General features: G+C 34.1%; 2 protein-coding genes and 1 pseudogene across 2 annotated transcripts; 1 reads left to right on the top strand and 2 right to left on the bottom strand.

The window, feature by feature from the left end:
- Positions 1–18,555: 18,555 nt before the first annotated feature.
- Positions 18,556–29,416, top strand: LOC143557829 (exocyst complex component SEC3A-like). Its single transcript, XM_077046804.1, has 20 exons — positions 18,556–18,668; positions 20,624–20,735; positions 21,862–21,882; positions 21,966–22,067; positions 23,220–23,357; positions 23,446–23,574; positions 24,191–24,271; positions 25,071–25,145; positions 25,229–25,402; positions 26,065–26,200; positions 26,288–26,346; positions 27,216–27,386; positions 27,455–27,534; positions 28,164–28,245; positions 28,342–28,439; positions 28,512–28,620; positions 28,734–28,802; positions 28,891–28,956; positions 29,028–29,117; positions 29,207–29,416. The coding sequence occupies exons 1-20, from the start codon at positions 18,556–18,558 to the stop codon at positions 29,315–29,317; spliced, it is 2,016 nt and encodes a 671-aa protein (XP_076902919.1). The 3' UTR covers positions 29,318–29,416.
- A 1,726-nt stretch (positions 29,417–31,142) lies between these two features.
- On the bottom strand, positions 31,143–44,910 carry LOC143557830 (wall-associated receptor kinase-like 14). The gene is made up of 3 exons (XM_077046805.1): positions 44,155–44,910; positions 32,298–32,387; positions 31,143–32,207 (listed from the first exon to the last, which is right to left on the bottom strand). Exons 1-3 carry the CDS (start codon positions 44,879–44,881, stop codon positions 31,186–31,188), a joined length of 1,839 nt encoding a protein of 612 aa, XP_076902920.1. The 5' UTR covers positions 44,882–44,910; the 3' UTR covers positions 31,143–31,185.
- A 2,295-nt stretch (positions 44,911–47,205) lies between these two features.
- LOC143557828 (xanthotoxin 5-hydroxylase CYP82C4-like) lies at positions 47,206–57,495 on the bottom strand (annotated as a pseudogene).
- Between the last annotated feature and the right edge of the window lie 14,594 nt (positions 57,496–72,089).

Raw genomic sequence — 72,089 nt, 5'->3', positions numbered from 1 at the left:
CTCTAATGGTTAAGTTGATTTGAATAAATCAAAAGCCATCCAATGGAGGTGCTCTTACACTAACCCAACATTGCAGGGACCACCATAATATGGATTAGATATGGAAGCTAATGTTTAAAATAAAAATATATAATCTATTTAGATTAGGATATATTAAATAAAGAATAACAAACAAAACTAAGTTTGTATTCTTCGAGAGATATATATTGGGGAAGGTTAACATACAATAATCGCTTAACGTGCATTACATACGCAACATACGTTCAAGCCAAAATCTAAATAAAATATATATAAAATTATAAATAGTTAAAAGGTACAATTTCAAGTACTCAGAGCATTCACATCCATAAACCAATTCAAACCTCCACATCATCATCACATTATATTCTAACTTTTCACAAAAAACCCCACTTTTTCTTCACCCATAAACCAATCTAAACCCAACTAAAATATAATAAATATGTATATATATGTGTGTATATATGATTTGCGTGTAGTGGTTGTGGTGGGGCCACTACAAACCCACCTCTCAAAAGTTTGAGAATGTAAACCAAACTTAACACAAACGTTTGTCTCTACCCATAAACCAATTCAAACCACATGCCATGTCACCAAAAACCAATGGGTGGAGATGCTCTTAACCGCGTTAGACCATCTCCAACAATTTCTGGTTCAAACCAGCCACATCACTGCCACGTCAGCTTTTTTAAAAACCACCTTTTTACTCCAACAATACACATTCTCAAACCATCTTTACATTTCCACATTATCACTTACTTTTACAATTATTTTAAATAAGAATTTCACAATACTATAAAAGTATGTGACAAAATACTGGCGAAACATGGGTTGAATGAGTAAGACTTCTTGTAACGTTTTTTTTCTAGGACTTCTTGTAACGTTTTTTTTTTTTTTTTTTTTTTCTAGAAATCTTTGGAACGCCTAGGACTTCTTGTAACCTTTTTCTAGGACTTCTTGTAACGTTTTTTTTTTCTAGGACTTCTTGTAACGTTTTGTTTTTTTAGGAATCTTTGTAATGCCTAAGACTTCTTGTAATATTTTTTTTATTCGAATTAAGCGTTGTAAAATAAAAAAATAATCGTTAAAAAACTAGCCGTTAAAAAATTTAATCATTAAACTTGTCATTACGTTAAAAATAGACAAACAAAAAAAATACATAATTTTTGAAATAAATATAAAAAATATGTATATATGTATAATATTTTAATGTATTTTATAAATGTGTGTGTGTGTGTGTATATATATATATATATATGGGTGAAAGAGATGTTGGAGCCCACAATTGATTGGTTTTTGTTGGTTTGGAAAATCAAACTTGGCTTTTTGATTTTTGGTATAAACCACATCCTCTAATGGTTAAGTTGATTTGAATAAATCAAAAGCCATCCAATGGAGGTGCTCTTACACTAACCCAACATTGCAGGGACCACCATAATATGGATTGGATATGGAAGCTAATGTTTAAAATAAAAATATATAATCTATTTAGATTAGGATATGTTAAATAAAGAATAACAAACAAAACTAAGTTTGTATTCTTCGAGAGATATATATTGGGGAAGGTTAACATACAATAATCGCTTAACGTGCATTACATACGCAACATACGTTCAAGCCAAAATCTAAATAAAATATATATAAAATTATAAATAGTTAAAAGGTACAATTTCAAGTACTCAGAGCATTCACATCCATAAACCAATTCAAACCTCCACATCATCATCACATTATATTCTAACTTTTCACAAAAAACCCCGCTTTTTCTTCACCCATAAACCAATCTAAACCCAACTAAAATATAATAAATATGTATATATATGTGTGTATATATGATTTGCGTGTAGTGGTTGTGGTGGGGCCACTACAAACCCACCTCTCAAAAGTTTGAGAATGTAAACCAAACTTAACACAAACGTTTGTCTCTACCCATAAACCAATTCAAACCACATGCCATGTCACCAAAAACCAATGGGTGGAGATGCTCTTAACCGCGTTAGACCATCTCCAACAATTTCTGGTTCAAACCAGCCACATCACTGCCACGTCAGCTTTTTTAAAAACCACCTTTTTACTCCAACAATACACATTCTCAAACCATCTTTACATTTCCACATTATCACTTACTTTTACAATTATTTTAAATAAGAATTTCACAATACTATAAAAGTATGTGACAAAATACAGGCGAAACATGGGTTGAATGAGTAAGACTTCTTGTAACGTTTTTTTTCTAAGACTTCTTGTAACGTTTTTTTTTTTTTTTTTTTTTTTTTTCTAGAAATCTTTGGAACGCCTAGGACTTCTTGTAACCTTTTTCTAGGACTTCTTGTAACGTTTTTTTTTTCTAGGACTTCTTGTAACGTTTTGTTTTTTTAGGAATCTTTGTAATGCCTAAGACTTCTTGTAATATTTTTTTTATTCGAATTAAGCGTTGTAAAATAAAAAAATAATCGTTAAAAAACTAGCCGTTAAAAAATTTAATCATTAAACTTGTCATTACGTTAAAAATAGACAAACAAAAAAAATACATAATTTTTGAAATAAATATAAAAAATATGTATATATGTATAATATTTTAATGTATTTTATAAATGTGTGTGTGTGTGTGTATATATATATATATATGGGTGAAAGAGATGTTGGAGCCCACAATTGATTGGTTTTTGTTGGTTTGGAAAATCAAACTTGGCTTTTTGATTTTTGGTATAAACCACATCCTCTAATGGTTAAGTTGATTTGAATAAATCAAAAGCCATCCAATGGAGGTGCTCTTACACTAACCCAACATTGCAGGGACCACCATAATATGGATTGGATATGGAAGCTAATGTTTAAAATAAAAATATATAATCTATTTAGATTAGGATATGTTAAATAAAGAATAACAAACAAAACTAAGTTTGTATTCTTCGAGAGATATATATTGGGGAAGGTTAACATACAATAATCGCTTAACGTGCATTACATACGCAACATACGTTCAAGCCAAAATCTAAATAAAATATATATAAAATTATAAATAGTTAAAAGGTACAATTTCAAGTACTCAGAGCATTCACATCCATAAACCAATTCAAACCTCCACATCATCATCACATTATATTCTAACTTTTCACAAAAAACCCCACTTTTTCTTCACCCATAAACCAATCTAAACCCAACTAAAATATAATAAATATGTATATATATGTGTGTATATATGATTTGCGTGTAGTGGTTGTGGTGGGGCCACTACAAACCCACCTCTCAAAAGTTTGAGAATGTAAACCAAACTTAACACAAACGTTTGTCTCTACCCATAAACCAATTCAAACCACGTGCCATGTCACCAAAAACCAATGGGTGGAGATGCTCTTAACCGCGTTAGACCATCTCCAACAATTTCTGGTTCAAACCAGCCACATCACTGCCACGTCAGCTTTTTTAAAAACCACCTTTTTACTCCAACAATACACATTCTCAAACCATCTTTACATTTCCACATTATCACTTACTTTTACAATTATTTTAAATAAGAATTTCACAATACTATAAAAGTATGTGACAAAATACTGGCGAAACATGGGTTGAATGAGTAACACTTCTTGTAACGTTTTTTTTTCTAAGACTTCTTGTAACGTTTTTTTTTTTTTTTTTTTTTTCTAGAAATCTTTGGAACGCCTAGGACTTCTTGTAACCTTTTTCTAGGACTTCTTGTAACGTTTTTTTTTTCTAGGACTTCTTGTAACGTTTTGTTTTTTTAGGAATCTTTGTAATGCCTAAGACTTCTTGTAATATTTTTTTTATTCGAATTAAGCGTTGTAAAATAAAAAAATAATCGTTAAAAAACTAGCCGTTTAAAAATTTAATCATTAAACTTGTCATTACGTTAAAAATAGACAAACAAAAAAAATACATAATTTTTGAAATAAATATAAAAAATATGTATATATGTATAATATTTTAAGGTATTTTATAAATGTGTGTGTGTGTGTATATATATATATATATATATGGGTGAAAGAGATGTTGGAGCCCACAATTGATTGGTTTTTGTTGGTTTGGAAAATCAAACTTGGCTTTTTGATTTTTGGTATAAACCACATCCTCTAATGGTTAAGTTGATTTGAATAAATCAAAAGCCATCCAATGGAGGTGCTCTTACACTAACCCAACATTGCAGGGACCACCATAATATGGATTGGATATGGAAGCTAATGTTTAAAATAAAAATATATAATCTATTTAGATTAGGATATATTAAATAAAGAATAACAAACAAAACTAAGTTTGTATTCTTCGAGAGATATATATTGGGGAAGGTTAACATACAATAATCGCTTAACGTGCATTACATACGCAACATACGTTCAAGCCAAAATCTAAATAAAATATATATAAAATTATAAATAGTTAAAAGGTACAATTTCAAGTACTCAGAGCATTCACATCCATAAACCAATTCAAACCTCCACATCATCATCACATTATATTCTAACTTTTCACAAAAAACCCCGCTTTTTCTTCACCCATAAACCAATCTAAACCCAACTAAAATATAATAAATATGTATATATATGTGTGTATATATGATTTGCGTGTAGTGGTTGTTGTGGGGCCACTACAAACCCACCTCTCAAAAGTTTGAGAATGTAAACCAAACTTAACACAAACGTTTGTCTCTACCCATAAACCAATTCAAACCACATGCCATGTCACCAAAAACCAATGGGTGGAGATGCTCTTAACCGCGTTAGACCATCTCCAACAATTTCTGGTTCAAACCAGCCACATCACTGCCACGTCAGCTTTTTTAAAAACCACCTTTTTACTCCAACAATACACATTCTCAAACCATCTTTACATTTCCACATTATCACTTACTTTTACAATTATTTTAAATAAGAATTTCACAATACTATAAAAGTATGTGACAAAATACTGGCGAAACATGGGTTGAATGAGTAAGACTTCTTGTAACGTTTTTTTTCTAGGACTTCTTGTAACGTTTTTTTTTTTTTTTTTTTTTTTTTTTTTCTAGAAATCTTTGGAACGCCTAGGACTTCTTGTAACCTTTTTCTAGGACTTCTTGTAACGTTTTTTTTTTCTAGGACTTCTTGTAACGTTTTGTTTTTTTAGGAATCTTTGTAATGCCTAAGACTTCTTGTGATATTTTTTTTATTCGAATTAAGCGTTGTAAAATAAAAAAATAATCGTTAAAAAACTAGCCGTTAAAAAATTTAATCATTAAACTTGTCATTACGTTAAAAATAGACAAACAAAAAAAATACATAATTTTTGAAATAAATATAAAAAATATGTATATATGTATAATATTTTAATGTATTTTATAAATGTGTGTGTGTGTGTATATATATATATATATGGGTGAAAGAGATGTTGGAGCCCACAATTGATTGGTTTTTGTTGGTTTGGAAAATCAAACTTGGCTTTTTGATTTTTGGTATAAACCACATCCTCTAATGGTTAAGTTGATTTGAATAAATCAAAAGCCATCCAATGAAGGTGCTCTTACACTAACCCAACATTGCAGGGACCACCATAATATGGATTGGATATGGAAGCTAATGTTTAAAATAAAAATATATAATCTATTTAGATTAGGATATATTAAATAAAGAATAACAAACAAAACTAAGTTTGTATTCTTCGAGAGATATATATTGGGGAAGGTTAACATACAATAATCGCTTAACGTGCATTACATACGCAACATACGTTCAAGCCAAAATCTAAATAAAATATATATAAAATTATAAATAGTTAAAAGGTACAATTTCAAGTACTCAGAGCATTCACATCCATAAACCAATTCAAACCTCCACATCATCATCACATTATATTCTAACTTTTCACAAAAAACCCCGCTTTTTCTTCACCCATAAACCAATCTAAACCCAACTAAAATATAATAAATATGTATATATATGTGTGTATATATGATTTGCGTGTAATTGGTTGTGGTGGGGCCACTACAAACCCACCTCTCAAAAGTTTGAGAATGTAAACCAAACTTAACACAAACGTTTGTCTCTATCCATAAACCAATTCAAACCACATGCCATGTCACCAAAAACCAATGGGTGGAGATGCTCTTAACCGCGTTAGACCATCTCCAACAATTTCTGGTTCAAACCAGCCACATCACTGCCACGTCAGCTTTTTTAAAAACCACCTTTTTACTCCAACAATACACATTCTCAAACCATCTTTACATTTCCACATTATCACTTACTTTTACAATTATTTTAAATAAGAATTTCACAATACTATAAAAGTATGTGACAAAATACTGGCGAAACATGGGTTGAATGAGTAAGACTTCTTGTAACGTTTTTTTTCTAGGACTTCTTGTAACGTTTTTTTTTTTTTTTTTTTTTTCTAGAAATCTTTGGAACGCCTAGGACTTCTTGTAACCTTTTTCTAGGACTTCTTGTAACGTTTTTTTTTTCTAGGACTTCTTGTAACGTTTTGTTTTTTTAGGAATCTTTGTAATGCCTAAGACTTCTTGTAATATTTTTTTTATTCGAATTAAGCGTTGTAAAATAAAAAAATAATCGTTAAAAAACTAGCCGTTAAAAAATTTAATCATTAAACTTGTCATTACGTTAAAAAAGGATTAAAAGCTTGGCTTAGTGGCTTACAAAGGAAGCTAGAAGGGTTACGAAGAAAAAACATAATATTTTAAGCAATTGTTTGAAGTTGAAAATTTGTTCAGATTGATTTGTTCATATTCTTTCAACGGGCTGAAGCTAGGGATTGGACAAACGGGTTTAATTTAGAGTTTGTTTTTATACGAGTTGAACGAGTTATGTTCTGACCAAGGGTTTGATATTTTGGACCGATTTGGGAATTTAAGAAGATCAAGAAGACTAATGTTCGCTCGATTAGGTGACAAGGAGCGCAACCAAAGGAGTGGTTATGCGAGTTCATACGACCGGGTGAATGGTCGGGGACGGGGTCACGGAAGATGTCGAGTTCGGGAAAGCCGAAAGAGCACAGTCATGGATCAAGAGAAGTTCTGGGAGATCAAGACCAAGATGGTTGTAAAAGCTAAGAAGGTCAAGATCATGGTTTGAATCAAACATGTGAAGAAGACAAGTTTGGAGACAAAGATTCACCTATTTCGAGTCGAAAATTAGGGGGGTGATTGTTGGATGTGATTTCCAACTTGATAGGCCCATCACGTGTAGGTGATCAGGTTGAACCTATTGGGCCCATGGAATTAGGGTTTTATTATATTTGGTAATGTCTTAGCTAACAAGTTAGGTTAGTCTATATAAACAAAGATAGGTTAGACATTATAGAATGTGATGTGTGAGATGTAACCGAGTTAGGGTTCATCTAGAGACATACATGAGATGCAACCAAGTTAGGGTTCATCAAGAGTTAAACCGAGTTGGGGTTTGAAGGTTTGTAATCAGTTTTTTAAGTGAGATTTTCTGATTAATATAAACGAGAGTTAGTCGTTTACTTCGTGTTTGATTATCGATCTGGGACTTGAGTTTAGGACTTAAGAATACCATGGGCCTTTATGATTTATTTATAATAATGTAGATTGGGGTGATAAGTAAGCATATATATTTATCTTTAATGATCTTTTATTAAGAGAATTCCGAGAATTTTGTTGCTTGTTGGAAAGAAAATCTTTAGGTAATTTTTCGGATTTGTACGCAGTTAGAAAGTTGAGTTTGAGTTAATTTAATGTTTTTTTTACACAAATAAATGCTTTAAGTGTGTGTACTTTATTTTTAAATGGTTTGATTTATCAATGGTTTAAAATCATTCACTTGGGGACTTTGATTTAGATAATTTTGTTATCTAATTCATTCAAGCAAGAATAAAAAGTTTATTGATGGTATTATTCTCACAGCTTGGTGGGTGATTTGGAAATTTCAAAACGATATTATTTTCACATGTTTAGACAGGAGAAAAGAGTTTACTTTTGATACCATTCCTAACTATTCGTATAGGCGGTTAAGTAATAGAGATCGTAAATTTTCTATTACTTGATATGAGTGAATTTAAAATTCTCTTCTTGTTATGTAATCTACTTTTGTTTTCTCGCTCGCTTTTGGCTAGTTGTTTATTATATTGCATACCGTTGTAAAAGGAAAAACATTTGTGAGTCTTATCAATAAACCCACCAAAGTAACACTATTAAGAGCATTCCCAGCCCATTCCCTACCTATATCCATTTATATAATATAATTACATTGGAAATCACTGTTTTTTCTTTCTCCTGTTTAATTAAGTAATATTTTTTATACATTTATCATTATCATTTCTCTTTCCTTTACTCACAACCACTTTTAGAAAATATTAAAAAAAATTATACGATATGAATAGTGAAACCTCAAATTTAACTTTTTCATATAACATTTTCTCTCTCCTCTACTCACAACCACTCATAACCATATCATATAATTTACAAATTCTCCTTACATATTTTTAAGAAATGGACTGCTTTTAGTGCTACTATCAATAATAGGAAGATGAAGAAGCATTCCAAGTATAAAAGTGAAGTCTTTGGATTTTGTTTTTTCTTATTGTATAAATGTGAACCTAGTTCCCTAGAATCTTGCCTAATATATGGATTTGGCTTTTATCTATGTAGAAATGTTCAAAGCTTCCGAAAACTAAATAATAAAATAACATAATAGTTACTTTAGTAGTTAGTTATGTATTTTATTGATTCAATCGAAAGTTGAATAGGTCAAAATTGTATTATTTTCATTGTACACGTGTAAGATGGCGTGTCATAATTTATTATCTTCACCTTTTATTATATCAATAATATAATAAATTAATAATATAATTATACTGAAATTACATCTCGCGTTATCTGAATTCTGTATATACATAAAACAGGAAATTAATAAAGTTACAGACAAAATTGTAAGTTACAAAATCATGTTGTGACATGGTACCTAGTCACAAATATCATTAAAATTGAAGACGGGAGGAAGCTTACGGTCCATTCTAGATCCCTCTAGAGAATGTGAAAAAATCCCAACAAAAAAAAAAATCCGTTAAAAAAGGCCCTCCTTAAATATTTCTTTTCATGTATTATAAATGCCAATATAGAGTGAAAATTTATACTTGTGAGGTGTAAGATAATTTGTTACACACTCTTAGTAGAATAATCAATTACTCCTTTGTTATCATCTTGTCAAGTTTCACAAACTCTTCATTTGTGCCATTTAAAGTCGAACAAAATCATACCACACTCAGATTTTGTAATGGATGGTAACATAGTACCTTACAAATCTGAGAAGAAAATTAACGAAAATGTTATGAGAGTGATGACTTCCGTACCTCAGTTATAGGCAGTTTCCAATCCAACAGTAACAATAACACTCGTTGACACACCTCTTTGTGGGCAAATAGAATCGGATGCTAAAAAAACGGAAATCTATTGCTTAGAACCTGGCTTGTACCAATAAACCAAGTTGTGTATATGACATAGAACATGATCATTGGTATCCGAAAAATGGTTTTTATTGTGGATAATTTAATACAACCCTATATATGCACTTATTTTAACATTCTTCACAAGTTGATGGGAAATAATACTGAAACTTGCAAATTAGGAAAAAAAGAAAAGAGAACTGAAAGAATCGTGCATGTGTGTGTGTAATAATTGGGTGGATTTGGTAGCAATCGTGATTTAGGTGGCCAGAAACTTAAGCTATCATTATAAAGTCCTCTTAACAAACTCAATATCATAAACCCTCACTATGCTCTCTAACAAGTTAATATTTTGTGTGTCCATATCATTAGCAGTACTTGTAGTCATACTTTTGGCGACCCTCTCACCACTACCCCATAGAAAACCACCATCAAACCCATGGTTGGCCATATCTTTATACATCCAACAACCGCCACAAACCATCGGCGTTCCAAATACACACACAGTGGCCCCTCAGGACGCTGGCGCCCTGATCTTCCACCGTGTGTTAACTGAAGAACCAAAGAATACTTCAAGAGTCATTGGGAAAGCTCAAGGCTTCATCTTACCAATTGAGCAATTTGCACACTCGGGTTTCAATATTATTTATCTTACTTTTGATACGCATGAATATTCGGGTAGTGTTAGTATTCAAGCAAAAAACACGGGCAGTGGTCGGAAAGATGAACTGAGTGTTGTTGGTGGTACCGGTTCTTTCGCTTTTGTATGTGGAATAGCGGTTTTGACACAGAAGGATGACCGTGATCTTGTTGTACCGTATCATATTAAACTGCATCTGAAGTACCCTAATCGTTCTAAAACGATACCGGGATGAATTGAAACCTTGTACGGACCTTTTTTTTTTTAATAATTACTTTTTAGGAAACTTATATGATCATGCATATTTTCGGCTGTTTCATAGACCCAAAATCCCAAATGACTAAAATTAGAAAATTGTTGAAAACAAGAATTAAATTGGGCCCCATTTAACCAAGTCATCTTCTTAACTAGCTTTTGTTTAGACGCTAGCTTATGGTAGACAATCATTAGTTAGTGTTAATATATTAATTAGAGAAATTTGCAATACCCATGACCTAATGGTCTAGTGGTATGGTGTCCAACTTTTAAAGTGGAGGTGGTGGGTTCAAATCCTTGCAAGTGCAAGGTTAGAGGGATTTTAGGTGAAAAAATTTGTTGTTTCAAAAAAAAGAAATTTGCAATTATCTAATGTTACTATCTTTAAAAAGTTGATTCAATAAGTTAATTAATTAAGAGGCTAACTCACTTAGTAGAGATTGTTGTCTACTAGTGACAGGTTATGGGTTCTAACCAAAGTAACACACACGCATATGAGTTCTAAGAGTGTATTACGAGTATTGTAACTTTTCTGTTCATAAAGTAACTTAATTGAATTATAATAAAGATTTTGTAGAAAATTATATACTTTTGGAACAATAATTTACCAATCACAAACCAGAATTAAAAGTTCTCCGAACTAATTAATGTGATAACCCTCACTCCAGATTTTAATTAAAACTATTAACTATGTTGTTGTTGTCTCTTGACGATTTGATATTATGGAATGAAATGTCTTGAAATTAAGAGTTAATTGTGTGTTAATGTGCAGGTGTATTTTGACGATTGATAATAGAATATTGCACATTGGATGAATGATCAAGTTGTTAAAGGATAAACTATGATTTTGAAAGAACAAGCTAATATGCGATTGTGTGCCGAAAAGCACTAGGCTATATAAAGGTTTTAATAAACGCCTTAGAAAGAGTAATGTTGATGTGATGAAATATTAATGATAACGGGAATGATAAAGCGAACTACTAGATAACGTGACCCCGCTACCTTATGATATGAGTATTATTTTATAATTGCGAACAATAAATTAAATCGAACAAGATCGGTTCAGGGACATCTTGTGTTAGCATGTTCTAGTTAACCCAGCGTACGCTAAAAGAAATAGCTAAGGTTTGTGTTGTGATAATCCCTTAGTAAATCATAGCTACAAAGGTTGAATTTGAGAAGTATAACTTAATGTAATTGCTAAGAAGTAAGTTTTATGTCCTTGAATTAACTGATTAAATGTTTAGTATTCATTATTTTCAGTTGTTAGAATGATTAGGGAGAGGAACTTGACACAATAATCCTTCACTAATAAATCATATATGAAACTTACATAGAACTACCATAGAAATCGGTTCCAATAAACCCCAAATCAATTCTTAAAGATTTAATGTAAGAAACCGCATTTTTAGTTAAGTCAAAAGTCTACTTTAAACTTGAGCCTTTCAAGAGAAATCTTTCCCAATGCTAGGCTCGATTATGGGAAAAATAGGACCAAGACTTGACACAAACATGAAAGGGTTATAGTTTCTATATGCTAAAGTAATGCACATCCTTTCCCCACCTGGAACCTCTTACCTCTCACCATTGTGGGTGTAAAAGGGAGCATGAAAAATAGGTTTATGATGTGGAGATATGTATGCATGATAAATGCAAAGGTTATTGCTGAGAATAGGGTTGTCATGCCACCTTAAAACGACATCCAAGGACTATAACAATTCCCCTCTTGGTCAGCCTCTAAACTGTCACCATTATGATAGGAAAAAGAGAGTATAGGTCAACATAGCATCACCAGCTTTGTGTGTAAGAAACTAAGCTTAAATGAGGTCTTTTACAATCCATTAAAACATTCCAAGACCTGAACATTACCCCTTAAGTCCGTGTTAAGTCACATCCATAATCAAGGAGCCAATCAAACACAAATCATACTCACATTCACGTTTTTTTGTGAGCTTGTAAAGCCCCGAGCCCGTATGCCCTACTTTCACGTTGGATTTACTCATAAACACAGTTCTAAATATCGGAGTGATTAAAACTTTTCGCGGAACATGAAACATTCGTTACTTTTCAAACCCGAAAACCCGACCCTTTTTAAATTTTTCGGTTTTACTTATAAATATATACGTATAATATAATGTCATTTATTAATCTCAATTTTCGTGTCATGTATTTTATGTGGCATTCGTCGCTTTATTCGTATTCGTTAAACCACACAGTCTGTCACTTTATTGCATTTGCGTTAAACGTTCATCGTTAATTTAATGTTCCAAAAGGATGTACGTTTATCGGTTATACGGTTTCAATTCATCTTGTTCAAATAACGAATTCCCGAGATTGTAAGCCTTTATTTAAACGTTTATAAATTATTCGGGCCGGGTTTAATTGGAAAATCCAAATATAATAACTTCCACTTCATTCATAACACTTTTTCAAAGTCCAAGGTTTAAATCGTAAATATAATTTAAATTCTGTTTTAATATATTATGTAACTAGAGGGGCTAATGTGTAAAAATTGATTTAAAATAATAATTTTATAATAAAACACCCCCCTCCCAGCCTATTCCCATGTTTTTCCTGCCAATATTTCTGGCCACTAGAAAATCGTCCAGCACCCATTAATCATTCCATGACTCTCGCATTTGAACCGTAAAATTTGTATAACGACTGTAGACTTTAATAATAAACTATAATCAACCTGTTAATTGCCTTATAACATCCCTTAGTCATCGACTAAAATCACGATTTACGGCCGGAAGTTTACAAAAATCGTAATTAAGCTCATTGAATGTAATAGACTCCAATCACTAGTATAAATAGGACGTACACCCTCTGCTAAACTCGTACCAATCTTCAATCCTCTCTAAAAATACTCTCTATAATCTTAAATTGGTTCGTGTTGTCCGATTCCGGCCAACTCTTGTTCTCCATCATCCCGACACTATTTCAAGTATTACATATATGAAATTTATTCGTTTCAAGCCGTTAATCGAAACCCCTAAGTTAATTTCTCCAAACATTGTACCGATTGAATGAATTTAGAAGTTAGGGTTTGATTGATAGAGATGAACTTGGGTTGTACTTTAAATAAAATTTGTTCCTGTACTATAACAAAAGATTCAATCTAGTCTAGTGGATAAGTCATTAGTATACCAAGCAAAAGTCCCGGGTTCCAACCCGGGTTAATACACATTTTTTTGTTAAATTTTTTAAACCTTTTTCCTTATATATTATCAATATCAATTCAATAAATAAATTAAAAATCATAATAAATCAACTAAAATCCTTTTAAACTCAAATAAAATTTTTATAAAATATAAATTATTATTTTCAAATAAAACCCAACTATCAAACTCATTAAACCATTTAAAAATTAATTTACATTTTTCCGTTACTCTATTAACTTCATAATTCGTTACACCGTTAAAATTAGATTAATTCATAAAGTTTTCAATCCGTTAATAATAATTCTTTGTTAAACTTTAAATTTGTTAACCTTACTTCATTTGTTTTAATGGGTTTAACTTAAATTTGATAGCTTTTATTTCGTTGACTTTAAACGCGATAGCTTTATAAATCGTTAAATTTGATTTCGTTAACATAATTACTTTGCAAGATAAAATCCTATGTAAAATCTATAACTTGAAATTATCATAACTTTCATAGTAGCAATATTAAAATAATTAGATTTCCTTTAAGACTTAAAAACAATATAATATTATAGAATGTTATAAAATGCTAATAAAATACATTAAAATAATGCTTAACTCCTAAAACTAAATTATTTCACTTTTACAATCTCGTTAGTCAGATTTTTGTTTTTATTTTATCTATAGCTCGAGAAGTTTGGTTGCTTCGGTTTCATTATTTTGCTTTCGGTTTTTATTTCAAGTTGATCTTCAATTTCAATGTGAGTTTCTCACACCCCCTTTTTAAACGTTTTCATATTTTGGGGGTAGTATATGTATTCTATCAAACCTCAAGAATTACAAATTTCGCTTTCAAACTACAATTCATATCATGGACTTGTTTCCTTGCTTATTTGTTTTATACATGGATTTCAAGCGGTTGTCTCAATAAGTATGATCATACGCTCCCCTTTGCACTCAGGTCCATTTGTATCAAGTGAAAAAGGGACCTCATATCCGAGTACATTGGTAGCCCCAACTGGAAAGAACATTCGTTTATTCTTTACACTCAGGTCCATTGCATCAAGTGTAAAGAACCCTTATGTGATAATTTCACAAGTTTCATAGAATTGTATGATTTTTACGTATTATATCCAGCTGTGGGAATCTCACCAGCTATGTTTATAGCTGACTTTATTTTATACATATGCTACAAGTGTAGAGATACGAGGATGAAGGTTAGAAGACACATAGCATGCTTATAGGATATTCAAAGAACAACTTATCGTTTCGTTTATTTATTTGTTTACAACTTGTATTATTTGATAAACTTGTGTTACATGATGATTTAAATGAAATAATGTTATTATGGTCACCTAATAGTATCACGTGTGTTTGAGCAATCTGTACGATACACTCAGGCGTTTCCGCTTTAGCCGGGGTGTTACAGATTGGTATTAGAGCCGTGGGTATAAGATAGGACATTAGACGTAGTGTTCAAGGTAACTATAGCTTATTTTTTAAATGTCTAAGTTACATGATAGAATTATGTGAGCCTCTACTTGATTGTTTAAATGCACTTACTATTACTGTATTACTGTACTGTTGATTTCATTATCGCCTCATGAACATAAGTATACACACACAAGTCCAAGGCTTAGGTCTAAAACAAGTTTTCTCAAAAGCAATTTCAAGCAATTTTCAAATTCGGTGTTCCGATATTTCATCTTCTTAAAGACGGTTCTATGTGGCAGGTTCGTAGTAACTGTAATGGGGACATGCTTGTTTCCTGAACTCTTGACACCAAGGTTCATGAAACCTAAGAATAAGCAATGCGCACAAATCCAATCAGTTGCGGATCTGGTTGCTTACCTGGAGAGTTTGGGAAAGGCATGAAACTTATTAAGCCAAATCGTTCCACACCAAACGCCATACAAATCGCAACTTTACGCTTTCAAACGTGACCATGTTCTCTTTGTGAAAAGAATATGGTTGCACTCCTAAGGATGTCACACAAGTCATGGTGGTTCATGCGACGTGTGACTCCGACCCTCAATGTTTTACAATGTGTTTTAACTAAAAGTCTGACAAGTCGTGGCGATACACGAATAAACAGCTTTTGGCTCGATTTGATTACGCATTTTGATTTATATGTTTTAACTGAAAGTTTGTCAAGTCGCGGTGATACATGAATACCCAACTTTTGGTTCGATTTGATTACACACTTTTACTTTTATTGGAACATACAAATTATGATGATTCATACAACGTGTGATTCCGACACTCAATCGTTTATATTGTGGGTTTGACAAGTCATTGGGATATGTGAATACTCGAGTTTCAATTCGTTTTCTGTATTTATATTCATTGAAATTTCTAAAAGTCATGCTAGTACATAAATTATTGAATTTTAACCCGTTTTCTTAATTTATAAATTCAATTATTATTATAATTTGAAAATTCGAAAGGTCATGGTGATACATGAATAGCTGAGTTTCAAGTCGTTTTCTTTATTTGTATATATTCATTATTTCTTATACTTTGAATTGAAAATACGAAAATTCATGGTGATACATGAATAGTCGATTTTTCAATACTCATTTTCTCGTGTGTTTTAAATTGAGAATTCGAAAAGTCATGGTGATGCATGAATTGTCTATCTTTAATTCGTTTTCTTTATATAATTCATTTATTATTATAGTTTTAATTGAAAATTTGAAAAGTTATGTTGGTACATAAACACTCGATTCTCAAGTCGATTTCATTACTCATATTAGATTTGTATTAATTCCTTGTTTTCAAAGTAATTACTTTGCAAGATAAAATTTCTATTTAAAATCTATACCTTGAAATTATCGTAACTTTCATAGTGGCAATATTAAAATAATTAGATTTCCGTTAAGACTTAAAAACAATAAAATATTATAGAATGTTATAAAATGCTAATAAAATACATTAAAATAATGCTTAACTCCTAAAACTAAATTATTTCACTTTCACAATCTCGGTAGTCAGATTTTTTTTTATTTTATCTATAGCTCGAGAAGTTCGGTTGCTTCGATTTCATTATTGTGCTTTCGCTTTTTATTTCAAGTTGATCTTAAATTTCGTTGTGAGTTTCTCATAACCCTTTTTTAAACATTTTCATATTTTGGGGATTGTACATGTATCCTATCAAACCTCAAGAATTATAATTTTTGCTTTCAAACTACAATTCATATCATGAACTTGTGTGCTTACTTGCTTATTTGTTTTATACGTGGATTTCAAGTGGTTGTCTCAATAAGTATTATCATACGCCCCCCCTTTGCACTCAGGTCCATTTGTATCGAAGTGGAACAGGGACCTCATATCCGAGTACGTTGGTAGCCCCAACTGGAAAAGACCTTCGTTTGTTCTTTACACTCAGTACATTGCATCGAGTGTAAAGAACCCTTATGTGTTCATTTCACAAGTTTCATGGAATTGTATGATTTTTACGTATTATATCAAAATGTGGGAATCTCACGAGCTATGTTCATAGCTGACTTTATTTTATACATATGCTACAAGTGTAGAGATACGAGGATGAAGGTTAGAAGACACATAGCATGCTTATAGGATATTCAAAGAACAACTTATCGTTTCGTTTATTTATTTGTTTACAACTTGTATTATTTGATAAACTTGTATTACATGATGATTTAAATTAAATAATGTTATTATGGTCACCGAATAGTGTCACGTGTGTTTGAGCAATCTGTACGTCACACTCAGACCTAATATGATATCCAGTGTACCGGGAGTTATCAAACCCATCCCTGAAATGCTAGTTGGGAGTCATAAGATATCCAGATTCGCTCCTCCAATCTGTGATGCTGAAAAACTTAAGCGCTTCACTGCCCCTAGCTTGAAATTATATAATTGGTCCACTGATCCTGAAGAACATGCAGCCTTGTACCGAAAAAGGATGGAAATAAATCCTATTCCAGAAAAGCTGAAAGAAGCTTGTTTGTGCAAAGGCTTTGGATCAACACTTACAGGATCTGCCCTCATCTGAATCCTATTCCTTTCGGAGTTTAAGGTCATACCTCTCTTCAGTTAGGCATAGCTAACTTTTAACAAGTTACAAGCGTCACTTAGCTACTCCTAATTAAATCATATTCTAGGTTAGTCAAGCTCCTAATGAACGGGGTCCAGGGGCCAGCGCCCCTATGTCACACCCCACCTCAGGGCGTAGGAGCGTGACACCCAGTTGGCACATGTTTTGTAAATGTATCAGAGTTGTGGGTTTATTTTAGTGGAAGACTTCTATAAAACATTAATTTACATTGAAAACTTTCTCTGGAATTAAACACCCAAGTATTCGGTTACAAAATATTATTTTTATAATGCTACAAGGATTATATTGAAAATTGAGCCATCTTGTGTGGTGAACTTCTATTTTCATGACTCCTAATCCTTGTCTATTGCTACCTGCACTTAATTACCTGCAAGGGGTTGGGAAAAATACGTCAGTGATGAGCTGGTGAAACGTTGACTGACTATATAAAATAATTTATAACAGTCGTTAAATACATAGTTTTTTGTTTCACAATCTCAGCAGGAACGACTGTCATTTCTAGGATTTGTACCACTGCCCTAAACACACAATTCAAGAGTTCCCAGAGTTACATAGCCCCTGTTTGGAGACAGCTTCCCTGAGCTATGTTACCCTAATTGGAGAACCGGTTATGACTGACTTGGTCTTGTATGCCATTGGTCAGTTATGTATGGATCCAGACACATGTGTAATCGGTCTGAGTTGCTTTTATTATCTATTTTGTATTATAATAATTTTGGAGATATATAATCTCATGCAAACACTTATCAGACTCTTTGCAATAAACAACCTATTTATTACAAGAGTAAAAATAGTTCAGTCGGTAAAAGGTTTAACATATTCACATGTGATTGTCAGTTCGGTGTCATTTGGAAACCTTTCCTATCAGTATGATGTTAACTATATTTGTAATAGGTTTTCATAAATACATTGATGGTGTTTCTTGATAATCAGCAGATCTTAAGTCTAATTTAACCTCGATAGAGTTATAGTCATTTATGAAAATATATTTGTATTTATCTATGACGTTTGGGATAGCATGCTTTGGCTTAATATGTTATATCACATTGGCAAGTTTCTCCGATATAGCATGCTTTGGCTTAATAGGTTATATCACATTGGCAAGTTTCTCCAGGTAAGTAAACGGGTCCCGCATTTATTGAGATTTGTACGAATTACTTACCTTAGGCAAGAAGCATCTACTAATGATATCCCCCTTACAGTTACTACATGCCCGTCAAAATATATAATTTTGATAACATTACTTCTTATGAGAGTAACGTCATTAGTTTCAAAAACATCATTTGGAAATCATTTACAGTTAACGACTATACTCTTAACTAGGTCTTAAATAACTATGTAATAAAGTAACTTAAGCAAAATTCCTACCTTAATCGATCACTCGAGAATGAGAACAAGAAAAGATCGGTAACTCGTCAGTAGGACTTCGCTAAATAAGACGGTTGATCATAAACAGGGCTTCGGAATCTCGTTTCTTGCGTAAACCTCGTGAAAACAAGCCGTTGGAACGCCGAGAAACTTGTGGCACGAACTTCTAGGCTAAGTGTGTTTTGGGATGAGTTGGTTCAAACCCGTAGCTGCCCTATTTATACTTGATTTCAGCCTCCGTCGCATAGCGCGAAGGACAAGTCATTGTCGTTCACGTCATGCGAAGCAGTCTTCTGACATGTCAGGAAACATAGCTTGTATACTCGTGCCACGTGTTGATACGTGGTTGGACACGTGTATCAGATTACTTAACGTGGTTTCGCAAGTGTGAAGTACTACTTCGCCTAGCACGAAACTCCTTTACCTTGGTTTCTGTTCCAGCTACTTCGCATAGCGCGAAGTAGTTTCAGTATCAGCTTGCAAAGGCAAAGAACTAAAGAAATCAGGATTTTTATTTTTGACCCTCTAACTTTCAGAATTGACATTTTTAGCCCAAATTTAGATGGGGTATTTTCAAGGTGTTACACCTTGGTAGTGGGGCCTAGGGGCGGCAGCCCCTAGTAGGGTCCAAGGGACAGAGCCCTGGTTGGGGGGGTCAGCTTAGAAAAAATTTATTTTTGTCAATAAGCGTTTACTAAAACTTCATCATAAAATGACCTTTTCGTGATTTTGAGTCAAGTCCAGATGAGTCGAATCGAGTAAATTCTAATCGAGTCGAGTTTCATTGAATCGAGTTTTCTTGATTCGATTCGATTCGTTTCCAATCGAGTCGAATTCCGATTCGATTCGATCTGTTTCCAGTCGAGTCGAATTCTGATTCGATTCGATCCGTTTCCAGTCAAGTTGAATTCCGATTCGATTCGATCCGCTTCCAGTCAGTTCGAGTTTTCTTGATTTGACTCGTTTCCAGTCGAATCGAATTCCGATTTTGATTTAAAACTTGTTTTTCATGCCTATCAGCTCTTTTCGTTTTCTTTCGTCTCTTGAAGGCCCGTTTTACTATTACGCCGAGTCCTGTGTCATAACAACTTCACCTTCTCGCTTTAACAAGGTCAGAATGTCACCCGCTCGTCCCATATCGTACCCATTAAGTCGTTTACTATAAAGTTTATGTTTTTCTAATACTATAAGGTCCAATTTGCCTTCGTATCAAATCTTAAGACAAACCAATGTCTAAAACCAAACCTTTATATCTAAACATATCTTTTGGGTTCTGATTTGGATCAGATCTAGACCAACTCGTGGATCTATACGTGTTTCTTGTTTGGCGATGATGCTAGTGCACGAAATCACCTTGGTTTCTCTTGGATCACGAAATCACCATGGATCTTAGGCCCATAACCATATCTAAGTCCGTCTTTTATCTTCCAAGCCCATACTTAACTAATTATTATTCCACGTAATTAGATAATACCACAAAATTTATTATATAATGGTCTTTTATTATCTATTCATAAAAAGTAGGATGTACAGAGCTGCCAACAAGCAAAAATGTGCAGCTGTGTTTTGGACCCTTGGATCAGATTTAATATCAACCAATAGGGTGTTATTGCACGGATCAAGATTCCATATAAATACCAGCCCTTAACCATTCCGAAGTCACACCATTCTTGCACCTTTGTTACACTTAAAACTGAATAGAAAGAGGCTGCACTTCTCCAGCAGTGAATCTGTTGAAGAACAAAGGTTAGAGGAGGCTAAGGGTTGTGGATTTATTGAACTTCTTCATCCCTTATTAGTTCCTTGTGTAAAGGTAAGTTTAACTCAGCTTCTAGTATAAGAAAATTTGCTTAGAAAGTGTTATATATGGCCAGAATTTTACAACCGAACCATGCCATGACTTAGGGGTTCGGTTATGGTTAAGGATAATAAAAAACAACTTAAATGTAACATACTAATGATCTTGTGGTTAGAGCATGATAAATCAGTAGATAGGCCATGTAACCATAGAAAAGATTAACCAAAACCCTAAGGTTTGATGGTTAATCAAACCAATTCTAGGAAGAGAAAGATGGAAGTCTTGTGTATTGCTATAAGTTTAATCTTACACACATATACTTAATGATGCTAATAAGATCTGGTCATGATAGTGTTTAAACTATAATGAGGGGAAACCTAAGTCTTGTATAGATGAACTAAACCTATGAGGAAATAAACCTCATATTGAATTGTTAGAAACTATAATACATGCAGAATTTTTATATAGTTAAAAGAATTATAGTTGCTGAGATGTTTTTAAACAAAAGATCATGTTTTATTCAAAGGAACAGGCTAACAAGTATGGCTAAACCGTTTCAAAAGGAGTTAAGATGTGTAGCATTTTATAGCCTTTTGGAAAAGAGAAATCGAGTTGGCTAGATAAGAGCTAGGGGCTGTCCAGGAACGAACCCCCAACTCCTACTTGTTAAGGTGTTTTAAGGAATAAAATGTGACACTTGAAATGAACTCTAAAATCATAATAATAAAATGTGAGAAACTTTCTAAGAAAAACCTAACACCATATGGAATTATAAATGGTTATTTTAGAGGAACATATTGTCACATAAAATTAATTATGAGTTAGATGATGAGAGATAAATATAACACTAGGATATACATAAGGAATAGAGAATGTTAATGGGGAACCATTATAATGTAGGGATCGCGTTGGAAGCACCCTAAGATTTGTGAAGAAGTGATTCAAGAACCAAGACAGAGAAGGTGAGTTCTTGTGGCCTCTTTTTATGTTTTATATGTTTTGGGGAGAAATATGCTTTAAATATATTGATTTGAATTACTAGAATATTGAAATGCTCGATGTTGTTGTTTGGGCTTGAGGCAGCCACAGTAGCTGTTGATGACATGGATGAATGGCTTGGGATTTTTAATATTAAACTTAGACATATGAGGATATTGAATCGGTATGTATATATTATAAGTATGTTAAAAGATTTCGTTTTTTGGATGTGATTAATCGGTAATGATGATTTTTTTTTAATTACAGATAGAAACACGCAATAACCAGCTGGAAATGCAATCTGTAAATAATAAAGCATTAATTGAGGAACTGGATAAGCTTCTCGAGAGATTGCGTATACCTTCAGAGGTACGAGGCATGTTCGCGTTCGTTTGTTTAACTTTAACCGAACATATGATCGAACATGTACAGTTAAATTTGTTCGTGTTTGTTCGTTAATATTATAAACAAATGGTTCACAAATGTAATCGAACGAATAGAATTGAACATAGATGAACAAATATAAACAAACATAACTTAGCAAATACCAATCAAAAGTAAATGCGTGTATTAGGGGCGATAACTTTTGACACGACCTGAACCAGACACGAGAAAAACGGCTTTTAGGTTGACCAACACGCCCCATTAAATAAACGGGTGGGGTTCGGGTTGACTAACTTGACCCGTTTAAAAAGACGGGCTGGGTTCGGGTTGACTCATATAAAAACGGGGTGACCCGTTAACCTGTTTATGTAATTAAAATTTAACTTTGATAGTTATATTTTTGTTTTTCTTTTTTTCTGCCTTTTCCTTTTCAAAATACTCGTTGCAATTTCCAACCATATTACTCATTTTCTGTACCGCCTCTAATTATTTCCATTTTATTTAAAAAGTCTTTTAATTATTTTGGTAAATGGGTCAAACGGGTTGTTTTCGTGTCGACCCGAATTTGTGTGTGTGCGGGTTAGGGTTGAACTTTGACACGAATAGTAATATGGGTCGGGCTTAGGTTGCACATTTCAAGCCATCAACCCGCCAACCCGACACGAGTGACACCCCTAGTGTATATTAATATGTTGGCCCTAAAAAAGTAATTAAACTAGACTGAATTGTGATGGGTGAGTGTTCAATACTTCAATTTAACAATTCTGGAAAAAGAATGTAATGGGCCTAGCACTAAATGAATAAATAAACGAACAAACGAACATATATAACATTCATGAACATAATACAAAAGAGATTTGTTCATGTTCGTTCATTTAACTAAATAAACAAAAAGTTTGTTCATGCTCGTTTGCTTGTTAAATAAGCGACATAAACGAACGGTTTGCTCGTTTTACAGGCCTAAAAAGCTATATTAATTCACTAAAGATCTATATTTTCCCGTCTAATTATGAATTTGGATGCTTTATGCATTAAAATTACTCTTTGGTAGAGTTTTGACAAATTTAACTTGTACCCTTTTCAGCTTATATTATTTTATTTAATTAACAGTCTAGTAATTCTGTGATTCTATTGCAGTATGCAGCATGTTTAACGGGCGGGTCCTTTGATGAGGCCCGCATGCTTCAAAACATTGAAGCATGTGAATGGTTAACTGGTGCATTAAACGGGCTTGAATCACCTAATTTGGATCCAACTTTTGCAAATATTAGAGCGGTAGATGATATGCGCAGTTTTTTTCCCTCAATTCTTTGTATATTATAGTTTAATAAAACATTATTTGATTTATTTCATTAATTTGCAGGTCAGAGAAAAGAGGACAGAACTTGACAAATTAAAAACCACTTTTGTTAGAAGAGCTTCTGAGTTTTTAAGAAACTATTTTGCAAGTTTGGTGGATTTCATGATAAGTGATAAAAGTTACTTCTCTCAGGTTTGTTTTATAGGTCTTTCTTCGTTTATAACTAGAGAAAGTTGCACAAATGGCCCTTGTGGTTTGATCTTATTGCAAATTTGGTTTCCAGATTTCGATAATTGCAAACTTATTCCAAACATTTTGAGTGTTGCACGTTTAGTCTGCACCATTAGTCCCTGTTAGTTTTTAACGGAAAAGTAGTGTCATGTGCCAATCATGTGAGGGTAATTGTGTTCTGATTTTTCCCCAAATTTGGAACCCTTATAAAACACACTTTCAAACTCAAGAGCTCCTAGTGCCGACTTCATGTTCAATTAGGTGCAAAATTGAAGGTTAAGTGCGTAATCGAAGGTGATGAAGTCAACGCTAGGAGTTTTGGAGTTTGAAAGACTATTTTATTAGCGTTCAAATTTGAGAAGACACAATTGCCCTCACATGAGTGGTACATGAGATCACTTTTCTGTTAAAAACTCGCTCGAATTAATATTTGTACTAAGTTTGCAGTTTTTTAAATCTAGGGACCAAACTTGCCATATGGTCAAACCACAAGGACCGTTTATGTATTTTCTCTTACACACTATTTGTTATGTTTTAAGGTATTGGAGTTTTGAATTTGGTGTTTTGCATTTGACAGAGGGGACAGCTTAAGAGGCCTGATCATGCTGATCTTCGGTTTAAATGCAGGACATATGCTCGTCTTTTGCAACATTTGAAGGTTAATTAATATAATTTTATAATTAGAGGCGTTAATTTTTACCCATTCATATATGAACCTGTCAATTGTGTCGTATATCGTTTTTAATAGCTCAAATGCAGGCTTGCAAATGAACATGAGTGGAGCATGTTCATTCTTTCGTTATCGAACACAAACTTATTGAACACGAACAATTAAACGAACCTTTTTTTCTTGTTTGTGTTCGTTCAACTTTAGCTGAACAAACGATCAAACACATATAAATTATATGAAGGGTATACTTGCTCGTGTTCGTTAATGGTATAAACGAATGGCTCACAAACGTAAACGTAAAAACATAACTGAACAAACTTGAATGAACATAACTGAGCTAAATTAGTTAAAAGTAATGTGAAGAACGATGTGTGTAGCCTAAAAAGTTACTAAAACTAGATTTAGTTATAATGGGTCAAAAAGTTTTAAATGAATATATTAACGAGCGTAAACTCCTGAACTTAAACAAACGTAAACGAATGAACATAAAAATGTAAAAGTGAACGAACATAAACATATGTTCATGTTTGTTTGTTTAATTAATTGAACAAACTTTTTTGTTCATGTTCGTTCCTTTATTAAATAAACGAACATCCTTCCGAACGGTTCACTGAACACTCGCTTTGTTTACAAGCCTAGTCGAAAGTCGTCCAAGTGAATTGCTAGTGCATACAACCTTCTAAATTACTTTATGCAAAAGATTATTTATGATTAGTATAATTTAATTGTTAATCATATTAAACAAATTATTGATTCTAATAATCTGTTTGCCTATTATAATTTGCAGAGTCTCGATAAAAATTGTTTGGGTCCTTTAAGGAAAGCTTATTGTAGCTCCCTTAACCTACTTTTAAGGCGTGAGGTATGTTTAAAGTCTCAATCTTTTTATAAACAGAACACCAAACTTAAAAGATGATTTATTAAAAAGTTAACAATATTTTTCAGGCTCGTGAATTTGCTAACGAGCTTAGAGCTAGTACTAAAGCATCAAGGAATCCAACTGTCTGGCTCGAGAATTCAAGTGGTTCAAATCAAAATGTAAATAATGCAGATACTTCAACGGTTTCAGATGCGTATGCTAAAATGCTCACTATATTTATCCCACTTCTTGTTGATGAGGTAATTATTAAATTTAAAAGTTTATATTTAGAGTAACTATGATTTTGGTCCATGTGGTTTGATGAAAGTAACCCTTTTAGTTTAATAGTTTCAGTTTCTTCTTATTTAAAGCCTGACTTCTAACACCGTTTGTTTTTGTATGTTACCTAAAGACCAAAATGACCTATGTCATTATGATTTTAGTCCCTGGATTTGAAGAAAGTAAACCATTTAGTCCCTACGATTAGTTTCTTTGGTTTCACAAAAGAACCCTTTTTGTCTTTGCCATTTCAGTGTATTAGGTTCAGTTTTTTCTTTGGTTAAAGCTTGACATGCCAAGAATAAAATTAAAAGAATAGAAATATCTACCCTCATCTTTTTTTTTCTTCTCTCTTATCAGAAAACCCTAAAAACATCATCATCGTACTCAGTATATCCCACCAATAGCAATGCTATGGTAGGGTCTGAGGAGGGTAAGATGTAGACAGCCTTAAACCTAAAATAAAAAAACGGTGTTAGATATCTGGATATAATTGAGAAGAAACTGAAACTAATGGACTAAACAAGCAAAAAAAAAACCAGTGGACTAAAAAGGTTATCTTTGACAAACTACAGGGACTAAAACAGTAGTTTTGTTGAAACAAGCGCACTAACTAATATTATCATCATTCATTATTTTGCAGAGTTCCTTTTTTTCACACTTCATGTGTTTTGGAGTTTCTGCACTTGCGCCACCTGGAAGTCCTGCGAACGGTGACAAATCAAACGATGATGATTTAGGGATCATGGACATTGATGATAATGACGCCAACACTAAAAGTAAAATATTGCATGCCGTTCTAACTTTTTAACCGTTCGTTTTAACTTATTAAGCTGTTGACCTCTTTTTTGTACGAAATCTTGTAGATATATCGGAGCTTGGAGCACTAAACGAGTCACTTCGCGATTTACTCGATGGAATTCAAGTACTTAGCTATCTTATTATTAATTACATTTAAATGCAAAAAGGCCTGACCTACTCGTTGTGCGTAGGTCTGTAAATGAACCGAACGTTCAGTGACCAACCCGTGAACCGTTAAGCGAGAAGTTGTTTTATGTTCGTTTATTTAATAGAAAAATGAACATGAACACTAAATTTTGTTCATTTAGTTAATTGAACGAACAGGAACACCTTCGTTTATGTTGGTTCATTTAAATCCGTTTATGTTTGTTTATTTACGTTATTTTATGTTTGTTTATTTAAAAAACAAATGAACATGAACAATAAATTTTGTTCATTTAGTTAAGTGAGCGAACATGAACACGTTTGTTTATGCTCGTTCATTTAAATTTGTTTGTGTTCGTTTGCTTACGTTCGTTTATGTTCGTTAGTTTGATAAACAAACGAATGAACAATAAGTTTTGTTCATTTAGTTAAATGAACGAACATGAACACGTTTGTTTATGTTTGCTCATTTAAATTTGTCTATGCTCATTCATTTATGTTCATTTATGCTCATTAGTTTGCATTTGTTAAGTTCGTCACTTTATTTTTGTTAACATATTCATTTTAATTTTTTTGGTCTGTTACAATTTAGTTGTGCTCTAACCTATTAGGCTCAACACATTATTTTTTACATTACCTTTAACTAGTATTAACTCATTTACATTCGTTCGTTTACGTTCTTGTACAGTTTGTTTATATTGTTAACGAACGAACATGATCGAACACAAACAAGAAAACCTGTTCGTGTTCGATCATTTGTTCAGTCAAAGTTAAATGAACGGTTCTGTTCGTGTTTGTTTGGTTTGCTTACATATCTAATTTAAAACAAAACATTATGTTGACTTTCAGGAGGATTTTTATGCCGTTGTTGACTGGGCATACAAGATTGACCCGTTACGGTGCATATCAATGCACGGAATAACAGAAAAATATATTTCGGGTCAGAAAGCTGATGCCGCCGGATACGTGCGTCTTTTACTTGATGCACTGGAAGGAAGAATTACCGCACAGTTTACCCGCGTATGTTGACTTTTTTGTTGACCCACATTTTTTTTACACATGCCTCTAATTTGTCACTTGAAATGTAGTTTGTAGATGAAGCCTGTCACCAGATTGAATGGAACGAACGGAACGTTCGACAAATGGGCGTCTTATCGTACATTCCTAGGTAAACAATTTAATAAGTAGGGTTGGTTTGTAAACAAACCGAACCAAAAGCCAAAAATTTGGTTTTTGTGCTTTTGAACACCTTTGGTTTTGTTTTTTTTAATTTATTGTTTGAGCTTAAAATTTTTGGTTTTTGAGTTCTAAAATACTGAATTTGGGCTTAATTTTTTTTATTAAGTGATTTTTATATATTTCGCCTAAAATATTTAGGGTTACATTATCTCTTAAATTCCTACAAACTTTAGTTCAAAATTAAATATGAAACCATACTTTCGGTTCACTTACGTTTTTTTGGTTTTAGTTACATGCAAAACCAAATTCGAACCGGATATTTGGTTTTTTATGACAACATAAAACCATACCGTCGTTTTCTGTTTGGGTTTGGTTATTTCCTTTTAATCACATGTAAAACCGAACCCAAATATTCGGTTTTTACGAAAACATAAACCCAAACCGTCGATTTTTGTTTTGGTTCGGTTTTTTCAGTTTCATGCACGCCTCTAATAGACAGTTTTTTAATATTTGGATGAATTAATTTTGTTTTATTTAATTAGTTTAGATATTTATTATATACACCATTTTTTATTATAATAATAATTTTTATTTCATTTATTTATTTATTTTTTGTAGATTTGCGACTCTTGCTACACGCATGGAACAGTACATACAAGGACAGTCTAGAGATTTAGTTGACCAAGCATATATTAAGTTTGTAAGCACTTTCCTTTTAAACCAATTTTCTTTAATAATATTAATCGTTTATGTATATAAATTATTGATTATTATTTAATTGAATATTATTTGGCAGATTGGTGTGATGTTTGCAACTCTGGATAAAATCGCTCAAACCGACCCGAAATATGCTGATATTATACTCCTGGAAAACTATGCTGCATTCCAAAATAGGTAAGTTTTATTTTATACACGTGGAAAATGATTTTCGTTTATTTTAATTCAAAAAGGTAAATATTTGTGCAGTTTGTATGACCTAGCAAATGTTGTTCCGACTTTAGCTAAATTTTATCATCAAGCGAGTGAATCTTATGAACAAGCTTGCACGCGTCATATTAGTGGTATTATTTACTATGTAAGTTAAACAATCATTATATATTATTATTTAATGACTATATATTATCAATTCAAATGTTATAACTGTTCTCTTATTATTATTATTATTATTATTATTTATTTTTTTTGCAGCAATTTGAGCGACTGTTTCAGTTTGCTAAAAGAATTGAAGATTTGATGTACACAATTACTCCTGAAGAGGTTAGTAATTAAATTAATATTATTTATGAAGTATAAAATAATACCTTTATGTCAAATTTCAAGTTAAAAAAACATTTCTTCATTACAGATTCCTTTCCAGCTTGGATTATCTAAAATGGATCTTAGGAAGGTGGTGAAATCAAGTTTATCAGGAGTAAGTTATTATATATAACAATTTGTAAAAGTATTTTAAAAAGCTCAATATATAATTATTGTAATACACAGGTTGACAAGCACATTGGTGCAATGTATAAAAAGCTGCAAAAAAACTTGACCTCTGAGGAATTATTACCTTCACTATGGGATAAATGCAAGGTATTTTTAATTCCATAGTAATTTTTTTTTATTTAGTTGAGTAAATTTATTTTTGTCACTAAATGAAATAAATAAATGATGATTTACAGAAAGAATTTTTGGACAAGTATGATAGCTTTGCTCAACTCGTTGCAAAGATCTACCCAAGCGAGACAATTCCATCTGTTACAGAGATGAGAGATATTCTAACGTCGATGTAGGATTCCAGTATCGGGTTTATAGATGTTTTTCAAAATATTTAAAGTATTTGATATATGTATAAATATGTGCTTGCTTGCTTGCGTGGTTGAGTTGTTTTTTTTTTCTTGACCCAATTACAAATTTTGTCCTTTAAAAAAAGCCAAATTACGGTTCGTGTCCTTTCCTTGCAGGCGGTGTCCTTTAAACTTTTTTTTTCTACACGTTATGTCCTTTACGCTAACTGGGTTAGAAAAACTCAGTTAAATGCCCTCACGTGAGGCGCATGTGAGGGTATTTTTGTCTTTTCGTCTTTCTGACTCCATACTCTTTCCACTGTTCCTCTTTCTCTCTCTAATCTAAACCACCGGAAACCACTGCCTTTTTTGCAGGTGGTCACCTTCTCCGGTCACCATCAAACCACTGTAGCCAAAAGCTCCAGCATAACGACCGCCACCGTAGCCACCGGAAGCTCCCCAAGAACCGAGATTCACTCTCTTTCTTACTCGATTGCATCTTTATGTCTTCGATTTGATTCAAAGACTATGAGCGAGCTCCGATTGGGGTTCCGATTTGGCTGGAATAAGATGAACAGAGTCCGATTTGGGCGGAATAGGATGAATGGACTTCGATTATGGTCCCGATTTGGCCGAAAACGATGAACAGACTTTGATTATGGTCCCGATTTGGCGGAAGACGATGAACGAGTTTCGATTAGGGTTTCGATTCGACGTCACCTGCAACTCCTCTCCTCCACTCCGATTACCTCCGCTGACGTCACCACGAGCACGGCCGGTGGACACGGCAGCTACGGCCTTCGTAACCTTCCGCTTTCCGGAACACCGATTACTACTAACAGTAATAGGTAAACAGGTTGTTCTTCTGTAGCAACTGGAGTTTATGAGTATGAACGGTGTGTGTAGATGACAGCTAGCGGTGGTCATGTTATTATTGTTGATGAATTGGAGTTGGAAGAAGAAGAAGGGTAGGCAAAAAGACAAAAATGCCCTCACATGCGTCTCACGTGAGGGCATTTAACTGAGTTTTTCTAACCCAGTTAGCGTAAAGGACATAACGTGTAGAAAAAAAAAGTTTAAAGGACACCGCCTGCAAGGAAACTTAGAAAAGGACACGAACCGGTTTTTGGCTTTTTTTAAAGGACAAAATTTGTAATTCTGTCTTTTTTCTTTGTAAGTTCCAGTTAATTTGTGTACTTGATTTCAATGGTAATATCATTTGCATTTCGTCATTTTGATGTTCATAATTAGTTTTTTCCATTTTATGTTTTCTTGTTTTTCGAGGTTGATTTTTTTCTTTAAAAGATTAAAATATCAAACGGTATATGGTCAAGCGGTATCCAAGTGTATAGTAAAGGGTTGTAGTTCTGTGGCAATCGAGTATACATTTAGGAGATTCAAGATTGTTTAGAGTTTGAGTTTGACTGTACGTCTTTATTAGCTTACTAAGTCGGCTTAGTGTCGTGCTTATCAAGTAGTATTTATAACTTTCCAAATCAGTATTGCATCCACACTGATATTGTGCTAATAGATTCACTTGATTTGCAGCAGTGTGAGCCAAGAACAGATATATGATCAACCACAATGTTTGCCTGTGGTTCATTATTGATGTCTAAACCTGTTACATTGGTAACAGTTAAATATTAAGCATTATACTTCACACGCAATATTCGAAAAGCAATATTGTAGTATTTACATATATAATTGGAAATATCACTTAACTATTATTTTTTACATGCTCAAAATAAAACAAAAATATATAAAATTTGAATGAAGACTTCAAATTTTCCACAAATCTACTCTTTGTAACCTTTTCCTTGCTTCTTATTGACAGTGGATTAAACCAAACAAAGGGATGAAATGTTAATCCTACCCTATGTAGCAAAGTTGCTAGCCTTAATATGCTCTAACTCATTGGCAACCTCAGTCATGGGAGGTCTCATGTCACTATCATGTGCAAGACATCTAAATGCCACCTCAGCGACCTTACGAATTGAATTCAATGTCGACACATCTTCGATTGGCTTAAGGAAAGGATCTATTATCTCATCCAAATTCCCCTTTCCGATCCTGTCGACAGCTAATGATGCCAAATTGACTTCACTATGTCTCCGAGAGAAGTCCACAGCTTTTAAAGCCGTAATGATTTCAACCATTACTACCCCGAAACTATAAACATCACTTTTATCAGTTAAATGAAAGTTTTGATGATATTGTGGATCTAGATACCCCGGGGTCCCTCGTGGGGCGGTTGAAATGTGCGAAGAGTCGGTTATACCCAGCCTAGAGAGACCAAAATCCGCTACTTTTGTTTTAAAGTTGTAATCCAACAAAATATTACATGACTTTACATCTCTATGATATATAGGCGGATTCATAGCTGAGTGTAGACAAGCAATGCCTTGAGCGATTTCAATGGCAATTGTAAGGCGAACGGGCCAAGGTAGCCCGCTACCTCTTTCTCTTTGCAAGTGCTCAGATAGTGTTCCGTTTGGCATGAACTCATAAATGAGTATTTGATCGTTCTTATCAAACGAGCAGCCTAATAAGCGAACAAGATTTGGGTGGTTAACCGAGGAGAGGAGGATAATTTCATTCATGACTTGATCAATGTCATCGCCATATTGATGTTTAATCCGTTTAATGGCTACCCATTCGCCTTTACCAATCTTGCCTTTGTATACCGTACCATAACCTCCGGTCCCAAGTTTTTGTTTATCGGAGAACCCATTGGTGGCATTTTGGATTTCTTTGTAGGAGTATATTGGAATAGTTATGCCTTTAGCTTTACAGAATCTTCGGTTTGACTTGCCTCGAGAGTTAGCATTGGTACGACGGCGAGTGTAGCAATACATTAGGCTTATGCTGGAGATCAATGCTGCTCCTATCGCGATGACTGTACGTGGTTGGTGATGAGTAATTTGTTAGATGACAAAAATAAATAAATATAAATATAAAAAATGGTGAATGGAAAATGAGAAAGTACTTCCAACAAGAACTCCAGCTCTTTCACTTCCTTTGCAGTGACCGAACATGAATTTCAAAGTGTTGCAATGGGAAGAAACAACTGGTTTTGCTGGCAATGAAAAAATGTTCTCTTTAATCACATGTTTATATATTCTTTCTTTAATCACATGCTAGTTTTGTTGATATATTTGTTGGAAAGATGAATTACCCCTTTAAACTTTCTCCTTTGCAAAGAAGATAGACATCCAATATGTTATATTGAAGTGAACAAATTACCAATTTGGCCAAAATCATTTCAAAAAATAAGTGATACGTTAAATTATAAATCGGGATATTGGATTTTAAGAATCTTAACGTTGATTGACACTAAACCCAACAAAAGAAATGTACCACGAAGTTCCAACTGTTAAACTTTTTTCTTCCTGATGGTATAGGGTGTAAATCATGTATTTTTAGGTTTTATTTTAGTAGTTTTACTTGTTTTTATTTAGAATTTCGGTACTTTAAGTATGCTTTTGATTTGTAGGTCAGTGAGAGTTAAAGATACTATTTGGAGGCAATTACGAGCATGATTTGAAGTCCCTGGAAGATCAGAGCCATTACACAAGTGTTGGAAACAAAAAGAAACAAATTGGTTGAATTTCAACTCCCAGAGTAAACTATGCCAGCGGTCAGAGTAGCTTACGCTGGGTCGCGAAATTCAGTTTTAAAGCATGGGCCCAGCTGCTATGTAAGTCATAAAAACCCTAGATCGAAGGACAATTCATTGCAGCTGTTTTTGGGACGAACTTTGGCCATTTTGGGAGCTTCGGAACACCTCCAATCACTACAAAATCCATCTTTAATCATCCTGAATCAAGAATTGAAGATCATATGATGACCATGACCGGCTAATTTCCCTCGAATCACACCCGGGATGCAGAGTATTGTATATTTGACAATTTTTCTCATGTGTTTATGAACAACTAATTGTAATTGTCTGCTATTGATCTATAAGCATTGATGTTTGGTATTATTGTGCAATTTTTCAGTAAAGCACGGCGCAGCTACTATATAGCCATAAAAACCCTAGATCATAGGACAATTCATTCCAACCGTTTTTGTTACGAACTTTGACCATTTTAGGAGCTCCGGAACACCTCCAATCATTACAAAATCCATCTTTAATCATCCTGAATCAATAATTGAAGATCATATGATGACCATGAGTGGCTAATTTCCCTCAAATCAAACCCGGGATGTAGAGTATTGTATATTTGACAGTTTTTCTCATGTGTTTATGAACAAGAATTGAAGATCATATATTTGACAATTTTTCTCATGTGTTTATGAGCATTCATGTTTGGTATTATGGTGCATTCAATCGGTTTAGGTTTATTTCACTCAGAATGATTAGTTTGCCAGTTGCTGTGATACTTGTTCATAGGGTTGTTTTGATTAGTTTACATGTGATGAAGCATACAATTGCCCTTAGTTGAGTCATACTGGCAGGGACCGTCAGTGCCTTGTGTTAGTGATTGTTGATTTTCGGGTATTTTGTATATATATTAGTGTGTTAGTTATGTAGTTTTGTTTAGTATATTGTTAGAACTTTGGTACTTCATACGTGCTTTTGTATTTTAGGTCATTGATCGTTGAAGATGCTAAATTGGAGACTTGTACGGGCATGGAATGATATCTCGGGAATACCGGAGCATAAATTGAAGTTTTGGGAAGTGTTAGAAGGATTCGGAAAGAGTTTGGATGAGAAACCTAAAGCCGATGCTAAAATTTAACAAGATTGGTTCACAAAAAGCGACCAAGAAGTAAAACAAGCATATCCTGGGCTAGAAAATGAGTTACGGGACCCATAATATATGAATTTTGGGTTTCTCAAAGAGAGGAATCCAAATATGAAGTTAGTTTGGACCATCGCGTTTCTGAAACTATCGCGCTGCGCGATGGTTCCCAAAAACGGGAAAGTTAGGGTTTTTGTTTAAAACATGTTTTGATGACCCTAATCGATTCCATTCAGTTCCATTCAGTTTCCAAAACACTTTTAGAGAAGAAGAGCAGCCTACCATCACTTCCAATCATCTCAAGGCCATAGATATGATCCATAACATCGTAATCGAACATCGAGGGATGCCGAGACGCGACTAGATCCTTCAAGTCATACCCGGGATGTGTAGTTTGTAATTTTTCAGTTATTTTCTCATGTACTAGAACCATTGATTGTAATTATCTTGATGTTAATCTATGAGTATTGATGTCTAGTATTATTGTGCAGAACGTCAGTTTAGGTTTATTTCGATCAGAACGATTAGTGTGCCAGTTGCTATGATAATTGCTTATAGGATTGTTTTGACCTGTTAATTGTGAGAAAGCATACGTTAGCCCTTATTTGAGTCATAGTGGCAGGGACCGTTTGATAACCCGTGCCGTGTGTTAGTGAGCGTGGATGCCTAAGGTTTAACCGGTTAGTCAGTCTGTAGTTGACACAGGATAGTTTATCTGTTATGTGCATGAGTTTACTGTTAGTTTGCTTACTTGAATTCCCGGGTGTGATTTGTCTTTGTTAATTGATTGAATACTTGATAACTTTTTTGCTTATTATAAAACACAAACTGTTTGCTAGTGTGATCAGCACTATAATTAAACTACTTTATAATGTTAGGAATTGATTCACTTCACACTGACCACATACTCCTCGTGTTCGACACCCTACTTACCCTAGCTTGCTTAGGTGATTCGGACATTGATTTAATTGTTTTTGATTAAATAGCGACAGTCTAGCATCAAAATGGCACCGTTTCCGGGGAGTTAGTGCGCTTAGTGTTTTTGTGTTAATTGATTTCTTAGTTTAAATTAGTTGTTATTTTTATTTTAGTTTAGTTTATTTTGTTTTCCCATTTTACGCGGGGTGTGTTATTTGTGCAGGTAACAGGTTTATGCACACCCGCCATTCAGAAAGAAATTCTCTACTAATTTACGAGCCAGAAATCGAATGGTTAGCTTAGTAGAACCGAGCTTAGATCAGACAGGCAGACATGGAAGGTCAAAACCAGAACCAGAATCAAAACCAAAACCCTCCACCCGAGATCAATGTTTTCCAACCCAAACCTAACCCATCAAATAACCAAAATCCACCAAATAATGACATACCACCACCAATAAACACCAATCAACAACCCCAAAATTCAGTCCGACAATCCAGAAATCGAAACCGAAATCTTGACAGACCCGGGCCATCAGTCCCGAACAACACCCCTCGTCACCGACAGCCGATTATATGGGATTTTAATCATGTTAGTATTCACACTGAGGACGAAGAAGAGGGAGATGAGGAAGAACGAGGACCAATGAATGACGGGTTTGAGCCGAGAGATGCAGATGAGGGTATGCAGATTGAAGAGGTTGATGAGGTTGAGGAACCGGTTGGGGTGAGAGGTAACAGGTGGAGGAACAGAAACCCGGATCAGGGTGGTATAGGAAGTTATCGGGAGGAACGAAGACAGCCGATTCAGGTTAACCGGGGAGGTTTTGAGGAACCGATAGCTAGATGAAGGAATTATGGGCTCCCGGCTCAGGGTGTTAACAGTCGGTTCAGACCGGCTATTTCAGATGGTGTCTCATCGATTGTCCCACGGGTTCACGTACAGAGGAAACCAACATTTAAATCACATCCGTCCTACATCAACATAGTTCCCCATTTTCACAGACTGGGATCTAAAGACCCATATTCACATCTGTCAGATTTTTCAGCTATTTGTGGGTCAATCGGTGACGGTACGTATGATCAGGATGAGGTCCGGTTGCGGTTGTTCCAGTTTTCACTAAAAGACAAAGCCAAACACTGGTTCAACTCGCTACCGATGCACGGTATTGAGAACTGGGGTGAGATGCAGCAGGTTTTCCTGAACTAGTATTATTCACAGTCGAAGACCATCAAGGCCTGAGTGGAGATTAGATATTTTTCACAGTTACCAGGTGAGTTATTCCACGAGGCCTTGACTCGTTACAAGGAAATGATTCGGAAGTGCCCGCACCATCAGATTGTGTTGTGGGAGTTAGTTAAGTGTTTCGTTGACGGGTTGACGTATGAAGACAGAAAACATTTGAAAGCTTCGTGTAATAGTCAGTTGTTGAATCAACCCGAGGAAGATGAATGAGAATTTTTGGAATTTATATGTGAAGATTCCAAGTTAGAGGTAGCTGCAGATCGAAGACGAAAACACGGGGTTACCTAATCGGTTAAATCAGCCTCGAGCGAGTCAGACAGAATTGCAGATTTGGAACGAGAACTCGCGGGTTATCAAAAAGAGAAAAAGAAAAAGGTTGGTAAGGTCGGGGTGAAATTTCCGGTTTGTGCAGAGTGTGGTGAGTTGGGGCATAAGACAGAAAATTGCCCCGAGTTTGATGAGGACGAGTATCCCGACGAGGAGGGGGTTAGTTATGCGTACGGGGATTCCAAAGACCAAGGGTTTAATTCAAACACCTATCACCCGGGCCTGAGGAACCACCCGAACTTCAGTTACGGGAACGCGTCGAGTCAGTCGAACCCGAAATTTCAGGGTCCAGTCAGAACCGACAACAGATAAGCTACCGCCAGGGCGGTTATTAGCAGGGTTCATACAATCAGAATAGCATTCGGGAGTATAACAGAGATGGTTACCGAGGTAACAGTTCATCGGTTAATCAGAATCAGGACCTGCAGAAGGGTAATTCAGGTAATTCAGATAAGTCGGTACATTCGAAGTTAGATACGTTGTTGAAGTTGGTGACAGATAATCAGAAAGAGACACAGAAACAGTTCGAGTTGAGAGATAAGTCTTCAGAGGCGATGTCAAAGCAGATTGATCAACTCGCTGCAGATGTGGCGAGATTCAGAAAAACGCGGGTCCGTTACCGAGCGATACCACAGTAAACCCGCAGCACTTTAGTTCAAGCTCTAAGAAAGGAAATAATGTGCACATCAATGCAGTATGTCTTCTACCTCAATTTGAAATTACTTGTGTTGAAGTTGATTCACCCCCACCGTATGTTGAGGCGGTGATGGAAGATGTTAGTGATGAGAACAATTGTGTTGGTCAAAAGGAAGCAATTTTCCAAAATGAATTGAGATTATAAACAAATGAATTGTCTTTTTGTGAAAATTTCACTTGTGAAAAATGTTTAAATAGCAAATTGACCAAAACGGGAGATGTGGAGGTGGAGGATAATACCACCTCGAGTAAACTCCAAGACCCAGGAGTGCCATTGTTATCAATTCAAATTGGGGAGTTTAAAACTGATCGGGCACTTCTAAATCTTGGAGTATGTGTTAGTATCATGCTTGGCAGTTTATATAATCAGTATGAGTTCGGCCCGTTAGAAAGTGTAAACACCACCGTGGTGTTGGCGGATCAAACTCATACACTCCCTCGGGGCATGGTTACTAATGTAATGATTCAGGTGGATGGATTTAGCTACCCAGTTGACTTCCTTGTACTTGATTATGCGAAAGAGAATATTAAACAATCTGAAGTCATACTGGGTCGGCCATTCCTTGCCACAACACATGCGGTAATTGATTGTGCTACGGGAGTTTAGGAAATTAAATGTGGGAACCGTGATAAGCGGTTATTATTATTTGAAAATTCTACTAACCCTCTTATTGACAAGTGTGTATCTGTAAGCAAGGATAGTACGAGGGAGGATGGTGCTGTAAATGACAGGAACGAGTTGAAAGGTAGCATGAAGAAGAAAGGTTGGAAGGAGAGAATGAGCAGGATGAAAGATGATGAGAAATTAGTAGCAGGGAATGGAAAGGTTGACAAGGAACCGGTGAGCCTCGTTGTGACCTCACCTGTTTATGAAGACAATTGATGCATTCGAGGCATTGTCGAGCTGTAGACACGCAATTCAGCGCTGACCGTGAGGCAACCCGGGGTTTGTAACAAATCCCAAATGTGGGGAGGTTTTGGTGAAGTGCAAGTCATGGAAGTTCGGTAAGCATTTGGTTAATTTCACATTAATCCAGGTACGCGTATATTTTGTTGTATTGGAACTTTGTGGGTGTAGTTCACTATAAACCCTCCCGAGACCTCACTCGTCCAACCGGGCTACCAGGGGGTTTAAAGGGCTTGTTGCATATGCTAAATGCAACCGTGATTCCTACGAAAGTGAGTTAGGTTTTTATTATTTTTTTTAATTAATTAACAAAATTTTTTATTAAACTGACTAACTCAGCTCGGTAATGATTTTTAAAATATAATAATATTAACTCTTGAAAGACCTAAGTCTTATACTTGTCAGTGGTTGCTTATACATGTCTTGAAATTTGTGCAGATTTGGTTAGACGGTATTGGTCAATGGTGGAGACGTGTGTCAAGAGTGTGTTGAGAGTTGTGGACCGAGTTTAGCATTGCATTGTTATTATTATCAGGTGATTTCAGTTTCATAAACTATTTTTTTATTTTTTATTTTAGTTGTTAGGAATGTAATTGTATAATTTGCTTAAGCCCATCACATTTGTTCCCCGAGTTTTTGAATTGTTAAACTGTCAATTCAACCCCGTTCCTCAAATGATTATTAATTGTTTTATTATTTTAACATTGAGGACAATGTCAACCTCAAGTGTGGGGATGGGGAAAATTTGAAATTTTTAGCCCGATAGTACCTCGAACATTATTCAGAAACTTAAGTTATTAACTATTACTTATTGCTATCAATGCCAAATTAGAGGTTTTTGGTCATGGTTGATTTTCAGCTTCTCGATAGTTTTCCCGACAAATGTTTTTAAAATAAGAAGTTGAAAATGGAACCATTTAGGCGGGGATAACGAGTCAAGGGGACGGGTATACATGTTTCATATCGGCAGCCCTTATTTCCAGACATATTGTGATATTAGCCCCTATACTTAATACACATATTATATAATAGATATAAAACATGTCTTGTCATTGATTGAGGGAAACCGGTATGTTTTACAGAATTAGAACTTGCTTGTCACATGCTTATCGAGATCTTAATACCACCACTTGTATGGGGATTAGGACTTTAGAAAACCCATTCCGTACATATTTCCCTACTAAATAAGTTCCTTACCCGACATTGTCCCTTAGGAGCCCGTTTGGACCATATTCCTTTTTCTTTTGCTAAACTGAACATTACATACAATTTCGGTCTTAGCCTTTATTTTATTTTAACCCGTGTGATGAAATCAAGTTCGTTATCGAGTCGTATATATTTTGAGTTGTACTTAGTCAGACGAGTTGTAAAGTTCAGAGTTGTAATTTTCGGTTATGTAAAGTTTGGTAAAAAAAAAAACCCTGAAAAATCAGCAAAAAGACAAAAAGAAATTATCAGTTTAGTATTTCAGTCGTTTTTAGCTGTTGAGTATGTAAATAACAGTTGATTGTGTAACTAGTTCGTTTGTATTCGTGAGTCTGTATATTGATTTGTTTAACTGGGTTTCATCCACCTGAGTCACTAAATAAGCCTAATCCGCACCCAAACCTAAGCCTCAGCAAAACCTTAGTCCGAGTCTTTATGCATCTGGTGGGTAATAGGTGGAGATAAGACTGACCAGCAAGCGTATTAACTTGTAACTCATATTAGGTATTTTGAGGGCAGAGACATATACTAGCACATCTTTTGCTAATCCAGATATTGAACCGAGTGGAGTGTTGATAGTGTGAGGGTATGAACATGTATGCCCTAACCAGAAACAAAGTACACTTGTCTGGGCAATTCTATAGTTTTATTGTAGCATTAACTTTATTTGTGGGTTGTCAATCTACAAATTTTCAGTCTGGAAAACTGGGTATGACCTTAAACCTTGCTAGTATTAATGGAGATAATTGATATACCTATGATGGAGGTTGATGTTTGTTTGAGAGTTTTGCTTGACGGAAAGCAAAATATAAGTGTTGGGATGTGATGCTCGGGTATTTGTATATATATTAGTGTGTTAATTATGTAGTTTTGTTTAGTATATTGTTAGAACTTTGGTACTTCATACGTGCTTTTGTATTTCAGGTCATTGATTGTTGAAGATGCTAAATTGGAGACTTGTACGAGCATGGAATGATATCTCGGGAATACCGGAGCATAAATTGAAGTTTTGGGAAGTGTTAGAAGGATTCGGGAAGAGTTTGAATGAGAAACCTAAAGCCGATGCTAAAATTTAACAAGATGGGTTCACAAAAACCTACCAGAAAGTAAAACGGGCATATCCTGGGCTAGAAAATGAGTTACGGGACCCATAATATATGAATTTTCAGTTTCTCGACGAGAGGAATCCAAATATGAAGTTAGTTTGGACCATCGCGTTTTCGAGACCATCGCGCTGCGCGATGGTTCCCAAAAACGGGAAAGTTAGGGTTTTTGTTTAAAACATGTTTTGACGACCCTAATCGATTCCATTCAGTTCCATTTAGTTTCCAGAGCACTTTTAGAGAAGGAGAGCAACCTACCATCACTTCCAATCATCTCAAGGCCATAGATATGTTCCATAACATCGTAATCGAAGACCGAGAGATGCCGAGACGCGGCTAAATCCTTCGAGTCATACCAGGGATGTATAGTTTGTAATCTTTCAGTAATTTTCTCATGTACTAGAACGATTGATTGTAATTATCTTGATAATATATGAGTATTGATGTCTAGTATTATTGTGCACAACGTCAGTTTAGGTTTATTTCGATCAGAACGATTAGTGTGCTAGTTGCTAGGATAATTGCTTATAGGATTGTTTTGACCTGTTAATTGTGAGAAAGCATACGTTTGACCTTAGTTGAGTCACACTGGCAGGGACCGTTTGATAACCCGTGCCGTGTGTTAGCGAGCGTGGATGCCTAAGGTTTAACCGGTTAGTCAGTCTGTAGTTGACACAGGATAGTTTATCTGTTATTTGCATGAGTTTGCTGTTAGTTTGCTTACTTGAATTCCCGGGTGTGATTTGTCTTTGTTAATTGATTAAATACTTGATTACTTGTTTGCTTATTATAAAACACAAACTGTTTGCTAGTGTGATCAGCACTTTAATTGAACTATATCATAATGTTAGGAATTGATTTCACTTCACACTGACCACATACTCCTCGTGTTCGACACCCTACTTACCCTAGCTTGCTTAGGTGATTAGGACATTGATTTAATTGTTTTTGACTAGATGGCGACAGTCTAGCATCAATTGTTGATGCCTAAAGTTTAACTAGTTAACCAACCTGATTTGATTATTGACAATTAATCTGTTAAATGATATGAGATTTCTGTTTTGCTGCATGCTTGAACCCCGGGTGTGAGTTGCTTTTGTGAACAGTTTGAACTTTGATTAATTTGCTTGTTTGATTTTAAAACCAATTCTTTGCTAGTGTTATCAGCACTCATAACTGCATACTTCATAATGTTAGGAATTAGTTACACTTTACACTGACCACATACTCCTTGTGATTCGACACCCTACTTGCCCTAATAGTTTAAGGTGATTAGGATATCTGATTATTATTATTTTTGACTAGATCACGACAGTCTAGCATCGCTTCCACTTAGTTTTCTTTATTTTTTCTTATTTTAACTAATGGAGTCAACTTTGTTGGTTTGGATGATATGTGTGAAAGGAATGGGTATTTAATATAACTTATCTCTTAGGTGCATTTTGTTTATTAAGATGTAAAATGTCTGTAGTTTGCAAACCACATCTGCAGGAATCTATAGAAGAAGATGTGGACCAAACCTTTGTAGTCTACAAGAAGAAGACTATTTGTTTTTTAACATCTGTAGATTGCTAAAATAATTGGTGTGTGTAAGAACTGTGGAAATGGGTGGTGGTGGATGGTGATAGTGGATGGTAGTGGTGGACGATTGGTGGTATGCAGTGAACCGTGGTGGTGGTGGAGGACGGTGGGTGGTTGTGGTCAACGGTGGTGGTAGTCGATGGTGGTGGTGGACGGTGGGTGGTGGTAGTGGACGGTGGTAGTGGTAGTGGTGGTGGTAGTGGACGGTGGTAGTGGTAGTGGTGGTGGGTGGTGGACGGTGGTGGTGGCGGACGGTGGGTGGTGGTAGTGGATGGTGTGGTGGTCGACGATGGGTGCTGGTGGTGATGGACAGTGGTGATGGTGGGTGGTGGTAGTGGACGGTGGTGGTGGGCGATGATGGGTGGTGGCGGACGATGGACGGTGGGTGGTGGTGGTGGCGCACGATGGGTGGTGGTGGTGGTGGATAGTGAGTGTTAGTAAGATGTGAAGAAGTGTGAAAAAATTGAATATTAGCTTATTTCTTAAAGCTATAAAAGCATATTTCAGATCTTTTTTTTTAAACAAATTGTCTTCAGAGGTTTATGTCTGCTCTCACACAGATATAAGCTTATTACATATCTTTTAATAAAAAACAAACATAACCTGGTTTGATGATTAAGCGGATATAATGTCCTAATATAATAATAAAATTCATAGTTATATAATTTGGATGTTGATATCACACCAATAACAAATTATCGGTAGTTGGAGTGGTTGGAAAATAACAGTATATTATTTAAGAACTCAAGAGGTAGAATGACAAAAAGAACCCGTAGCTTGAACAACTATATAGAATAGTTGCTATGAAACTAAAGCATTATTATATTAATAATTTGAAAATACATGAATGACATAATTTGTTTGCAAATGCAGTGCCACACACCTATTTCACATAAGCCAAAACACATCTACGTACTATTTGGTCAGCCCGTTAAGTAATCGTCAGCTCCATCGACACATTAAGCTAGTTTAGTGGCCGGTGGGTGTTGTAAACCAAACGTAATCGAACCAAACAATTCATTGTTAAATTAATTTGGTAATAACCAAACAAAAATGACATATCGATCTACTCATCTAAGTTATTTCTGGTAAGTTAGGCATGTTAATTAGACTGTACTTATCAGTTTGGATGAGACATACTAAGGTGTGTAGTGAATATTTTCTTATATATAGATCATGGTTATATTATTATAGACTTGAATGTAATTTTAGAGTTGTGTGGTCTTAAAATAGATAGATATATATATAACCTAACACACATGTAAGCAAACCTACCTTTGGCAGCATGTGACTAGAAAACATCGAATAACGTGTGCTGATCGAGACGCAAGACAATAATCAATTAATCATAGTTAATTCCGACATGTTTTAGTTACTATAATCAATTCATAAATAATTGCACAATAAGGTGCATAATAATATATAGATGATAACTAGTCAATAATGATTCATGGTGCAACTTTAATCAATCATATTATATTAAATAAATAAATAAATAAATAACGGAAATAAAATAAAATAGTAATTTTCACCACCACATTTCAAGACGAGCCCTTCTTTCTCAAAAATACATAAAAGGTCATTGAAGAACCGTTGGTCCGACCATTAAAACTTTACATCTACCGGATTATGAAACCACCAAGATCTAGCCACGTGTCCTAATAAAAAGGCGGGTCCGACGGTTTTACACCGTGTTTCTGTTGGATCGACTGTTTAAACTTCGGTCGGAATTTTCATATTAAAAAGTAGTCGGTCCTTGCAGGTTATCACCATCATATCTCACTCTAATTATTAATATATGAAACCAGATAAATGTAACCCGATGCAGAGATTTTGACTGCGTTTAATCAATGTTGCGGGATTTCAATCGTGCCTAGCCTAATCAATTTTGGGCGGACTACACAAATAGGTGACAGGTGTCATGAATATAATCGAGTTTATGTTCCGGCGGATAACATGTGAAAAACAGTTGGTTTTTGGATGAATATTTTGGGTATTTGTTAAAAAGGGTTTCTGGTCTTGGAATAACGGTGGTAAAAATGGCTATTTTTATCATTTTCCAATAAATAATAATTTTCCTAATAATACTTACCGGTAACCTAATTAACAACATACCTTTCCGGCAACCGGAGCTTGCTATATACCCATCACCATCATACCCATCCTTACAACCACACCGATAGGCACCACCACCGTCCACCGGCGACACAAACTCCGTACAGATCGCATCGTCGGAACACCGACACCGCCCTCTAAGCCACCACCCTAACTTAACCACTTGGACATTCAAAGACACCGCCGGTTTAGCACCAACTATCTTCACCACGACACCCGAAAGCAGAAACCGGCAACCCGTTTTCGTCACATTATCATAACCAAGAAACATATCATTCCTATCACCAGAGTAACAACTCACGTTACTATAAACATCCTCTTGACCACCACAATAAATAACCTGAAGATTAGGTTGGATTGTCGACTCCGGGACCGAGCAAGTTAACACTTTCTCAGTGCAGTTTTCCATCAGGAAGGCGTTATCGGACGTTGGCGCGTAGTTCTCACCGTAGAGATGGTGTAGGGTTTTGACTTCACGCCCACATTTGGCCGGAAGGCTGACTAGTAAGTCATCTTGGGTGAGTTTTTGTACGGCGAATTCGCCTATTACAACGGTGGAGTTGGTGGTGCAGTTTAACCGAATTTCGCAGCCAGAGGAGAACCCGAATGGGTATGGGATGTTGTTTAATATGCTGCCTGGGCATGTTTGATTACAATAGGGTTTTTGAGATGTGAATGAAGGGAAAATGGAGATTAAAGTTAATATGAAAATTGTTAAATCAATCATAATTATTATTTGATAATAATAACTTGTTGCAAGATTGATATGAAGAATGGATGAACGTTGAGGAGATTCAAGACTTTTAATGAAATTAATTATATTGTTAATGATTCACAAAAAACAAATTATGTTTTGTTGGAAGAATAAGTTATTATGAAATCATAATTGTTAAAAATTGAATATTAAATTGATAGGAATATAGAATTATGTATTATAAAATGATATTTGAAGATAAGGTTAGATTGAAATGATGTATAAATAATTAACTTTAAGTAATATGGCAAATAATATTAAAATGAAAAAGAAATATACAAATTTGATTAGGAGAAAGTGGGTTCTATCTGCGCATTGTGCCAGGCAGATAGGCAAATCAGGACGGCGGTAAAACTTAAGTATGGTCCCGAACATTGAATCTATCCAAATTCGGTTGATTTTCGTCATGTTTGTTACGGTATCGGAACTAAAAAAAATGATCTTCCGCTCGGTTCTATTCATTACAGTACTAGAACTAAAACAAAGCATGTTGAGTTTGCACGAATTCAATCGATTTTCGTCATGTTTGTTACGATACCGGAACTAAAACAAAAAAAATGGTATTCGGTCAGTTTTTGTAACGTTCATTACGAACCATAACTAAAACAAAAATAAAAAACAAAAACAAAAACAAAAACAAAACCTTGCTCCAATAAGGTGTTGTTAAGTGGCCAAACACAAAAACTTTCAATTGTAATAATAATAATAATAATAATAATAATAATAATAATAATAAAATAATAAAATCGGTGGCCCACTAAAAATGAAGTTGACAAAAAAAATCTACATATTAACCACCCTTCTCCGTTACCAAGACTCGAACCCGGTTGACAAGTGATGACCTAGAATCAAACCTATAATAATCACCCTGCCATACCTTCATTGTATCTACTTTAGAAAACTATCTTTTATATACTAAGAATAAAACTTTATCAAATGCAAGTTTGTGGCACAAAATGTCTACTTTCTATATATATTTCTATATATAGATAATTAGTTTCAAATTATAATCAATTTTCTTCTATTTGTTAGTTGTAAAATATATATATATATGGGAGAGATCTTTTGATAACCATGTTAAGTTTTAATAATTTAAAAACTCAATTCTTGGCTATACATTTAATTAAATGGATTGGATTACGTAGCTGAGATTAAATCTGACTAAAAAGTCAAGGTAGGAGAGAGAATAAAAATGTAAGTGATTACACTAGGTTTTACGTCCATTACACATGTGTAAAAAGGTCGGTGTGTAAAAAATTTTGTAATTTTTTTAAGTATATGTAACATACATATATTACGCATGTGTAAAAAAATTCAAAAAAAAAAGTTGTTATATTGAGTTCTTTCGAGTTCTTAAAACTCAAAGTGGTTCTCATTTAAAATCTCCCAATATATATATATATATATATATATATATATATAGGATCAGGATCATGTGAGAACTTTTTGAGAATTAAGAACTATGAGAACTATTTTGGACCACAAATAAACCCAAAAATAAAAAAATCATAATACAAAAAATACACAAAAATAAAAAAAGTAAAAAAACCAAAGTTCTTATTTATCATCCCGGTTTATAAAAAAAATCGATTTAGCTAAATTATACATATATATATATAATATGTGCATATATGTACACATGTGTTTTTTTTTCTATACACATATGTATAATTTAAGGTAAATGATAATGTACATATGTGTACATTACGTAACTAAAGATTAAATGAAAGTATACATATGTGTATAGGTATAATACGAAGACAGAATTACAGAAATTGTCCTTTATCTTTCACCCAAATTTCACTCGTTGTACCTGATCTTCAAAATTGATCTTTTTGGTCTTTTACGTTTCAAAATCCAACAGCGTTTGTCCTTTTCGCCTAACCCGGTTAGATTTTCTCGTTAACTCAGGTCATGTGCCTTGCACATGAGGACAAATTAGTCATTTTACCTACTAAATTAAATTAGTCTTCTTCTTCCTCCATAGCCATCAAGCTTTCCGGCAGCCACAACCAAGCTCTCCGGCAGCCACCGGCGCCGCCGTCTTCTCCGACAAAGAAAACCACCTCTACCTCCACTCCACCGGAAACCACCATGGTCAACCGTGTTTCAGTCCACCATGTCTATATATATGTATATATATAATTATATATATGCATTAACCCAGTCACTCCACTCTCCTATCCCTTTTGAGTTCGTCCACAACCACCGTAGCTTAATCTCCAACGAGCCACTACCACCATTTTCTCCGACAAGCCACCACCACTGCCACCGGAACCCACCATCACTAACCACCCTCACACCACCTCTTCCATCACTAACCATAGGCAGCCAACATTGCCACCTAAAAATATCGCCACCACACCGTTTGTCACCTTCACAGCACCTCTATTACCATAAACCTTCGACGCCACTCCACAGCTAGTCCCAACCCCACCTGACACTCAAATGGATAAACAAAAAGTTGGATTTATGCACCCTCCTGTCTGAATTGTAGAATTAACGGGCCGGATTAGTCGCCTCTGAAGAAATACCCAATTTTTAAGGTTTGTAGCGATAGGTCTACTGGAGACGTAGGAGAGATTCCGGCCGTCTTTTCTCCTCCTAGAGGTTGGGCGTCGCTGCACGCCCGCCGTCTGTTGCCCAGGCCTTATTCACTCCGGCATACTCCTCGAGAATTCTGATTTTGGATTGGAGTGTAACCTAGGTCCAGATGAGAATTATATTATTAAGCATGTGATCGCTGGAAAGCTTGGTGGTGGCTATGGAGGAGGAGGATGAGGAGGAGGAAATTATATATGTATAAATAATTAACTTAAGTAACATAGCAAAAAATATTAAAAATAAAAAGAAAGATACCAATTTGATTAGGAGAAAGTGGGCCAATAAGATGGAAATTGATTTCTTTTTTAAACCAAACTAGGGTTCTATTCGTGCATTGCGTCGGGCAGATAGGTAAACCAGGACGGTGGTAAAACTTAAGTATGGTCAGTCCCAAACGTTGCGGCAGTAAGTTGACACGAGTCCGGCCGGTTTTGGTTGTGTGCGTTATTGTACCGGAACTAAAACAAAAAAAAATAAAAATAAAAAACATTATAAAAATTGAGGTGGACCAATGGGGGAGTGTCGGTCGGTAAAACTCGAGCGTTGGTAAAGCCCGAATGTCGTCGGTCCCGAGCATTGAATCTATCCAAATTCGGTTCATTTTCGTTATGTTTGTTACGGTATCAGAACTAAAAAAAATGATCTTTCGCTCGGTTCTATTTGTTACGGTACTAAAACTAAAACAAAGCATGTTGAGTTTGCGCGAATTAAGTCGATTTTCATCATGTTTGTTGCGATACCGGAACTAAAACAAAAAAATGGTATTCGGTCAGTTTTTGTAACGTTCATTACGAACCATAACTAAAACAAAAACAAAAACAAAACCTTGCTCCAATAAGGTGTCGTTAAGTGGCCAAACACAATAACTTTCAATAATAATAATAATGGTGGCTGACTAAACTAAAATGAAGTTGATAAAAAAAATCTACATATTAACCACCCTTCCCAGTTACCAAGACTCGAACCTGGTTGACAAGTGATGACCTAGAATCAAACCTATAATAACCATCTTGCCATACCTTCATTTGTGTATTCTTTGGAAAACTATCTTTTATATACTAAGAATAAAACTTTATCAAATGCAAGTTTGTGGCACCAACTTTTTACTTACTATATATAGATAATTAGTTTCAAATTATAATCAATTTTCTTCTATTTGTTAGTTGTAAATTATATATATATATATATAGGGGAGGGACCTTTAGAGAACCATGTTGAGTTTTAAGAATCTAAGAACTCAATTCTTGGCTACACATTTAATTAAACGGATTGGATTACGTGGCTGAGATTAAATCTGACTAATAAGTCAAGGTAGGAGAGAAAATAAAAATGTAGGTGATTACACTAACTTTTAAGTCCGTTACACATGTGTAAAAAGGTCGGTGCGTAAAAATTCTGTAATTTTTTTTACGTATATGCAACATACATCTATTACGTATGTGTAAAAAAATTCAAAAAAAATTGTTATATTGAGTTCTTCCGAGTTCTTAAAACTCAAAGTGGTTCTCATTTAAAATCTCCCAAATATATATACATATAGGATCAGGATCATGTGAGAACTTTTTGGGAATTAAGAACTATGAAAACTATTTTGGACCACAAATAAACCCAAAAATAAAAAAATCATAATACAAAAAAAAAACACAAAAATAAAAAAAGTAAAAAAACCAAAGTTCTTATTTATCATCCCGGTTTCTAAAAAAAATCTCGGTTTAGCTAAATTATACATATATGTATAATATGTGCATATATGTACACATATGTTTTTTTTTTCTATACACATATGTATAATTTAAGGTAAATGATAATGTACATATGTGTACATTACGTAATTAAAGATTAAATGAAAGTATACATATGTGTATAGGTATAATACGAAGACAGATCTACAGAAATTGTCCTTTATCTTTCACCCAAATTTCATTCATTGTCCTTGATCTTCAAAATTGATCTTTTTTGTCTTTTACGTTTCAAAATCCAACATCGTTTGTCCTTTTCGCCTAACCCGGTTATATTTTGTCGTTAAGTCAGGTCATGTGTCTTGCACATGAGGTAAAATTAGTCATTTTACCTATTAAATTAAATTAGTCTTCTTCTTCCTCCATAGCCATCAAGCTTTCCGGCAGCCACTGCCGCCGCCTTCTTCTCCGACAAAGAAAACTACCTCTACCTCCACTCCACCGGAAACCACCATGGTTAACCGTGTTGCGGTCCACCATGTCTATGTATATATATATATATATATATATATATATATAATTATATATATGCATTAACCCAGTCACTCCACTCTCCTCTCCCCTTTGAGTTCGTCCACAACCACCGTAGCTTAATCTCCGGCGAGCGACCACCACCATTTTCTCCGACAAGCCACCACCACTGCCATCGAAACCCACCGTCACCAACCACCCTCACACCACCTCTTCCATCACTAACCATCGCAGCCACCATTGCCACCTAAAAATACCGCCACCACACCGTTTGTCACTTTCACAGCACCTCTATTTCCATCAACCTTCGACGCCACTCCACAGCTAGTCCCAACCCCACCTAACACTCAAATGGATAAACAAAAAGTTGGATTCATGCACCCTCCTGTCTGAATTGTACAATTAACGGGCCGGATTAGTCGCCTCTGAAGAAATACCCAATTTTTAAGGTTTGTGACAGCAGGTCTACTGGAGACATAGGAGAGATTCCGGCCGTCTTTTCTCCTCCTAGAGGTTGGGCGTCGCTGCACAAGCTCGCCGCCTGTTGCCCAGGCCTTATTCACTCCAGCATACTCCTCGAAAATTCCAATTTTGGATTGGAGTGTAACCTAGGTCCAGATGAGAATTATATTATTAAGCAGGTGACCGCTGGAAAGCTTGGTGGTGGCTATGGAGGAGGAGGGGGAAGAAGAAGAAGAAGAAGAAGAAGAAGAAGAAGAAGAAGAAGAAGAGAGAGAGAATTAAATTATATATTTTAAGTTTTTATTGTTTTTTTTATTAAAATTTTTTATTTAATAGGTAAATGACCAATTTGCCTTCATGTGCAAGGCACATGAGCTGACTTAACGAGAAAATCTAACCGGGTTAGGCGAAAGGACAAATACTGTTGGATCTTGAAACGTAAAGGACATAATAGATCAATTTTGAAGATCAGGGACAACGAGTGAAATTTGGGTGAAAGATAAAGGATAATTTCTGTTATTCTGTTTAATACGAATTAAAAAGAAAAAAAATTCGTTTTTTTAATGAAACCGGAATGAAATATAAGAATTTTGGTTTTATTACTTTAATTTTTTTTTTGTTTTATAATTTTTTAAATATTTTTTTAGAGGTTTTTTTAATGGTCAAAAATAGTTTTCAAAGTTCTCAATTTGTCAATGGTTCTCTTAAGATCCTTACCATATTTATATATATATATATATATATATATATATATATATATATATATAGGGGAGTTTTCAAATGAGAACCCCTTTGAGTTTTAAGAACTTGAAAGATATCAGTGTAACGATTTTTTTTTCGAATTTTTTTTAAACATGCGTAATATATGTAAGTTACATACACAAAAAAAAATTATGGAATTTTTTACACACCGAGCCGACTTTTTACACATGTGTAACGTACGTAAAAGTGAGTGTAACCACTTACATCTTTATTCTCTCTCATACTTTGACTTTTTTGTCAGATTTAATCTCAACCATATATTCCAATCCACCTAATTAAATGTGTGGCCTAGAATGGAGTTCTTAAGTTCTTACAACTCAACATGGTTCTCAAATGATTCCTCCCCTATATATATATATATATATATATATATATAATGAAACGATGAAAGGTGAAATAAAATAAGTGACACACAAGGTTTGAAACATGCATTACAACGGTTAAATAAATGAGCTTTTAAATACTTTGCAATGGAGAATAGAAATTATTAAACGTTATTTGAGATATGATATGACTGAAATTATGTATAATTTACTAACTAAAAATGCTAATCGTCCTTGCTTTTAGAGAATTGCTGGCTCTGTCTCGGCCTTTTTGCCTATAATCTAAGAAACTAGTAGCAAGAGGGCTCTAATAAATGGGGGCAACCTCATAGTTTTATATTTCACTCCTATCCCCTCATAAGAGGAGGATGCCAAGAGTTTCGCTCAACGACTTAAGGACTACCTGACCTGCTGACCTTCCTGCAATTCAATTCCCTAATGAAATCAACTACCTGTCTAAGTGCACTACCTGACTTCTCTATTGCATAACGCTTCTCACCTGACTTCATAATCACAGCTAAACTGCCTACTGTGAGGATCTAGTCGTTGCTTCATGCTTACCTTCCTTTATAAGAATAGGCTAGGATTAGTCCGGATCTAGCCTTAGTGTAGTAAATACCATCAGCAGGATGAAGTATATTTGAAGGAAGGCATTTATTCAAGTCTTTACTGAATTTGATATGCGTAGATTCGATTTGAAGAAGAGATTCTTTCTTGTAAGAACATGGCAAGCTAAGTGAAGTCATTCAGAATTGGCAAGCAACCTGAAGCACTAGACCAATAAGCTAGATCTTCCTGCGGGGCATTGCACATTAATATATTTGATTTCAAGTATCTCACATAAGTTACTATATATGTTTTAAAAATATCTATATCTTATTGTTAGAAGAGTTATGTGACATTCGTCAATTTTTAAACCCGAAACCCAACCCATTTTAAGATTACGATATAATTCGGGTCCGCATTTATTAATAAAAATATTGATTTTCATGTCATGTTGATTCATTGTTTTATATAATCTATTATTATTATTATTATTATTATTATTATTATACTTAGATGATATATAACCAAGTTTTCATTATTAATTTATTTCATAGTAACTTTAAGTCTTATATGTTTGTTAAATCACAAATAGTTTTACGCTCGGATTACTGAACCACATTCACATCATGCCAATTTGTAAACTCAGATAAACAATATATAGTTTATTAAATGGAATGTTTACTACTATTATATAAGTTACTATAGTTATTTTTATTTATTTACACTTATTATTTTTTAAGAATATTTCATGCTCATGTACCTTAGGGATGAGATCGGGAACATACCGGTACCGACCGGCCCCGGTCCCGAAAATCGTAAATTTTTGGTAGCGGCACAGGTACCGAAATCCTCGGTTCGGTACCGGTACTAGAACGGTACCGGTACCAAAGGTAAAAAAATCGGGAAATACCGGTATCGGTCCCGGTCCCGATACCGAAACTCAAAACTTTGGTACCGGTACCAGTACCAAATTAGCCCATCCTTAATGTACCTTGACCCTTCAAGTATTATACTATCTTCATTTTTCATCAATTGAGTCAAAACAATTTAATTATTCATTAGTATCGCTTAATACCAGCCTTTTGTCTAGTTATTGATATTAATTCTTTTAGCCTTGTTATTAATGATTTTATGGCTATATAAATCATACCTCCATCTATTATTTTCTCTTACCTAACTCATTTCTCACTCAAAATCTATCTTGCTCTCGATTGTCTTCTTGCTTCTTCATTTTGGTGTTTCATTTACTTTGACTTATCAAACTCAAACCGTCCAAGATTTCCAAGTCTTTCAAGCTTGTGTACATTATCCGGGTAATCTATATAATTGTTTTTAGTATGTTTTCACATGTTGATTATTATCATATCGTCAAACTACTTGACAAATGTGGTAAGGCCACATTTTCGCACTCGGTTCGTTAGTGTTCGGTTAAGTCAACGAATCGCACTCATTGAACTTGACTAACAAATATTATAACCAAAGTTTCTTTAAAAATATAATATATATTATTCTTAAATACGTAAATCCACCTTTTATAAATTCTTAAGTAAACAAATAAATTTCTAAAACTTTGTTTGTTTTCTTAAACAAGCCAAGAACCGAACCCGCGACTTTTATTCTTTTAAACTTTAATTCCTAACATACCATCTTAATCCTAGAATTTATTTCCCATCTAGGATCACTAGTCGAACCAATTTCCATCATTTCACTAGCTTAAATCGTGTCTGCCTCTTCGCTTATTTACGTGCATTTTTCAAGTGAGTTTTTCATAACCCCTTTTTACCGCTTTATAATATTCTTGGGGTGTAGCACGTCTCAAATTTTAATTCGTTGGTTATGCATTTGCTTTCAAACTGATTCACATTAGATCGTTTGGGTTGTAATTGTTCATACATATTGTTTATGATGTATACGTGTATTATGTGCAATGTGTTTACTGCTTTATGGTGAGACGCAATCGCAAGCAAACACAAAGTGGGAGGGTCCGACGGGACGTACATGCGCTAACTACCCTTCAACTTCGGTTGCAAAGAATGGTGGTATTATTATCATTCTCCTAGGTTGGAGCGCTATTTTTCGTTGCATTCCATTTACTTAATTTATGTTGAATATATATCGCATGACAATCGTTGAATCGCACATTTTATATATATTTATGTATGCACAAACTTATGAAAGCTTACCAACATGTGTTGTTGATAAAATATATTATTTTAAACGTGTTGCAGGTTGATACGATGAAGTGCCAGAACAAGAAAACTAGTTATATATACGTTAGGATTATATTCAATGAATAATATTTGTCTTATTACAATGTAATGATATTTGTTTTATTATCAAACTACTTGTGTACTTGTGAATTTATGAAATAAAATAATTTATATTGTCAATATTAATAGTATTACGAGCTTATAAGTAATCTGTACGTTGCATCCGGACGTATTTCGCTTAAAGCCGGGGTGCTTTAAGTTAATCCCTTGGTGCTATAATTTGCTAGGTATACACAAGCTTACGCGTTTTTTAAGGTGATTGTTGGGGTGGAGCCACGTACTCCTCCCACTCTTATCAAACCATGAAGGACATCCTCATGGTAATGACGCATAATCTAAAGGTTAAGGGTTTCAATTCTCTAATGTGCCGGTTTTATGGTGTCATGAGTAATAAATTGGAATATCGTTCAGAAAAACAAGTGCAGTAAAATTATTTCGTAAAAACAAGTGCAGTAAAATACATAAAAATCTTGTCAGGTCACAAGAAATCTAGTCTTAATAATTTCAAGTTATGCATGCATCTTATTAGTAACATCAAGCTTTGTATTATATTTTAAATTGAGCAACCATAAACATTGGATGGTAGCCTTGGGGTTAAAAGGACCTCTAAAGGCTTCTTCTTCGGAGTACTTAATCCTGGGCCTTCGGTCATATCCACCGGAAGATCTCCAGGTGGAACCAAGTCAAAAGAATGAACAAGACGAGCCAACGTCAGATTAAGCACGCCAAGTGAAAATGCGGCCGCTGGGCAAGATCGACGACCTAACCCAAATGGAATAAGGAAATATTGTTTTCGTGTCAAGTCGAGGTCTTTATGGTTTAAACCCATAAACCTTTCTGGTTGATATTTACTAGGATCATTCCAAATACTCGCATCCCTTTGTAACTTCCAAGCATTAATGATTACTTGAGTCCCAGCTTTAACTTTGTACCCTGCAACTGTACAGTCTTCTTGGGCCTCCCGTGGTACTAGAAGAGGGCCCGGCGGACAAAGGCGCATACTTTCCTTGATTACAGATTGAAGAAACACAAGCTTTTTTATGTCAGATTCATAAACTTGCCTGTCTTTACCAACATGTTTGAAGAGGTAGGTCCCAGCAGAGACCAGTTGGTCCCGCAAGACTCACCTGGAGCAGGGACGTCTGCGCAAAGGCCATCTGCTCCCGCAGGACCCACCATGCTCATAGGATCTTACGCGCAGTACACAAGCTGAACACGCAGGGAAAGCCTCCCAATGGTGAAGTACCCCGCCTGTTCCCGCAGTTGCGGATACAAGCCATCAGGAAAGGCTACCCGCAGACAGCAGGGCTACACGCACAAGACATTAGCTACTTCAGTAGTCACATGAAGGGATGAGCAAGGCGGGAACAATCCCGCCTAAATGAGCCAGTCTGATTCTGAAAGATCTCTTGTACCATACCTACAGAAGTATGGATAGGACAGACGATCTGACCAGAACAGCCCATGAGCCAATCACAGGGTGACAGCTCATCGACAACAGGACGAGGAGGAGCACCCTCTAGTACTGTTTCACTATTAGCCGCTGCCTACTCACCAACCCTTACTGAGGAGCATGCGCGGCCTACAGTTAGTGGAATAGTGTTACTGTTGGCCGTAACCTATTCACCAACCAGCATGGCCTGCGTACAATCCACAGTAAGTAGGACGTGCATAATCTACAGTTGGTGGAATAGTGCAGCCGACTTTGTTACTGTTGGCCGTAACCTACCCACCAACCAGTATGGCCTGTGCATAGTCCACTGTTGGTTGAACAGGAATACTATTCAGCCGGCTGTACCTTCTAGAAAACCTACCTTCGGCTATAAATACTCCAACATCTTGGAATGGTAAGATCATCTGCTATCCAGTTATCTAGCAATCTCTTAATATACACTTATATTCAGAGCAACCTAGTCTGATTCTCACGCCGGAGGGTGGTCACAAGGAGGAACCCCCCCCTTCTCAGTGACGAGCTTACGGTGTTTGTTTTGCAGGTCTCCTGAAGAACAGCCTTCTCAGCTAGACCTCATTCGTGGGAAACATTACTTAACCCCCAGATTATCTATAATCTGTACCGGGTCACTTAGTGTTTCTTCAATGTTCATCTAATTCATGTTGCAATTTCTTGATAACATCGGGATGGTTTAACAATAAAGAGATGGCCCAAGTTAGAGTCACAGAGGTTGCATCGGCGGCTCCAAGAATCAAGGTCTATAGAATAACAAACAATTTAAAGGCTATAACTATCAAAAGTTAATGTAAATAAAACTTAGTTCTCAATGCTTAATTCACGTGCATACACATATATGCAGAGCCAAGTTTATTTTTTAACTTGAGAACTATATAAGGCACTTGCACATAGTGGAAGATATATAATTAAAGCACGACACATAAATGCATTGTTTACCTCTCGTAGTTATTAGCGTATTCTTGGTTGTATATACAAAAATATATAAATTAAACTTACTAAACATGTAGACTTGATGACAGTATCAGGATCATGGTCGATACTGGAGAGTTTCCCTTCATCTTCAAGCGATAACATTGCATCGATAAAATCATTTACATGGTCTTTATTTTGTTGTAAATCTAATTCCCTCTTTTTTCGATGATCATCTAGCCACCCCCCGAGCACAACATCAAAATCCTTTGCCGTGCTCTTCATCTGCTTTTCATATCCTTGTAAATCTAACCCCCTAAGAAAAGGTATCACGTCAGACACCACAAAGACACCACTCAACCTAAAGAAATCCAGGATGGCTTTGTGGCACCTTTCCGCCTCATGATCATCTTTTCCAATACCAAAATATCGCTTCCCAGCCACCATCATCACAGTTATGTTTAACGTTAGATGGTCTAACCATTTATATAGTTCCACAACCACAGGCCGTTGTGAGTTTTCTTTCCATCGCCTATGGAGCTCGTTAATTCCAAAATTAATCTCCGATGAAGGGACATCTTTCTGCATCTTGTGGTTGGAGAGGAACTCAACGAGGACAATTTTTCTTATTTCACGCCAATAGGGTCCGTAAGGAGAAAACGTAAGCATCTTACTTTCGTAACTCATGTGCTTAACTGCAGCCGTGCTTGGTCTGGAAGATAATGCTTTGTCATTAACACTTAACAGTGAAGCATTCTTTTGCTACTTCCCAACTGCTAACAACGAATGCACAGCGGCTTCCTAGACGAATGTTGAAGGCAGGCCCATATTTATCGGCCATGGCACCTAGTTTAAGGTGAAGAAGTTTGTCACCAATTAGCTGGTGGAGGTGTCCTATAATTGGCAATGCACCAGCTGCTTCAGGAGCTTCACTTTCCGTTGATTTCCACTTGGTTCGATGACTAAATATGACATAGAAGAATAACAATATTGAAAGAGTAAACACAATTAGTTCGAGTGAATAATTCATTGTGCCCTTGTATTTTTGTTGTGTTTAGAAATTAATATCACTTTGGGACTATATTAGTGAGGATCCTCATATATAGTAATTAAAAAAGTGTAAATTGAAAATTGGAAGTGCATAGATTAGGGGTGTTCAAAAGAATCCGAATTCGTATCCGGATTATCCGAATATCCGTATCCGAACTATCTGGAATTTCAAATTCGGATTTGGATAGCAATTCTAGGATTTTTCGGATAGTTCGGGTATCCGAACTATCCGAAATATTAAATTTAGCATTTTTAATTATTTAATATATATATATAAACATATATTTTGTAGAAGGGTCAAGTTACTTTAAAAAGGGAGACAAAAATGAAAAGGATGAGAAGAATTTATAGCCACACAAAAAAACCCTTAAAAAGTTAAAAAAATTAAATTAAAAATCAGAACTCAAAATTTAATAAAAAAAAAGTAAAAACCTAAAAATGTTTCCATCGTCTTTCTCGTTCTTAAAAAAAAACACAATGTTGAGGTAAAAGATCATTGTGTCTTTTTGTTTATCATTGTGTTTGTATTTATTTTCGTCTTTGACATTGTATCTTTTTTTCTTAATATTGTGTTATATTACTCAACATTGTATTATATTTTGTTCGGTATTGTGCTATATTTTGTGATCTATTGTGTCTTTTTTTAGTTATAATTGTGTCTTTTGTTCATTTTCGTCATCGTGTCTTTCGTCTCTACATTGCGTCTTTTCGGCGGTTTTTTTTGGAACGAGGATGACGAGGGAAACACTATTGTTTTTTTAATTTTTGTTGTTTTTTATTTATATTTTGAGTTATAATTTCTTTTATTAATTTAAAAAAATTTTTTTTTTTGTGTGACCGCACATTCTTCTCACTCCTCTCATTTCCCATTTTAGACACCCTAACATTAACATCAGTTCTTTCATTCATGCTGCCGTCTTCAACCTTCCAAACCGCCATTCATTCCTTCACCAATGGTAACTAACCTTCGCACGCAACTGTGGTTATTGTTCGACGCATCTTCTATCTTACTTTGGCACTCGATTTTGGCAATCGATTCACCATTCGATACTGGAGCAGATATGCATATCGACACTGGCGCCGATTTAACATTCGGTTAGAACGATTCAAAGGTTGTCTGGTTCCACAGACCATGAAACCGAGTCACCGGTAAAATGTTGAAGATTTGTTAGTTTGTTATGGATTTGTTAGATCGATTATTATCATTTTTTTAGCAAATCAATTGTTAATAATATCTTAATGTTAATCGTTATTGTTACAGTTTGTTTTTTCTTTTCTTTTTCCCCGGATACCCATTTCACTATTCAAACGGATATCCGAAAATTTGGATATGGATTCGGATTGTGAGGACTATCCGAAACCTTTTGATGTCTGACTTTGAACACCCCTAGTATAAATAGGCATAATAAGGCCATGGGTATGCTCTAACCCCTTAACTCAACATAAGCACCACATAACTTATTATTTTTCTCTTTTTCACTCTATTTCACTTCAAAGAAAATTGTTTAATCCTTTTAACTCCATCTCACCTATATTAATTGTTAATTTATATATTGCTCTTCGCCTTTTAACTCGTGAAAAACATAATCCATGTTCCCATTTTAACAAATTTAACACAAGTGAAAAGTAGTTTAATCCATTTTTAAATTTTCATGTCTTCCATTTTTAACAAATACACCATGACCTAACTCTTTTAGATTTAAAGAAGAACGTCGTCTGTGGGTGTCCTTAAGCCTAATGAACAATCATTTAATAACTTTAAAGATGAAACCTAGGGAACACACAATGTTAACAATTATTGATGTAAAAATTAAAAATAATAATTATTTTGAGCACCCTCACAAACAAACCTTCACGTTAGCTCCACGTCAATTCTACCCCAATGAATCTTCACAAACCACATTAAAAATCATCACACACACACACACACACACATATATATATATATATATATATATATATATATATATATATATATTTGTGTACTTGTGTGTATTTGAGCATCCATTTAATATACTATAGTTCAGTCCATCATAGGGTATAAATAGCATTCTCATCCCATCCTCTATCTCCAAACCAAAAATTACACTAAAACTTATTTTATTTTCTCTCTCTATTTCAATTAAATAATATTTTTTATACATTTTATCATTACCTTTTCTCTTTTATTCACTCACAAGCACTTTCAAAATATATTAAAAAATTATAGGGGATGAATAGTAACTTTTCAAATATACAGAAAAATCACTAATTTTTCTAAAATATAAAAGCTCTTCACTCACAACACCCTGAATCACTCTCTAATTATAGAAACACCCCTCACATAATATAACGGGTTGGATGAGAATGCTCTAAGCCCTGACTTTTTCCTCGACCTTTTTAGGGAGGTGCATAATTTTTAAGGGTGGCAAAACAAACCCAAATGGGTTGTTTCGGGTTAATTTGGATAACTTTAAAAATTGAAATAGGTTAGGATGGATTAAAGATGGGTTAAGAAAATGCTAGTGATTTTTGGTTATAGGTTAGAATGGGTTTCTTTATGGGTTACAATAGACTAAAACAAGGTTTATCCAATTTTATTTCAAACAAAATCCACGGAACTGAATAGAAATCGAGAAATCGAAACCAAAATAATTGAAATCGAACATATACCGAAACCGACCAAAATGAAAAAAGAAAAACCGAAGCGAAATAAAAAAACCAAACCTAAACCGAGACAAAACCGGGTTTTTTTTCTTTTAATGAACAAGGAAGATGGGGGAAACATTTTAGTTATTTTACTTTTTGCGTTTTCGATTTATATTTTGAGTTATTATTTTTTTATTAATTTTTTGAATATTTTTTTGAGTGGTTTTTGAAACCCTTTATATTTTAACCTTCACTTAGTTCAAGATGCGTTAACTTTACCCATCTGACCCATATCCATTCCAAACCGAATAAAACCGAGAAATCAAATCCGAACAAAAACCAAAAACATTGAAACCGAATAGAAACCGAAATGAACAAAAACAAAAATGAACCCAAAAAAACCGAACCTGAACTGAGACAAAACTGAGTTTTTTTTAATGAATGAGGACAACGGGGGAGACATGTTATTTATTTTACTTTTTGCGTTTTTGATTTATATTTTGAGTTATTAATTTTTTATTAAATTTTTTTGAATATTTTTTGAGTGGTTTTTGAAACACTTTGCATTTTAACCTTTACTTTGGTCAAGATGGATTAAATTTATCCATCTTGATCCATACTCATCATAACCCTCTGTTTTAAAAACTCATCCTGACCCAAACTCATTCTAACCCATCACCCAAATTCAACCCAACCCACTCATATTACCACATCCAATAATTTTACACACTTAGATATTGTTAAATCAACGACTCTTCCATATATGCGCATTTAAATATAAAATATGTAAAAGAATGAACTGAGAGTATTTCTCATAGTAATTTCTAAAGGTTTTGGTTATTATTTTTTTCTTTTTTTTCCTTCTTCTGAAAAGGACGTAGTTTGGGAAATGTGTTGTTTTAAGTTTATTGCGTAAGAGAAAAGGTACTATTATGAACTATCATAAACCTTTTGATCTAGACATTTTAATCATGCAAAATATGAACTCTTGAAAATTTAATTATGAACTTTATTTTAGTAAAGTCCGGTAAAGATTGCTTGAATTGACGACATGAGCAATCTTTTAATGCTAGGACATTACTTCATTTTTGTTTGATTCAGTTGTCTTTTTGTCATGTGCACATAATATATCCTGGTGAACCACCTAACGAAAGAAAAGGTTAGGTCAGTTATGAAGTGAATGAAACCAAACTAAACCATGATCGACCAATTTCTTAGTGCCCTCTGTTTGATGATTAGTTATTTCCGGCAATCTGTAAACTTTTTACAAGTTTAGGTTTTCTAAAGAAAGTTATGGCCAATCTATTTTTAGCCAAATAGAGGTGATGCCCTAAGCGGGCTTGGGCTAATATGGACGCATTATATTATTCAATAACTCATTTAACACATAATTTAATTTTTTCATAAATAGTGATGTGTTGTAAAACACTCGTATTTTTCGCACGTTTTATCTACGTATTATATTATATTTTATATGTTTTAACTCGTTTTAGATAGGTTTTACATACATTTATTAATCTTGTAGGTTTTGGGTGAAAGAAAGAAGAAAACCGGGACTTTTCGAGCATTTTACGAGCCTTTTACGCATACAAGTTCAAGACAAAGCTCAAGGCCCGACCCGTATGCATCATGGAGGCCTAAGACCATATTATATTATATTATATAAAAAAAATAAAAACCCTAAGGAGCAGCATTAGTTTTGATCGGGATTTCCAGCAAGGAAGAAAAGAGAAAAAAGTTTTGTGGAGCTAGGGTTTGGACTTGTGGCGGCTAGGGGAAGAAGAACAAGCAAGAACCAAGCCTCGGGATCATCCATATCCTTACATCTTTTTGATTGTTCATACACTTTTAGTTTCTTGCTTAATTGTTAATAATTTTTTGCAATTGTGTTAGAGATTGAAGTGTTTATGATTATTGTTGATCGTTGGACAATTGTTAAGATGATTGGTATGAGTTTATTAATGGTTTTATTCAATGTTTGCTGCTGTCCAAATATAATGCTCGGCTAATCTTGTTAGTTCTACCTAGGAATGATGGTTCTTGTTAGGTTTTGATAGGTTTTATGGATTGTTGGATTGATAGACTTGAATTGCTATTGTAAAGTTTGATTTAGACATGAAATAGGTTATGTTTAAAGGCTGGAAATTTTGGTGATTCATTGCATAAACCCCGTGTGTTGATTGATTAGTTTTGTATTGATTGATCGGTACATTGTTTGATTCTAGACTTTGTGTTTAGGGTTTGTTTGCGGTAGGAACAACCGTAGGGTTTTGTTGCATGATTATTTGATTAAAGTACAGCGGTTAGGCACCTTCTTTGAGACCGAGAGGTGATAGGAAGTTAGGGTTGTCTCATTGCCTTTGCATGCTAGAATAAGGATTGCGCGAGAGCGAGTTCGTTTCTTGTTAGGTTTAGGAATTTTGAGTGACTAGTTGATCTATTTTGGTTTAAGTTGAATTGTTCCTCTATCCTTGGTTGTGTAGTATTCATTGCCATTAGGGTTGAGTGTTGGTGAGACCGAGAGGTGATCCTTCATTAGAACACGTTAGCAATTGTTTCCCGGTTAGGTCGTTTTAGCCAATTTTGAGTAGTTAGAGTTTGTTGTGTGAGATCGAGAGGTAATCCAGTGAGCCCGAGCGATCCTTAGTCGTTTCATCTTTAGGTACCGGTGTCTATAAGTCATCCAATCCATTAGCTTGTTAGGCCTACAATTTGATTCAGACCTAGGTAGACGTTTTTCTCCATCCGAAGTCAACTCAGTTAGTTTTCCGTTAAGTTTTTCTATTTTTGGTAAGTTTTGTCAGTCAGTCTAGTTAGTTCAGTTAAGTAATTAAAAATCAAAAATCAATTAAATATTATTCTAAGGTAGGTCTTGTCTAGGGTTAGTAATCGTTAGCGTCTTACGTGTCCACGTGTTCGATACTCGGACTTCCTAGGTCTATACTACTTGCGATCGGTACACTTGCCGGTTGTGTGTGGTTTTAGGATTTTCGTTTTTAAAAATTAGTTGTGAGGGTCATTATTATAGGGTTATTAGACACACATCAAATAGCATGTAATTCTTGACTTTTTTTGAAAAATATAAATAAATTGTTTGTTTAGTTCTTTTGTCGAAATTTGGATGTGATATTCATAACAAAAATCTAGCTCTTTACAAATATAGTGTGTTTTTTCACTCATAAAAGTATACTAGTATGAGGATTGCGGTGAGCCCACGTGTTACAGCGGGAACACAATGGGAATTCGATCAATATGAGTTTGGTTTGCGGTACGACCGCGATGCAACGAGGATTCAGATAGTAACTGTTTAGTTCCTTATGGTACTAAAGTAATATATTTACATGTAATTCAACATAATTCTAAGATCTAATTTTATATATTATATTATACAAACATTACTTCATATCTTGTCCCTTATTTTTTTGAAAGCAAACACCAAATTTGTTGACATCCGTTAATTATATTTGTTGTCATACAAACTATAGGAGCATGTTGCAATTGGTAGACGATGCTTGTTTTTCTCAAATATGCATTATACTTCATGTAATAATTTAATCGTAAATCATAACTATCATGCAAGGTAATAAAGTGAATAAATGTTGATAAGTTATTATGAAACTTTATTTTTAACAAAAAGGTAAGGAAAATATGTCATTAATGATGTCGGGCTTCTAAAGTTTTCTATCTTAAACCAAAAAAATAATGTCAAATCTTTTAGTTACCGACTTCGTCATGATGCCAAAAACATCACCGAGCGCCCTTTCGTATTGACAACACATTAAACTACCCGTCAACGTTTACACGTCGGTTTCCTTTCATTATCATCAATAGACCGTTGAGCACGAGATGACCTTCTAGAAGCTTGAATAGGATTAGTTGATGGATCATACTGTTGTGACACCAAGTAATTAAGAGCGGTGACCACATCAACAATTGCAGGTATCATATTCTGTCATTCTTGAACACAAATTGCAAATATCGCTAGTGCTTGATATAGTTGTCGTACAAGATACTCACATTTTAGAACATGGTCCGCCATCTTCCCTAGCTTTCTTTTATCATTAAACAGGTTTCGTATGTTGTTTAAGTCATTTAGATTACCACATGAAATCACTCTATGCAATAATATGCATGCAGAACAACGAACAATGATGTAACTTGGTTATTATTATTATTGTTATTACTATTAAGGAATTATTATTATTATTATTATTATTATTATTAAGAAAGGAGTTATCAAGGGTGTGGAGACTATGCAAATTTTTTTTAGTTAAGTTATAAGACATCAAAATTAAATCTTAGTAAAAAAAAAAACCGCCCACGATCTTAACCTGTGTATCTACATTACCATTATAATAACCCAAAATTTTATATAAGATAATAATTAAAATCTCTAGATTTCATAATTATACATGTAGTTTATTTGTGAGATAATAATAATTATAAGATTATAGTTATAATCTCAATGGTTAATAGAGTTTGTATTTGAATGCTAATATTATCATTTGTTAGTTAAGTAATATAAATGAACATATTCTAAAATTTATAAAATAAAATATGCCAAACAAATAGCATTATAGGGTCCCACGTTTCTTTTATCCTTTGCCATCATCTACGGTAACAAATTGCCGGACTATGTGGAGCTCCGAAGCCTTCGTTCTTGATCGCGACGAATCTGCAAATAAACTCCGTCAAACCCTACTGCATACTCTCACTTCTCCTACCTCTCCGCATGTGACGACTCGGCCTGCTACAAGTTGGCCGCCGGCAACTCCAGTGCCGATAACCGCCACGAACCGACGGTATATAACCTCTGACCTGCTAGCAATCTGAGTTGTTTCACATATTAGTTCAAATCCCGACGATGTGCGCCATCACCATCACGTATCGTGTACCACCACCGTTCAAGTTTCTGCCTTTGATTTGTTATGTTTAGAGAAACCGACGTCATGTTTCTTCTGGTCACCAACGTTCAAGTCCGTGCATCACCGACTTTGGTTGGCTACTTAGGTAATCCTCCGATCCTTTCTTGGAGTCCATATATGTTTTAAGTGTTTGAATATGGCGCCTATAATCGTTGATTTCTTACGGCGACTAACAAACTAATTAATTGAGATTGGATTTACATAGAAAATAACCATGCAGATAGTAAGTTTCAATACAATAAGAGTTTGATATGTTTTGATTTGATACACATCATAATCATGTGCTATTTGGCATCAACTATGCATTAGTAAAGTATTTTATATGAAGTGCAATATTAATATATCTATAATAATGTTTGATCAAATAAAAAGAGTTTTGCTGATTTTAATAATTATGGAAGTTATTTTACTATACTTATGTTCCTTTATTATAATAATAATATTATAATGGATGGGTAAAGATTGGCAACGTAAGAATTCTATATGAACACTTATGATTTTTAAAAACTAACATTTTGAATACTAAAACAAGAAGCTGACAATTAGATTTTAACTATTAATCGTGAATTTAAAAAGGGTGTTTGTCGAGGGAAATCAACGAATCAACCCACGTAAATTAAGTTTGTGTATCTAAATAATAAAAATGTAAATAAACCGTAGGTTCTCATAATTGTTGAAGACAAGCCAACTTGGTTACTTTTGCTTAATGATTAAGGTACGGATTCTGTTTTTGTTTCCTCTTAGTATTAATAAAATTCCGTTACTTCGTAGTACGGTTTCTGTTTTCGTTCACTTTTAGTATTAACTCTTATCCGTTACTTTGTAGTACAGATTTTCATTATGCGTCGATTACATTTTGAGTTTAGTTATTTTATATAATATATTTTTGTAGCATGCAATAGATCATATATTTTGTACTCTTTGTTACATGTTCCTGTTTGAACATATATAATTATATGCTTTTAGCTTTAGTAGTCTGTTACCTGAGCATTTTCTGACTTGTCGTTGGGGCGTCAACGACATGGCACTTGTCGTGACAGTGCGTAATTAAAGCTCACGGCGTCTCTAACTAGTACTTGTGTATTAGGGCCACTTAGGGACGTATGGATCGATCCTAGTTTTGTTCTGATTTCTGACTTCTGATTTCTGGGGGTGTACGCCACACGTACCATCTTGTAGGTGCATGGACTAGCTAGCTGTGTACCCCTCTGTTTCTGGCTCTGGGTGCTTCTGTGTGACACGACCTATTTATTATTATTACATCGCGGTCGTGTAGTTTAGTATCTGTATATGCTTCAGTTTCTGATATGTTTATATATATATATATATATATATATATATATATATATATATATATATGCATCTGATTACGTTATGATCGAGCGTCGGATTACGGTTTTGGTTATGTAAAGTATTTGGTTCTGTTTCGGTGTAGATTTCGAGTTTGTGTTCGTATTAGTTTTGGTGTCAATTCAGTCCTTTCTTCAGTTCAGTATATGTGGTGTTTTCTGTATGTCCGTCTTTACATTTACTATTGTTCTTTCTGTTACTGGGCAAATTTTTGACTCAGACGTATTTTCTTTGTTGTGTTTTTCTTATTTGTTGACATGTGATCTGGGAAATCAGGGGAATTAGTGGTGAGAGAGAGTAATAAAGTTCAAGATTTTAGAAGACTATAAATGTTTTCGGTTATTTGATGGAATTAAATTTGACTTAGGCTTTTATGAGTTATGTTTTGATATCTGTAAAGGTGACACGTCAGCCAGTTCCGAATTAGGGTGTTACAACCATTAACACATTAACATTGTGGGAAAGCAAGCAAATTTGTCCAACGATAATTAAAAATGTTACCAACCTCTACCTTTTGAGTGTAACATAAACATGACATTTTTAAAGATTCAAATGAGTTTGTGGGTTGTAATAAATGGTTTAAATAAGTCATAAGCGAACTGATCTTATAATTTTTGTTTATTTCTTTTTTGTAATTTTGAATGGGTTGTTTAACCATTACCATTTGTTTGGGGTTGGGTAAGGATCTACTATAGTAATTTTCCACATTTAATGTATCCTAGCCATGTATGAGAGCTTGAGATTCTTCACGGGAACCAAATGAGCATTAATCAAAGGAAAATGTAACTACACAAGTCTAGTTATTAGGTAAGGATTTTTTTGTGGCCAATAGAGACTCTTTTCAAAAGTTCATTAGTTGGCTTAATATTTAAAAGCAAAAGTGGCAGCAAATTCTATATGGGAGCAGGGATATGTGTATTCAAGTAAACAATGTCACTAACACAGGTCAAGATCTGTTTTTATTCCAAACAATAAATAGATACAAAATACATTGATTTCAATGTGAAATCAAGCAAGAACAGTATAGTATAGATTACTTCGAATATAGAACATACAAAGCAATTCATTAACTTTATTATTTGAATCACTAAAACCTCTACAAAACAGAATTTGAACAAGGTATAAAATCCAAACTCTTCGAGACGAAATCGCCAAGAGAATAACCAATAATGGTGATGAATACTAAGTCTGCCAAAATATTTTCGTGCAAGACTTGTTTCATATCCTTGCAACTCAGCTGAACTTCACCCAGACTTCTCTCAAAGCTAATTGCAGCCCACTTGGCTCCTGGTCCACTAGCACGTGTGCATCACAGCGTAAGTTTTAAGTTCAACCTAGATTCTTCTCGGTCCAATCCAACATACAAAATAATAATAATAATAATTGTATTAGAATAATATCCACTTTAGTATTTTCAATATTATTTGCTACAGAATTTAAAGATCCATATATATCATACGTCACGTATGTATGCACTTTATAAATGTTACATGCAAAAAAAAAAAAAAAATCATAAATCAAGATAATGAAAGCAATAATAAAAGCCCTAGTAAAGAGATGCATATGATTTGAAGCTTTAACTATGTGAGTCAAACTCTTTTAACTTCTTGGCCCTGCAAAGGAAACTGTAAATAAATAAATGTAAATAACTATGAAATCAATTCTATTTTGCTGCACATATATACACGGTCCAGATTACTATATTTATTGGCCCTGCAAAGGAAACTGTAAATAAATAAATCATTGTGGTAACATACTTATATACTTACTAGGCGGGTGCCCGCGCGATGCATTGGGTATTTGAAAACATGCCTGGGTAATCACGCAACAATTATGGGTGTTTATGGTTTGGTTTAAAATTTTGAAACCGTGGTCGTATTTTGGTTTCACAGTTGATTTTTATCGTTTACTTTCAGTCGGTTGGTCGTTTTCAAAATTTTCAAAATGTAGTGAACGGTTTAGTTTGCAATTTATAACGAAAGCCGTCCATATGAAACCGTCCATATTAGATACATACGTATATAGGGTGAGAATCCTAAGAGAATTTTTTGAAATTGAGATCTTTGAGACCCATTTTGTGCCATAAAAAAAACCCTTAAAAAATTATAAAGCGAAAAAAAACGAAAATTTTAAAAAAGTAAAAAGACCAAAAATTTTGATTTTTCATCCAGGTTTAATTAAAAAAAACCTAACTATACACATATGTATATTTTATTTAATCTTGGTTTACATAATGTATCATTTATCTTATTGTACATATGTGTATAAAGAATAACATGTATAAAATTAAAAAAAATACATATTGTACATATATGTATAATTTTGATAAACAAATATTCTTTTTAATTCTTTTTATTTTTTATGAAACCAGGATGAAAGATAAAAATTTTTGGTTTTTTTTTTTATTTTCTCGTTTTTTTTGTTTTATAGTTTTTTTTTATTTTTCTTAAAAAGAGTTTTTTTTAATCCAAAATGGTTCTCAAAGTTATTAATTCCAAAATGGTTCTCTCATGATCCCAATCATATACATGTATTAGATATAGTTAAAATAAAACTTGAACAAAGTCTTTTTTTAACACAAGTGAACTTGACTATTACATTTTTAAATTAACCTAATTCTAATATATTTGTTTTGTAATATATGTTTTTGTTGCGTCTTCCATTAAAGTTTATCATTTATGTGGCAAACATTTTCAATATTTATATTATGATCCTAATAAGTATCATATGTTGTTGGTGTTTAGTTATAATTGATGGTGCAATTAGATTATAATTACCTTAAACTAATTTATTGTGAAGCTTAAATTGTGAAACCAAACAAGAAACAAACCGTTAGTAATGGTTTCGTTTCAATTTTCAATTGTTCAGTTTTAATTTTCGATAATAAAAAATTTGTTACTAACGGTTGAGCTCATATGTTTAACTTAAAAATATCAAAACTGACATTGAATACCTTTAGGTAACATATCAATTTTTTTTTAAATTGACAAAACTATAATAATATTATACTCAAATTAAAGAGTATAAAAATCTCGTTTTTATGGTGCAATTTTTGTACAAAAACACTAACGTATGAAAAGGTTATAGTCTTTTAAAAGTCGTAAAGGGTGGTTGGTTTGAAATTAAAATAAAAAATATAATATGGTTAAAGATGAAGGTTAAACTTGTAAGTTGGTTGAATTATGTTTAAAATACACGTTTACTCTTTTTCATACATGTATATTATACATTAAAATATGTAAAACTCTTAAAATCAAGTGTCTTAATTTGTATTTTTCTCATGCATTATATATAGTATATATATAGTATAGATAGTCGGCTTAAATTAGATTGGTCTACTAATGAAAAGGGCAAGTCACCACTCAACTGATTGTTCTCAAGATGTCTACATAGACAAATATTAAAAGTTAAAGTAGCAAAAAGAACAGGAATAATAATAAACCACAAGGTGTAAGGATAACGAAAGTATAAAATGTGGGTTATGATCTTTAAATTTGGGCATGTAGTAAAATTAGGAATCTGACACATGAGTGAATTCTCGAGAAGCCACGTAAAGCAAAACTTAACGGTCAAACGCAATCTATTTATTAATGCCATATAAACATCAGTGCAAAACCGTTCTAAGTTGTTAAACTTGGTTGTAACGTTTGTTAGTTTTAAAACCTAAAAACGTGACCTATTTCGAATTTTCGGTTTTTTGTATATTATATATATATATATATATATATATATGATTGAGATCATGTGAGAATCATTTTGAAACTGAGAATTTTAAGAATCTCTAATTTATTTTTTTAAATTGGAGTTTTAAAATTCTATTAGAAGGACAGAAAAGGAATTTACACATCGAAATATACTTGGAACGTTGAGTATCTCATCATCAATTCCAATTTAGAGAATGACCAGAACATCAAATCAATTTAGAGAACTATATGATTTCAAATCAGAGTCAGAGAACGATCAGACAACGATCAGCACGCATCCTATTTCTTGAATGTTCGGAGCTTAAAATTCGAGAGAGGACGATTGCAGCTTAAAATCTGATTCAGAGAACAATCGAGCCTTCAAACTGGAGTTGTTAAGGTTTGTTCATTCAATCTGTTGAACTTAGGTTACAAATTTTATTTGAAGTTAGTCATGTAATTTGCAATTACTGGAACTACCAGATTCAAGGCATACCTAGCACTAGTTCTCTAATTAGTTATCCTAACATCAATTTGATATTGTACACATGCTTAATTTGTATCCTAATCGATGTTTATTGAATGTTGTTTGATTATGGGATTGAATTGAACAAATTTAACCTTTTTTCATTGTCGTAAATACATGCACACCAGATGCTCGACCAAATGTTTGTATGAGTTTTAAAAAAATCTTGATTTAATTTTGGGTGTCTTTGTTTTTCGGTTTTTATCTGTCCAGGCCTCAGAACCAACTTGAACCCATGAGTGCGTATATACGGGACCTGAACACCAACCTTATGCAACATTTCGGTTTCATTTTGGTTAAATTTCGGTCAGCATTACTTCTGCTAACACCTAAATAGGAAATATAACAACGAGAACTGAATGCTTAAAAATGATTTTAGGTTGAATTTGAGAGGTTCATAGTTAAATTTGGTTGTTTAGTTTTATGTGAAATTTCATTTCCTGTCCACATTTTGACCATCTTTGAAAATTTTGATGTATAATAATATTGTATATATATGTATGGGCATACACTGATTATACATATATGTATAATAACAGATATATGTATATTTAAATAAATGCATGTACTAATCACACGTATATGCTTAATTCAATACATCTCAGAAAACCTAAGAACATAGATGAAAATACACTAATTATTCATGTTTGTATCATTAGTACTTTAAGTATGTATGTGGAAGGTATTTATGTATATGTTTAACGTACATATATGTATAATAATATTGCATTTTGTAGATATATGCATATTTTTAATGCTACACATGCAATGATATACATCTGTTTAATTCATACTACTTATTCATATATGTAGCATTACAACTTAAAACATGTATGTACAATGTATTTATATAGATTATACATATATGTACAGTAATATTATACACACACACACACACACACACATATATATAACCATTGCTTAATTGTACATATATATATATGTAATCATCGTTTAATTGTCCATATATGTATAATCACTTTGTTAACTGCGTAACATTAATGCTAGCAGTATAGATTTCTTTTGTGTTAAATTGTAACTTGAGAGGAAATGGATGGAATATATTTGATAATTTGACTTCGCATTAATGATAGATTTATTTTTTTTATTTCCAGGCTACTCTTTATTTTATGTGCGAATGAAATTCACGCACATTGGGTATCTTTGTCAGCTTGCGTTTTGTGTGTACACTGTTTAGACATCACAACATATAGAAGGTTCGTGTGAAGTACATTCATCGAAGATGGCGTAGAGATGTTCTTCCAACTAGCATTTATGGTATGGCTAACATGTATTGTATAGAACAAAGGCTGTGGAAAAAATAAATAGAGCAAGGAGAAGAGAAGTGTATGTTTTAATTAGAAGTATTATTTTTTGGTTTTAAATGATATTAAACATATATGTATAATAATGCATTATACGTATATGTATACTTTTACAGATTATTTATACATGTAATTTA

The sequence above is a fragment of the Bidens hawaiensis genome, unplaced genomic scaffold (assembly GCF_021521415.1).
Source record: "Bidens hawaiensis isolate Kalapana, Puna unplaced genomic scaffold, B.hawaiensis_p1.1 tig00019200_1, whole genome shotgun sequence".
Classification (NCBI taxonomy): Eukaryota; Viridiplantae; Streptophyta; class Magnoliopsida; order Asterales; family Asteraceae; genus Bidens; species Bidens hawaiensis.
Note: the sequence above shows the minus strand (reverse complement) of the source record. Positions and strands in the feature narration are given on the sequence as shown.

Coding starts and splice junctions, on each gene's coding strand:
- LOC143557829 (XM_077046804.1), top strand. CDS start 18,556: ATGACGTTTGGGATAGCATGCTTTGGCTTAATATGTTATATCACATTG. Junction 28,246..28,341: donor ACCAAGCATATATTAAGTTT/GTAAGCACTTTC, acceptor ATTATTTGGCAG/ATTGGTGTGATGTTTGCAAC. Junction 29,118..29,206: donor CACTATGGGATAAATGCAAG/GTATTTTTAATT, acceptor GATGATTTACAG/AAAGAATTTTTGGACAAGTA.
- LOC143557830 (XM_077046805.1), bottom strand. CDS start 44,881: ATGATTGATTTAACAATTTTCATATTAACTTTAATCTCCATTTTCCCT. Junction 32,388..44,154: donor AAGCTCCGGTTGCCGGAAAG/GTATGTTGTTAA, acceptor TTTCATTGCCAG/CAAAACCAGTTGTTTCTTCC. Junction 32,208..32,297: donor AGCTGGAGTTCTTGTTGGAA/GTACTTTCTCAT, acceptor AACCACGTACAG/TCATCGCGATAGGAGCAGCA.